The sequence below is a fragment of the Neltuma alba genome, unplaced genomic scaffold, assembly GCF_004799145.2.
Source record: "Neltuma alba isolate B1F8T4 unplaced genomic scaffold, ASM479914v2 tig00000643_pilon, whole genome shotgun sequence".
In the NCBI taxonomy this organism is placed as follows: domain Eukaryota; kingdom Viridiplantae; phylum Streptophyta; class Magnoliopsida; order Fabales; family Fabaceae; genus Neltuma; species Neltuma alba.
This window is the reverse complement of record NW_021632126.1, coordinates 16,414-88,038: the sequence shown is the minus strand read 5'-3', so window position 1 is coordinate 88,038 and position 71,625 is coordinate 16,414. Positions and strand designations below refer to the sequence as shown.

General features: G+C 34.3%; 4 protein-coding genes and 1 long non-coding RNA gene across 5 annotated transcripts; 1 reads left to right on the top strand and 4 right to left on the bottom strand.

Moving 5' to 3' along the window:
* Window positions 1-13,204: 13,204 nt before the first annotated feature.
* On the bottom strand, window positions 13,205-14,070 carry LOC114743525 (aspartic proteinase CDR1-like). The gene is made up of 2 exons (XM_028931734.1): window positions 13,848-14,070; window positions 13,205-13,632 (listed from the first exon to the last, which is right to left on the bottom strand). Exons 1-2 carry the CDS (start codon window positions 14,068-14,070, stop codon window positions 13,205-13,207), a joined length of 651 nt encoding a protein of 216 aa, XP_028787567.1.
* A 7,578-nt stretch (window positions 14,071-21,648) lies between these two features.
* LOC114743577 (aspartic proteinase CDR1-like) lies at window positions 21,649-23,470 on the bottom strand. The gene is made up of 2 exons (XM_028931796.1): window positions 22,502-23,470; window positions 21,649-22,352 (listed from the first exon to the last, which is right to left on the bottom strand). The coding sequence occupies exons 1-2, from the start codon at window positions 22,671-22,673 to the stop codon at window positions 21,928-21,930; spliced, it is 597 nt and encodes a 198-aa protein (XP_028787629.1). The 5' UTR covers window positions 22,674-23,470; the 3' UTR covers window positions 21,649-21,927.
* On the bottom strand, window positions 22,682-28,764 carry LOC114743517 (aspartic proteinase CDR1-like). Its single transcript, XM_028931727.1, has 2 exons — window positions 28,656-28,764; window positions 22,682-23,355 (listed from the first exon to the last, which is right to left on the bottom strand). The coding sequence occupies exons 1-2, from the start codon at window positions 28,762-28,764 to the stop codon at window positions 22,682-22,684; spliced, it is 783 nt and encodes a 260-aa protein (XP_028787560.1).
* Window positions 28,765-48,866: 20,102 nt separating this feature from the next.
* LOC114743497 (aspartic proteinase CDR1-like) lies at window positions 48,867-50,170 on the bottom strand. The gene is made up of 2 exons (XM_028931711.1): window positions 49,432-50,170; window positions 48,867-49,288 (listed from the first exon to the last, which is right to left on the bottom strand). Exons 1-2 carry the CDS (start codon window positions 50,168-50,170, stop codon window positions 48,867-48,869), a joined length of 1,161 nt encoding a protein of 386 aa, XP_028787544.1.
* An 18,375-nt stretch (window positions 50,171-68,545) lies between these two features.
* On the top strand, window positions 68,546-70,818 carry LOC114743597 (uncharacterized). The gene is made up of 3 exons (XR_003740014.1): window positions 68,546-68,706; window positions 69,495-69,563; window positions 70,455-70,818. It is a non-coding gene; the product is annotated as an uncharacterized LOC114743597 (long non-coding RNA).
* Window positions 70,819-71,625: the final 807 nt, after the last annotated feature.

The window sequence follows — 71,625 nt, the reverse complement described above, 5'->3', positions numbered from 1 at the left end:
AGCATTTAATATTGTTTAATTATGAACAAAAAAGGACATATTCATGTATGATTGGAGAACTTGACATAATAAATATAAGGAACTTGACCTAAGTTTTTTTCTAAAAAAGTTAGTTAAATAAGTTATTTGTAAAAAATAAGTGTTTCTTTTACTTAAATTAAAGATATCACGTTATAAAATGACAAGTATTACATACTCCTCTTCCGTCTTGCCATTTAATTTAGTTACGTGTTTTAAGTCTTCTTTTATATTCTCAAATACTAATTCATAATTACAGACATTCCCACTTAGATACTTCCAAAAGCACGATATACATGCTTATACATATATGTGTGTGTCTATATATATATATATATAGAGAGAGAGAGAGAGAGAGAGAGAGACGGTTTACAATGCCTACGTTCACTTGAGCTAGTCAGTCAAGTACATTATTCATGAAGCGTATAACTCTTGCTGGTACTTGGTTTGGATGAGAAGAAAATTAGAGGAAAAAGTTTTTATTCATAGTATTCTCTCCCCCTCTATATTTTCCTTCTATTATTATTATTTTTTTCAATCCAAACCAAGTCATAGAATCTCTGTTGTTTAGTACAATCGACAGGAGCAAAAGAGAACTTTTTCTGATCAAGATGATGCTCCACCTCAAAATCAATCTTAGCCACATTTCCATATATGGGCATGCCATCTATAGGAAGCATTGCAAAGCATATAACATCGTTGGATATGCGAGGGAAAAAGTTCTGAGGTTTTAAGGAAAGGATGGCTCCTGTGAAATGAACATCAAAATTTGGGAAATTCTGGATGGAGTTAGCATTTCTGTAACACAATTTGTATTGATCGTTCTGTACTATGAATTGGTCGACCCCAATGGTTTGCTTCACCAAAGCTTCAACCTGCTCATAAAAGCCTGATAGAAGCATTGTCAACGTCGTCCCAGAATCAATAATTATGTTCCCATTGCTTTGACCTGTCCGTACTGTCTCTTGTCCAACAGTGACACCTTTCAACATCCATTTCACACAAGACCAGGGATCAAAGAGTCGTATAAAATGGAACTGCATAAATCAAAAGAGTCGTATAAAATCAAACTTGAGATGAAAATAAATGAAACAACCTCAAATTCAAACATAACACTAGCTAGCTAAGACGTGTTGAGGGTGAAAAGTAGCTTATCAGTGTAATAAGTTAGTTTACAAATTTAGGAGTTGTTTGTTACAGTTTTTGGCCAAACTGACTTAGGGTTCAAAAATTACTTTTTTTAAACATGATTGTAAAAGTACCTAAAATTAATTATGACACATATATAAAAGCATCTTTTTAGAATCAGAAGATATTTTTGCCCTTACATTTATGTTGTTCTTATACCTCTCTCTATATATTCTTTGTGCTTCCCAATTAGTTTTTAGTTATTTATTTTTTATATTCTCTTCAATGAAAATAATTTTTAACAGTTTTTACAATATTTTTAATTTTAAATATTATTTTTATTTCATATTTACATAAATTATGCAAAGTATATTATCCAATTAATTATGTAATATTATTTGGTTCAGATTTTGTACATTACTATGATTTCTAATTTAAATATATTTTAGTCGTTAAATATAAGTTTTTCCTATTATAATAATTTAAAATTATTATATTTTGTACATTCATATTTTTAAGCATTTTTTATTATTTAATAAAAATCATACCCATTTTAGTCAACTAAACTTATTTATTCAATCATAATCCAAACAACCTTTTTACTTTATAAACTAACTTTTATAAAAATCAATCCAAAAACAAAGCACATTACCCAATTTAATTTTTACCTAATTTTATTTTTCTAAAAGTCAGATTGAAAATAAGTTAGTTTTTCTGCCGCTAATCCAAACAGATTCTTTATCTTCGATCTTAAATATAAAGGCTAGTAGGAGGATTTATTTTGATTTTAAATATAAGACCACAATTCCCTTCGCTTCTTAAATTTATAATATTTTTCCTAAATTCTACCTGATAATTATGCATGTCAAAGGATTTTCTATCAAGGGAGTATTAAACAATGTAATTACTATATTCAATCATTAATATAAGAGTTAGATTATTAATTTATAAAAATTATAAAAAATAGTTAAGATAGTTAGCTGTAATAAAGGAATGTTATATCATTATTAATCATGTGTGCTAGGAGTCGCTTAATGGAAACCTCTTAACATGCACAATTAGTATAGGGACAACTTGGAGAAAAATGAATTAATACTGAAGACAAATTAAAATAGATTAGGGTTTTATATTTAAGACTAAATTGAACTTCTGATTAACTCTTATATTAAGGACCAAAGGTAGTATTAAATAAAGGGGTATTTTAGAATAAGTAACACAAACTTATTACAAATAACTAATATTGCTTAATATTTATAAAATAGGTATATAGATTTTATATTTAAGATTGGAGAGAGTATTTGTCATGTCACTATTTTACATTTCAAATCATTTCACTTGCCTTGCCTGCATGAAACTTGAGTCCTGACTATTCCGATGTCGTTCCAAAGCTTAACTTATTTTCCACAGATGGCCCCATAACTTAATTTGTTAGATGGCATGACTGAAAATTCCAACCTAGGCTCTCGCTTTCTCTCTTAAAATTTTGTGTTAACTCAACACCAATGCAAAAGGACACGTGTGGAAAAAATTATAAAATTTTGCGAAGAAAATTGTAGCGAGTGGTCTTCAACCAGCTGTAGGCCGCCTACTGAAAACGACAGCTTCATCCTCATTTTCGCTGTGCAACTCTACTCATGACACCTTCGCCAATCACCACAACGCCCTCTTATGCCAAGCTCTGGCCAAATTGAAGGTAGAAGTCAACGACAATTCCAGCTTTGTCGTTTTAGACCTCTTCGACGGTTTCATGTCCGTACTGAACGATCCCTCCCCCTATAAGGCTATAACATAAAGAGCCCGTTCAAGCCTGGTTGCGTTGGGATGGGCAGGCAGCACGATTGTAGAAGCGTGGACGACAAGACCCTGGCCAAGAAATACAGTATCCGTTTGGATTAACGTTTGCAAAATTGACTTCAATTTTAATCCAGTTCTATAGCATTTAGTCAAATAAACACTATAAGACATGCACTATTTTTGCAACTTTTCGTAGTAGTACTGTAATTGCATTTTGCAAAGTCAATAACAAGGCAATTTCGTAGTGTGGAATGTAATTTACGCTTTCGTTAAAAAGTCAGTTTGAATACTTATTTGGTTTTTGTAACCCAAAAATGTGACTTCAGGTTTAATAGTTTGCCTCAAAATTAGCTTTTGAGCTTTTTTTTTAATTGGCTTTTGAGAATCCAAACAAATTCTAAGCAGAGTTGTGAATAGTTCCCTCCACATGAAGGAACCAGCCGGATCGTCTTGTTTTCAAAATTGTTTAGATATACATGAGAGTTTAGTGGAGCGCATTCAAAATGTGATGATAATTTATACTCCTCTAGTCTTATTTATGAGATAAAGAGAAAATATTTTTTTTAATCTTATTTATAAATCACTTAATTAAATTTTTAGTGTGAATGTACTATTTTGTTTTTCATATTTATAATGTAGATTTTTTTTTTGAAAGATGTATATATTAAATAAAGTTAAAAATTTATATTTTAAGGGAGAGTTAATACAGTTTAAATATTTTCTTAGCCTATATAAAATATATTAAAAGTACATTCTAAGTAAAACGATACAGTCATATTTTAAACTGTCTTAGTTATGTTATTTTTACATTTCAATTCATTTCACTTGAGTCTTGACTATTCATTGTCCAACCTAGCGAAGCCTAGTCAACCATAATTTCATTCACATCACTCTCATCGCAAAATAAAGATTCATATAATACACGCACGGGCGCGCACACACATGTATGTATAATATCATTGCAAAAATTTCCACTATACATTCATGTCGTTCATTCAGTACAAAATATTTAAAGCTTATTAATTTATATTCTTCTGGTCCTATTTATAACGCAATTTCAATACAGATCAAAGAAAACTTTAAAATACATTAACTCTTCATTAAAATATAACAACTTTTCAACTTTATTTCCATTTAATATATACACATTTGAAAAAAATAATTATCTACACTATAATAAATTAAGAATAAAATAAAACATTTATGCTAAAAATTTAATGAAATGACTTGTAAACAAAGAAAAAAAAAATTTCTTTCTATGCCTTATAAATAGGATGAGAGGAGTACATGATAACATGCGTCGAGTTGTAAACTAAAATAAAAGAATACTACCTCCCATCCTTAATTAATATAAAATCTACTTAACTAATTTGGAAAGAATGGATAATACTTGCATCGAGTTCTTTGTATCCATTATGTCAAGTTCTCTAATCACACATGATCATGTGTCATATACTTTTGAAATATTAACATTTAATAGCATTTTATTTATAAAAAAAAAGGACACAGATCATGTATGGTTGGAGAACTTGATATAATAGATATAAAAAATTTGATTCAAGTTTTTTTAAAAAAAAATTAGTTAAATTAGTTATTTGTCAAAAATATACTTCATATCACATTATAAAATGAAGAGTATTACACACTTTTCGTCTTGTCATTTAATTTAGTTACGTTTTTTAAGTCTTCTTTTATAATCTCAAATGCTAATTCATAATTATGGACATTCTCACTTATTAGATACTTCCGAAAGCACGATGGGTGTGTGTGTATAGGGTTTACAATGCCTATATATTTCACTTTGAGCTATGTCAGCCAAGTATATTATTCATCAAGAGTATAACTATATTACTGGTACTTGCTCTGGATAAGAAGAAAATTAGAGAAAGAGTTTTTATTCAGAGTATTCTCTCCCCCTCTATATTTTCCTTTTTCTATTACTTTTTCATCCAAACCAAGTCATGCAATCGCTACTGTTTAGTACAATCGACAGGAGCAAAAGAAACTTTTTTCTGATCAAGATCATGCTCCACCTCAAAATCAATCTGAGCCAGATTTCCGTAAATGGGCATTCCATCTGTAGGAAGCATTGTAAAGCACGCAACATCGTTGGATATGAAACCGAAAAAGTTCTGAGGTTGTAAGGAAAGGTTGGCTCCCGTAAAATGAACCTCAAAATTCGGAATATTCTGGATAATAGAGTTAGCATTTCTGTAACACAATTTGTATTCATTGTACTGAACTATGAATTGGTCGGCTCCAATGGCTTGCTTCACCAAAGCTTCAACCTGGTCATAAAACCTTGATGGAAGCATGGTCAATGTCGTCCCAGAGTCAATTATTATGTTCCCATTGCTTTGACCAGTCCGCACATTCTGTTGTCCAACAGTGATACCTATCAACAACCATTTCACACGAACAATTTAAGCCAGGGATCAAAGAGTCGTATAAAATCGAACTGCATAAATCAGAAGATAAAACTAACTTGAGATGAAAATAAATAAAACAACCTCAAATTAAAACATAACACTAGCTAGCTAGTACCTTCAAGGTTGAGGAAGTAAAACAACGACATGGGACCATTTTTGGTGATCAATGGAGTGGACACAAGCCCATTTCCTGATATGGTGGCTTCTTCCCCGAACCTTAGTTTAGTTGTAGTCTTTAGACCGTAAGGAGGCAGACAGTACGAGAATTTGCGACCTACTTTGCCCATTTGTGAAACTAAAGACAAATTCCCTTGAGCAAGCCCAACAAGTCCTGCGTTGTTCACGTTGTATATTCCATTGTTGTTGTGTCCACACCCAAACGCCGTCTTAGGAAACAAAACATTTCGGCCGAAACTAACTGATTCTGTGGCCAGTTCTCCCATTGTATACGAGTCATCCCGGTAAGAATAAAAATACGTACACACATTGGCTGATCCACATTGAGGATACGTTTGGCCTTGCACGTAGCGACGGGGCAGAGCTTTACAAGGGAGTGATCGACATGACAGAGACATATACGTGGAAGAACTTTTTGGATCAAAGAGCGGTGCCTTTTGACGGTAGCACTGAGGTTGTGGTCAAGGTTTGCATTGGAACCAAATAAGGTCGCTTCCTGTGTCTGCAAGTGCCCATCTTTCTACGGGTGGAGTGCCAATAGATATCTTCATCAGGTAACTTCCATCGTTCGGGCGTATATCAGTTTCTACTGACTCAGCCATGGAAGACTGGCCAAAGCGATTAGCTCGAGAAATGGAGCGCAACACAGCGTTTTGAACTCGCTCCGAGTCGGTCATTGAGGAGTTGTAGAAGGGACATAATGGTGAGTCACGATGAATGAGGTCGATGCTGAAACCTTTTGGGAGCTTATTATTTGTTGGAGAGACATTAATCGAAATGGCTGAGAGAAAGAGAATAATAAGAGTGAAAGAGACAGAGAGGGAATGATGAGGAAGCATGTTTGAGGAATAATAGCAGGGATAAATCACAAACAAGATTTGATGAGCAAGGAAGCAGGTCGAGGCGCGTCCTTATATAGAAAAGTTTGGGTTACAAATTGCACGTAAACGCCGTCAATGCCAACTTACAAGTCTGAACTAACTTCCATGCTAATCACAGCATTAATAAGCCTCATGATACTCATTAAATCTCAATTTTTTAATTAAATATAAACAACCGGGATTTAATTTTTTTTATGTTTTTTTAAAATTTTTTTAATAGGCAGATAATACAAAGTAAAGGTAATCTTTTAATGGCAAGCTTTTCTAAAAAAAATATTTTTATTTAAAATTATTAGTTAAAAATTTTAAATATAACCTATTAAAACTCCACCTAAATTATGTAGCTTTCGCCACACTGCAAATATCATGGTATTCATCACCGTGATAAGTACCAAAACTGGTTTCGTTAGAAGTTATCAATTTTGATTTAAAAACTTTTTAATTTCTTTTAAGATAAAAGCAGCTTTGCCCAATTTTTTCGTCATGATTGTCTTTATAATATTCTTTACGTGCCCTCTTAACATTTATTTTTAATTAATATCTTTATTTAAAAAAGTACTTTTGAATGATTATTTAATCATATAGATATCTTTCTTACATTGTTTTTTCTTATAGATATCCCTTAATTTTTTCACTCTCAAACTGTTAAACTCCTTTTTCTTTTTTAAATCAACGCAATACCAAATGAGCTTTCAATATGTAGCTAGTGAGTTCGGCCTACTGATTAGCGTGTACTTCTCTCGCCCTTAATATAAAATACAATTAACTAATTTAAATATATTAAGAATATTAGTTAAATTAGATAATATAATTTTTTTGAGACATCCTAAGCATCTTCCTTAATTTCCTTGTTCGCTCCCTCTCTTATTTGTTATTGTTAGGAGAATATCAATAGGATTAATTTGAAAAAAATTTGATAAACATGTGAAATAGATTTTATATATAGAACCAGTATTAACTCTCTAATTAGCTCCTGTATTAAGAACTGGAAGAGTATTTTATAATTAAACAGGCATACATTTGAGGATATACATTCAATTATTATTTTATTCTTGTTTAATTTATTTTATATATTTTTCTCTAAATGTAATTGTTAGGTGAAAATAGACTTTGGATGGAAAGTCTACGAAATTTTTTGTAAAAAATTAATAAATAGATAAAAATATAAAATAAAGGAAATATGATGAAAAATAAGAAAGTAAAAGGAGAGAAGAAGAGTGGGAAAAAGACGAAGTACAACGGAAGGATGAGAAGGTACATCCTACAATCCTATCCAAATTCTTTTTTTCTTTGAAATATTTGGAGACCAAAAATTTTTTAAATATCGAGACTCAGTCAATTTCTTTTCTTAATGAATTTATTTCTAAATTCTCTTACTAGGGGCAAGGATGTATCTCAATTTCTCAGTCAATTTCTTTTCGTAATGAATTTATTTCTAAATTCACTTGCTAGGTGCAAGGATGTATCTCAATGAAGAATAAGAAACTAGTTTAGATTATTCTGCTATTCACTCTAGCTTATTAGTTACGAATATATTTTAACTTCTCTTACTTATATTTATTTCTTGTGTGCTTAATGTTGATTTTATGGTTACCATTGAATTAAACATGTACGTAATCTCAATGAACTAGAAGGTAAAGGAAGAATAAAGTAGACATAAAAAGTTAAATACAAATAGCTTGTCACTATAATTAATTGGAAAATCAATTCACATAATAGAAAGTAGTAACCTATACGATGAAGACTTCAAGTAGTTGTATTTTCGTCGGGTGTATTTATTTCTGGTGTGCTTAACGTTGATTTTATCGCCACCATCAAATAAAATATGTACAGGTAGTCTTAATGAACTAGGAGGTGAAGAAAGAAATTAGATTTAAAAAAGTAAATACAAATACGTAGTTTAATTGATTGAAAAGTCAACTCACGTCGTAGAAATCGGTAAATTATACAATGAAGACTTCGAGTGATTATATTTTCTTTAGGTATATTTATTTCTTGTGTACTTAATGTTGATTTTATAGCCACCACTAAAAATCAAATATATTTGTGGCTAATTTTAAGGAACTAGGAGGTGAGTAAAGAATTTAGATATAGAGAAGTAAATAAAAGTATTGAGTTATTATAAAAATATTTAAAGTCACGATGAGATAACAGAAATTAGTATTCATTTTATAGTATAAATTACATTATAAAATGAGTCTTATATTTAGAAATGGAAAAGAAACTTATAAGATGAAGACTTTAAATGAAGTATATTTATTTCTTGTGTGCTTAATATTGATTTTATTGTCACCATTAAATCAAATATCTAGGTAATTTTAACGAGCCTGGAAGCGTAGAAGGAAATTAGAGTTAGAAAGGAAAATACAAGCACGAAGTTATTATGATATATTGAAAAGTCAACTCATATGATGGAAATTAGCAACTTAAAATGTCAAGTGATTGTATTTTCTTGAAGTATATTTATTAGTAACTAATATCACTAGAAGTAAAGGTATTCAACTTGTCCCGTTCTAACTGTTCTCTCTCGGTCTTTGTTAATTTAGGACGGGACGAAAAAAATTTTGAGAGGGGATGGAACAGTAATCAGGACAAGGTGGGATGAAATAATAACTGGGACAAGACAAGAAGACAGATGAGGTCATCTCGTCCCGGGATTTTTTTTAAAAAAATTACTTTTTGATAATTATTATTAAATTATTTAATTTACTTATTAATAATACTACCTCCAGTTTTTAATATAAGACTTTGTTTGATTTTTATTTTGATCCTAAATATAATACTCCAATATACTTTGTCTCTCATATTTATTCATTTTCTTTCAAGTTAGTCCTTGTAATAATAATAGTTCTAATCAATATACTTGATTAACAAGCATATTTTAGGAAAGAGAATACTTATTTATTACAAATAACTAACTTAATTAATTTTTAATCTACTTAAATTAGTCAACTAGCTTTTGTTTTAAGAATCGGAGGTAGTAATTATTTTTTATAGTGATTTTTCTCTCTTAAATTAGAGTGTTATGTCAACAAAATCTCTTTTTCCAATAAAATAATTCATAAAACCATTATATAGTATTTTTGTAATGATTTTTCTTACAATATTATTTGTACCCATTTTTTACATTATATAATTGAGCTTTCTATATAATTTTTTTTGTAATGTTTTATTTTTAGAAGTCGAATAGAAAACAAACATTATGACATGGAAAACATATCTAGTAAAATTTGTGGATAATTTATACCTATTTAACCATCTTTTATTAATTTTTCTTCTTTTCAATTAATTATAGGATAAAAGATGATCTTGCATAAAATTTACTCAAATCTTTTATTATTTTCAATGCAGGAGACATAAAATTATTGAGAGAAGGAAATATCACAAATAAAATATAAAACAAAAGGGGAGCAACAATTGCAATAAATATAATGTGTGTGTGTGTAGATATATTAAGAGGATCAGAAGCGTGGAGTTATGTGAAGTAAGGCAAATCATCATGATATAATATAATATATTGTATTGAAGGAGATATATGGATAAGAGGCGGTGGATTCAAGGGATTCAAGGGAGAGAAGACGCAACCATTATAAATAGGAACTGGGGATACGGCGAATGGGGGAAGAAAAGTGGCGAGTAGAGAGCAATGTTGAATCCATTTGTAAATCTCCATTCCACTGTGACAGGTGGCAAGGAATTTGGACGAACAGAGTGGAGGTAGCAAGCAGATGTGGCAATTCTCTTTCTAGTGACAACAGAGGACGACGTCTGACGATGATTTCTCTGACAGCAGCAAGTTCTTTCTTTGAGATCGGCAGATTTGCTATCTCTTTTGTTCTTAGTCTTCCTTTGTTTTTCTGTTTGGACTGAATTTTATTTTATTTTTTATGAGTTCTATTTCAGTCATGTGTGGCTAATTTTCTTCTAGACTTAGAGTAGCTATGAAGTTATTTATGAATTAGACTTTGTTTTCATTTAATTAAGGGAAAACTATGTTCTAAGTCCTTATAGTTTCAGTCAAATTTGGTCAAGGTCCCTATAATTTATTTTTTAGGATATGGGTCCTTGTAATTTCAGTCAAACTTGGTCAAAGTCCTTCTGTTAGCTAATATAAATTGACAGTGTTAAAAATGATTATGTGGCAAATGGTTTAATGAATTGGCAATTTTTTTTATGATGACTGGACATGAAAGAAAAAGAAAAGAAAAAAACTAGTGCCAGCTCACGATTTTGAGGAATGTCCACTGCCTATAGATCCTCTTCTTCTTGCGTTCTTCATCCTGCCTTCCTTCTAGATCTGAGCTATTCAGACATTTGACCTTCCTTTTTGGTGATAATGACTTTGGATTCGGCATCCACCATGATGAACTTCAGAATCCTCGCCAATCCCATTTTCGCACCAACATTGCCTTATTGCAGAAGAAGGAGCAGGGAGGCTAAGCAATTGTCATGGTTCTTCAACATCAATTTCTTCAACTGCTCAATTTACCACAAAAAAAATTTCTTAACTGCTCACGATCTTTGATTTTATCTAGAATTGCATCCAAAGCATTAATGACTCTCTCGAGCATTTCAACGATGCCATTGACCTTATCGAGTAAATCAACAAGTAAAGCCACAAATCCATCTAATATCACGAGGAATTCACGATTCTCTTCAGATTCTTTGGCGAAATATACAATTCTTGTTAAGGAATTGAGACAGTCCTCGCCTTGGCCATCCAAGTATTTCATAGAGTTGACGGTGTGATTAGGGGAGAGGATTGTTCTAGTGGCCAGAGAATTGGCCGATTCAACTCGGTTGCTTACTGAGTCAGACAAGATCTGGCTAAGCCCCTGTATAGTTAAGAACAAATTCTTTTGCTTGCAAACCTGCATGGTGGCTGGGTAGTTGTTATTGTCGTTGTCAAGCCAGAGTTGGATGCTGTAACGGTCATAGGTAACATTGGTGCAGAGACTCACCAGAGATTTCTTGATACCGAGGGGTATAGGATACCGGAAGAAGCTCAAAATCATGATGTATAGATCATGCCTAACCATGGTGACCATTGTTTGGCCTCTGCAAAAGCGAGAGAAGGCAACGAAAGAAAAGAAAGAGAAAGACAGAGGTAGGAAGTGGAGCAGAGAAGAGCGCGAGAGGGAGAGGGAGAAGATTCTAAGTTTTGCTCACGCACAAGCTGTTGAAACGATGTTTTGAACAGCAAAAGTTGAAACACAGTTAACAGAAGAGTGCCAACACATACCTATGGTAGTGACAGATGATCAATGGTGACCCATGGTGACTAGAAGTGGAAGAGAAGGAACAGTGACTAGAGAGTGAACGAAACCCACGATGACTGCAGAACATGGTAGAATGAGGAGGAACAAGGCATGAAAATGGCCCTGGTTTGGACCCTCATCATGGAATGGTCTGCTTTAATTAGGCACGGGCATCCTATTTTGATGATTGATCTAAAAGACTAAAACTCAGATCTAGAAGGAAGGAAAGATGAAGAATGCAAGAAGAAAAGCATCAGTAGGCGGTGGCCATTCCCCAAAATCATGAGCTGGCACTAGTTTTTTTTTTTTCTTTTCCTTTTTTTTTAATGTCTAGTCATCATAAAAAATTGCCAACTCATTAAACCATTTGCCACATAATCATGTTTAACGCTATCAAGTTATATCAGTTAATAGAAGGACTTTGACCAAGTTTGACTGAAATTCTAAGGACCCATATCCTAAAAAATAAATTACAGGGACCTTGACCAAATTTGATTGAAACTATAAGGACTTAGAACATAGTTTTCCCTTTAATTAATTATGCTTTTGATGTTAATTTTGGTTACTTAATCCTGGTTTGATATATGTTTGGCTACAATTAAATATGAGTTTGAGCATTAAGGTTAACTTTGACAAATGAAATCTTAATTAGGCTCTAGACTTGAGTAATATGGGATTAGATTTTTATCTGATATGTGAGTAGGATAGAAATATACCTAGGAGCCCCATATAATTTATAAAGAGTGAAATTAATTTATCTTCTTAAGTATTTGAGTTAGACATAACCTTATTACTTAGGAGAGGGTTATAAGTGGATTGAAAAACACTTTTAGCTATAAATGCTCTAGATTAACTATATTAACATTGAGACTAATTAGTTAAAAGCAATACTCTATGAAACTAGGAAGGGATTAGTAACTCTAGGTTGCCTTTAATATTGAATTTTGTTTTTGTCTTTATTCTTTTTACCCGATCAACCATAATTCAACTTGCTTAACTCTAGGCCACCTTTGTAAGATTTCTCATAAGCGTGGTCCCTTCCCCATAGGTTGCCCATAGTCCATAGGTCCATATTAAGACAATATATTATCCGTCAAGTATATATAATAAACTATATGTATATTGTGGATTTGGGGTCCCTTCTGCTACCCTCTAATATTCTTCCATCTTCCAAATGTTATTTTTTTGTTTCTTTTCATTATTATATTCTATATAAAATAATGAACTTTGATATATTATCAGAAAATAATCCGTGCAGTTTTAAGTTTTTCTATGATTTTTTAAAGAAAAAATTACTTGAAAATTGTGTTTTTTTTTTAATTTATATATAAAATTTTTAAGAAATCATAAAAAAAAAATTAAAACTATTGCACCATTTTTTGCTCATAAGATATCAAAATTTTACTCATTTTATATAAAATCTAACGATAAAAAGAAGCAAGAAAAAACATTTGGAAAGGAAGAAAAATTTAAGGAGCAGCAAATACCCTATAGATTGCCTGTGCGTACTTAAAAGTCTCTACTGTTTAGTACAATCGGCGCGAGCAAAAGAAACTTTTTTCTGATCAAGATCATACCCCATGTCAAAGTCAATCTGAGCTACGTTTCCAATTCCATAAATGGAATCTCCATCTGTGGGAGACATTGCAAGGCATATCACATCGTTGGATACGAGAAGGAACAAGTGCTGAGGTTTTAAGGAAATGTTGGCTCCTTTAAAATCAACCTCAAAGTTTGGAACATTCTTGATAGAGTTGACATTGGTGTAACACAGATTTAATTGAGAGTTTTGCACTATCCACTGGTCGACTCCAATGGCTTTCTTCACCAAAATTTCAACCTGCTCATAGATGCTTGATTGAAGACATGTCAATGTCGTACCAGAATCAATTATTATGTTTCTATTGCTTTCATCAATCTGCACTGTCTGTTGGCCAACGGTGATACCTGTCAATGACCATTTACATGGATAATTCAGCCTCCAAAATAAAGACTCATATATAATAGCACTGGAACGTTTCGTACAAAATATTTAAAGTACTGAGTTGTCCCATTTTATTATCCTATTTCGAGAATCATTTGAATTCGCAAGTTCAAAACTTTAAAACGAAAATACACAAGAGAGAGCAACATTAATCTCAAAGTAAAACAGATATGTATACCTTCAAGATTGAGATAATAAAAGGCGGGATTATTAGGATTCGTGACCATGGAAGTGGACACAACCCCATTTGCTGATATCTCGGCTTCCTCTCCAAATCTCAACTTAGTCGCAGCCTTAGCGTTGAAAGGAGGCAAACAGTAGGAAAATTGGCGACCAATCTGATTACCAAGTTGTGAAATTAGGGACAAAGGACCATTACCTAGTCCAACAAGTCCTGCCATGTGCCTATTGAACTTTCCAAGATTGTTATGTCCACATCCAAACACTTAGGGAACAAAACAGATTGGCCATCACTAGTACCAAAATCGACTGAATCTGTAGCCAAATCTCCCACCGTGTAAGACTGATCTCCATATAAGTACAGGTAAAAACACTAATTTGAGTTTCCTCATTTATGTTGACGCTGAGGAAGAAGAGCACAATTTCTCGAGCCGCAAGACTCAGACCTGTAAGTAAAAGATTTTGTGGGATCAAACAATGAGACATCTTGATGGTAGCATTGAGGACAAGGTGAGCATTGGACCCAGATCAGGTTGCTTCCTGTGTCTCCAACACTCCGTCTTTCTATTGGCAGGCATAGCTTCCATTGTCTGGGATTATATCAGTTAGAGCCAGTTGCTCGCTTATTTTAGCTGCATTTTTGGAAGAAGATTGGCGAAAACGATTGACTCCAGCCACGGAACACAATGCAGCATTTTGAACTCCCTCCCAGTGGGTCATTGAGGAGTTGTACAAAGGTGACAATGGCGAGTCACGATGAATGAGATCAATGCTGAAACCTTTTGGGAGCTTATTTGTTGCAGTGACATTATTGATAATACTATGCAAGGTTGAGAGATACAACAGGACAAGGCCAAGAAAGAGTGAAGAGTTATGCATGTTAGAAGATGAACATATTAGGGTGGAGAAACACAAAGGAGGATTGATGGGTGGAGAAGGAGATGTTCGATGGCATGGCTGAAAATTCCAACCTAGGCTCTTGCTTTCTCTCTTAAAATTTGGTGTTAACTCGACACCAATGAAAAAAAAAATATGTATATAAAATTTGGTGAAGAAAATTGCAATGAGTGGTCTTCAACCAGCTGTAGGCCGCCTCCTGAAAACGACAGCTTCATCCTCATTTTCGTTGTGCAACTCTACTTATAACACCTTCGCCAATCACTACAATACCTTCTTAAGCCAAGGTCTGGCCAAATTGAAGGAAGAAGCCAGCGGCAATTCCAGCTTTGTCGTTTTAGGCCTCTTCGACAGTTTCATGTCCGTACTGAACCATCGCTCCGCTTATAACATAAAGAACCCGTTCAAGCCTTGTTGCGTTGGGATGGGCAGACAGTACAATTGTGGAAGCATGGACGACAAGACCCTCGCCAAGAAATACAGAATGTGCGACGATCCTAAGTCGGCTTTTTTTCTGGGATTTAGTGCATCCAACGCAAGCTGATTGGCATGCCGTTTATAATAACTTGCCTTCCACCAATGTTCTTCAACAATTTCTTCAAATTAATAACTTTGCAAGTCTATGTTTGTTGTGAACATTCAATAAGATCACCTTACAGACATGTCAAGTGAGTGGTGATGCCAGTTCATGGACAGTATCCGTTTGGACTTAGAAATAAAACCACTGGGCTTGTTTGGATTAAGGTTTGCATAATTGACTTTAATTTTACTCTGATTCTAAAGCATTTTGTCAAATGAACACTATAAAACATGCACCACTTATGCAACTTTTCGTGTCAATAACAAGGCAAAAGCCAGGTAGCGTGGAATGTAATTTATGTTTTCGTAAAAAGTCAGTTTGAATACCTATTTGGTTTTTGCGACCCAAAACTGTGACTTCGATCAGATTTAACATTTTCCCTCAAAATTAGCTTTTGAGCTTTTTTTAATTGGCTTTTGCGAATCCGAACAAATTCTAAGCAGTGTTGTGAATAGTTCCCTCCACATGAAGGAACCGGCCGGATCGTCTTGTTTTCAAAATTGTTTAGCTATGCTTTGTTAGGATTAAGGTTTTGATGATAACAAAGTAAGAAATTTGTATTTCAGTATGTTGATCGATCATCTAATCGATCAAGGACTTATCGATAAGTTGATAATAATATCCCTGTACAATGGAGTAACTTAGCAAAAACTTTGATTGATAACTTGTTAGATAATGTGGTGATCGATCAATTGATCGATTATTGTTAACTTAGTTATGTATAAAAATCTGGAGTAAATTATTGATCACTTAATTGATAATCATTATAATCGAACATCAGTCAAATAAAAGGACACAAATCTGATAGGCATTTATCGATAACATGATCGATAAATAGATTATCGATGGGAAAACAGATAAATGGTAATGCATTCTACTTATTCTATGTTTTGCTTTAGTCACCATTTATCGATCACCTTATCGATCAGTCATTTATCAATAATTTGATCGAACATTGCTTCATAACTCTACGTGCAGGTAATTATTTCAGTAGCTTATCAATCACTTGATCGATTAGCAAATATTGATCACATGATCAATAATCAGCATATCACTTTTAAATCATGGTTCTTCGATCACCGGATCAATAATCACATTATCGATAATATGATCGATTATCGCACTTCATGTTTGCCTTGTTTTTCACATAACGTGATCGATAAATTAGTTCTTTGACTCCGTAGGATTAAGTCTCTATGTTCTATTTTATCGATCACTTGATTGATCATTCATTAATCGATCACCTATTCGATTAACCCACATAGCCTGCGTTTTCACTAAATATACTTTTGCTTAATGTTTATTGATAAGATTATCCATAATTTGTTTATCGATAATGTGTTCGGAAAATCATTGCTTTAAATCCTGTTCTATAACACTTTGTTTATCGATAACTTGATCGATCAACAAGTGTTCGATCACTTGTTCGATCATGGAATGTTCTTCTGTTTTTCTTCAACCAGTCACGATGTTTCTCAAAATTTATCATCTATGTCATTTAAGCTTTTTTTAGCCTTCATGTTCATCTTAATTCTCTTTTTAAGAGATTCAAAATCAAAAAGTGACCTTGATCTTCTTTTTCATTGCATACCAGTATGAAGTCACTGTGTCATTTTATCGATCACTTAATCGATAAATCATTAATCCATCACTTGATCGATAAACTTAGTTATTTGTTTCAAAAGCTCTTACTTTGAATAATCGATAACCTGTTCGATCAAGCAATAATTGATCATTACTTCGAACAAGCACGATCAGTTATTACTTAGCACATTTAACAACTGATCGATTCTACCTATAAACTAAGAATGCTCATTTTATCATTTGTTCGGTTCTGCCTTTGATCTTACTCTGCAAAGAAAAACTTATTGAATCAATGTATTATTGTAGATTATGAAGGAAAACCTAACGGCTCTCCAACGGTTATCCAAATAGCCTGTAACCTACCTTGTCAGAAGCATTAATGGCGGAAAACCGTTGCAACTGGAAAAACACGCAACCGGACTCTCAACGGCTAGAAGCTCTTACGTCTAATGGTTACTAAACTACCTCAACTATAAAAGGCGCGAAGAAGCATTAAATGAACAGATTGAATGTGCGAACTACCCTCTGCTGATCATTTATTGTTATATTCAATACTCTGTTCCTTCATATATCGAACTTCAGTGATTATCATTTATTTACTCTGTAAGAGAGTTTCTACCCTTCTTCATTAATTACGGTTTGTGTGAAACTCAAGAGTGTGGACTCTTGAGTGGGATTGTAACCTTATGGGAAGTAAAGGGGAATGATTGAGAGAATCAATTACTGTACTGAGGCGCTAAGAGCCCGATCAATCTTGGAACATAGTGGAATACTCAGAGGTGTTCTGAGGACTGGACGTAGGTCAAGTGGTTGAGACCGAACCTGTATAAATCCTGTGTATACTTTTCTACAGTGAAATCTCTCTAACTCACACTCTTTGTTTCCAATAGTACATTATTTTAATCTCGCAAAATTTTTGTACTCACCCAATTCACCCCCCTCTTGGGTGAGACTGCCATTAACATGCTTGAGAGTTTAGTGGAACACATTCAAAAGGTGATGATAATTTATACTCATTTGGCACTCTTTATATGGGAAAGACAAAAGATTTTTTTTAGTTTTATTCATAACTCAATTAAATTTTTAGCATGAATGTTGTAACACCCAATTTTCTAAGCTACTTGAAACACCATGTAAAAACTAGTTTAATCTTAAGGTCTCAATAATAAAGTTTACACTGAAAGACTCAACCTTTTAACCACTACAAATAAACATGAGCAATTAAACCCATAATATAATTCGAGCATAAATATCCAAACTTGTAGTCTCAAAGTCTAACATAACATAAACCATGGATAAAACTTGAAATAAAGTGGTAAAATCTATCTATTCAAGGAATTAATAAATATTGCAACAGCTTAAATAATCATTAGCAAAATATGTAACTAATTTAATAATATACCATGTTCATATGCAATGGATGCTTCCTCTCTTATTACTGCATCCAACCTTATTCTGCTGACTAGAACCATAGGCTTATACACGGTCTGGCCCACACACTGGACTAAACAAAGCTACTCCAGTACTTAGGATGTATCTGACCAAAGATACAAAGCCCAAGCCTGACTATGGCTCCCCTCCTTAAAAGAACCAAGACGTGTCACTGTCCCGCGTTCCCCCTCTACAAACCAGGCTAGGTAAGTATTAAGGAACGGGGCCCTAAAAAGGCCAACCACTTTGCGCTAAGTGAAGGCAAACCACGTGGTCACAATTTGTCACATATATCAATATCATAAACTCCCAAGTCCAACCGCCTATGCATGTCATGGATATATAACAAATCCAGTATATGCAAGCATGCTTGAAAGAAAACGAATTACCATAAATTTTCACGAAGATAACCAAGATGCATTCATGCTTAAAGGAAAATTCAAATAACATAAAAGATAATACAATTTTATTCTTTTATCTTTTTAGTCTTATCTATTTATTTGTACCAATTAAATCGATAGAGTCAATACAAATTTAATCATGATGGATAAAGATCGCATACACATAGAAAAAACCCCAAGTTACCTGACTTTTTTTGCTTGTCAATAGTGAAACAAAATTCCAAGCAATAAGGCTCTCAGTGAGAGTCTAAAAAATTACACAAACTTCAAGTCAAATTATAATTTGACCTATTCAAGTTTATATTAATAAAACTACTCTAAGATTTTTTTTCCCTCTTCTAAAAGCTGTTTATGTTTTAAATCCACGCCACAGGCCCATAACTAAGTCTTCTTAAATTTTTCTGATCACAAATCGCTTACATATTATTGATTTCAAATATTATTTTAAAGCTGTCAAGAGACCTTTTAAATTCATAGTTATCCATAACTACCCATCAATTTCATGCATATATTTGGTTTACACAATTTCCCATTATTTATTTATTTTAACCTATTATGTGAATATATATATATAATTCTATATATAAATGATTTAAGGAAACACTCAACTAAGAATTGAAAAACTCCACCGATTCCTACCACTTATGCGTCCTTAATATATATATATATATATATATATATATTTTCCTTTAAGCCTTTATCCCATCTAACGGCGGTAAATTTTGTTTTATCTATGTTGCTGAAAGTCTTGTGTACACACACACGAGTATAAACACCTATGACTAGAGGGGAGGGACACCAAAAACAGAGTAAATGATGATAATATATATATATATACAGAGGCACATATATTTATTCATATTTCTATCAGGCATATATATGTACATCGTCTTGCGAAGAGGCAGAATCTGAAACAAAAACACATGATACAAGGAAGAGAGCAAGGGAAAAAGACGGCTAAATGAAGGAAAACATTAGGTCTTAACACAATAGTCAATGGTGTCAAATCATTCTCATCCCTTTTCCTATTAATGTATATGTGTGTATTCATGAATAGTAGTTGTCAAATGTGAGAAAGGAGAGATAGACGAAAAAGGAAAAGAAAAGTAGGTACACACCTTAACAAATATATGTATGTCTTGGACATGATGGTGATGAGAAGGCCTACAGTGGACTAAGGAGAAAGGATGAAAAGAATGGGGTAAAGAAGAATTATGAAAAAGGTAATATAAAAAGAGAAGAGAAACAAGAATGGAAAAGTTTATCTTGAATCTATTTTGATTTATGGAGATGGAATGTTTAGAGTAGAAGGAGTAATGCTTTCTGAAAACACAAATCTATGGCAGTGAAAAAGCTAAAGAAGAAACTAAGTGGTGGCTAAGAGATAAAGAATGAGTAGGTAGAAAGTAGTGTTGCGTTATTATATTTTTAAAATTAATAAATCTTCATTTAATTAATTAATTAATTGTTTTACCTTATTGATATTATTATTGAAATCTCATTAAACTTAAGCAGATAACCAACTTAAATGAAATCTGCCAGAATCAATCAAAATTTTTTATAAATATATAATTATAAATATATATTTTATTAAAATTCATATAACAGATTCAAATTTTGAATTTCAATCTATTTTATATTATTATTATTATTTATTTTTCCTAATTAAATTGCTGTTCAAACTAACATCAAAGATATCAAGATGTTTGATTTATATATATGTGCGTCTGCGCGCGAGCGTAAAAACCATTTATATATATATATATATATATATATATATGTAAAACCGTTTTAAACCTTTTTTTCATATAATTATTATGATTATATGTATTTAACCATAACTACACGTAACAAACTTATCTTTTCCAATTTAATTTTTCTTCTTCTTCTTCTTCTTCTTCTTCTTTTTTGATACCTTTTAAATAATAAAAGAAAATCGACACTTTCTAATTATACATATATATGTAATTCACGCACACACACACACGCACACACACACACATATATATATATATATATATATTAACTAACTAACTCTAAAACCTAAATAAACTTAAGATGTTAAAAATTTATTATTTTGTTCTTTATTTATTACAATGTATGTGATTTTTTTAAAAAAGTTATATATTAAATAGGAGTAAGATTAGAAAGTTGTTATATTTTAAAGGAAAATTAATGCAGTTTAAAGTTTTTTCTTAATCTATATAAAATATATTAAAAGTGCCATATAAATAGGACCATACGGTAGCATTTTAAGCCGTCTTTGTTACGTCATTTTTACATTTCATGTCATTATACTTGAGTCCTAATTATTTGCGACGTCAACCTAGTCAACCACCATTTCACTTAATCCTTCACATCGCAAACTAAAGATTCATGTATAATATCATTGCAATAATTTCTATTATACATTCATGTTGTTTGTTTAGTAGAAAATATTTGAAGCTTATTAATTTAGACATGATAAACGTTCGGCAAGCTATAAACTTAAAAAAAAAAAATACTACCTCTCATCCTTAATTAATACAAGATCTACTTAATTAATTTGGATAGATTAAAAAAATGACAATACTTACATCAAGTTTCTTATATCCATTATGTCAAGTTCATCAATCACACATGATCGTGTGTCATATATTTTTTACATATTAGCATTAGTGTTTCATTATAAACAAAAAAGGACACATAGTCATTTATAATTGAAGAACTTGACATAATAAATATAAGGAACTTGACCTAAGTTTTTTCTAAAGAAATTAGTTAAATATTGTTAAAAATATGTGTTTCTTTTACTTAAATTAACGGTATCACATTATAAAATGACAAGTATTACATACTCTTCCGTCTTGTCATTTAATGCAATTACGTGTTTTAAGTCTTCATTTATATTCTCAAATACTAATTCATAATTACAGACATTTTCACTTAGATACTTCCAAAAGCACGATATACATGCGCATACATATATGTGTATACATATAGAGAGAGAAAGAGAGGGTTTACAATGCCTATGTTTCACTTGAGCTATATCAGCCAAGTATATTATTCATCAAGCGTATAACTATATTACTTGTACTTAGTTTGGATGAGATGAAAAATTAGAGAGTTTTTATTCATAGTATTATCTCTCCCTCTATATTTTCCTTTTTCTATTATTTTTTCAACCAAACCAAGTCATAGAATCTCTACTGTTTAGTGCAATCGGCAGGAGCAAAAGAAACTTTTTTCTGATCAAGATCATGCTCCACCTCAAAATCAGTTTGAGCCACATTTCCGTAAATGGGCGGTCCATTTGTAGGAAGCATTGCGAAGCATATAACATCGTTGGATACGGGAAGGAAAAAGTTCTGAGGTTGTAATGAAAGGTTGGCTCCCGTAAAATGAACCTCAAAATTCGGAATATTCTGGATAATAGAGTTAGCATTTCTGTAACACAATTTGAGTTCATTGTTCTGAACTATGAATTGGTCAGCTCCAATGGCTTGCTTCACCAAAGCTTCAACCCGGTCATAAAAGCTTGATGGAAGCATCATCAATGTCGTCCCAGAGTCAATTATTATGTTCCCATTGCTTTGACCAGTCTGCACTGTCTGTTGTCCAACAGTGATACCTATCAACAACCATTTCACACGAACAATTTAAGCCAGGGATCAAAGAGTCGTATAAAATCGAACTCCATAAATCAGAAGATAAAACTAACTTGAGATGAAAATAAATGAAACAACCTCAAATTAAAACACAACACTAGCTAGCTAGTACCTTCAAGGTTGAGGAAGTAAAGCAACGATATGGGACCATTTTTGGTGATCAATGGAGTGGACACAAGCCCATTTCCTGATATGGTGGCTTCTTCCCCGAACCTTAGTTTAGTTTTGGTCTTTAGACTGTAAGGAGGCAGACAATACGAGAATTTGCGACCTACTTTACCCATTTGTGAAACTAACGACAAACTCCCTTGACCAAGCCCAACAAGTCCTGCGGTATTCTTGTTGAATAGTCCATTGTCGTTGTGTCCACACCCAAACACCGTCTTGGGAAACAAAACATTTCGGCCGAAACTAACTGATTCTGTGGCCAGTTCTCTCCCATTGTGTATGAGTTATCCGCATAAGAAAGAAAATAGGTACACACATTGGATAATCCACATCGAGGATATGTTTGGCCTTGCACGTAGAGACGGGGCAGAGCTTTACAAGGGAGTGATCGACATGACAGAGACATATACGTGGAAGAACTTCTTGGATCAAAGAGCGGTGCCTTTTGGCGGTAGCACTGAGGTTGGGGACAAGGTTTGCATTGGAACCAAATAAGGTTGCTTCCTGTGTCTGCAACTGCCCATCTCCTTACGGGTGGAGTGCCAATAAATATCTTCATCAGGTAATTTCCATCGTTTGGGAGTATATCAGTTTCTACTAACTCACTTGCTTGAGCCATGGAAGACTGGCCAAAGCGATTGGCTCGAGACATGGAGCGCAACACAGCGTTTTGGACTCGCCCCGAGTCGGTCATTGAGGAGTTGTAGAAGGGAGATAATGGTGAATCGCGATGAATGAGGTCGATGCTGAAACCTTTTGGGAGCTTAGTATTTGTTGCAGAGACATTAATGGAAAAGTCTGAGCGAAAGAGAATAATAAGAGTGAAAGAGAAAGAGAGGGAATGATGAGAAAGCATGTTTGAAGCTAAGAATAAAACTGAGCAGATTTGATGAGCAAGGAAGGAGGTTGAGGTGCTTCTTTATATAGAAAAGTTTGAGTTGTTTGTAAAGTGATTATATTTTCATGCTTAATTAATTACGTAGTTTTTTTTAATGAAGCTCCCTTAATTGTTTTTCTTCTGGAACTGCTAGACTCCTTAATAAAAAAAAATTGTCTGCAATAAAATGAGTTGTCACCATCTTGGAGAGTGCCCAGCAAACTATATCTTCCGTCTTGAATATAAAACCCAGTAGGAGAATTTATTTTGATTTTAAATATAAGACTCCAATTCTCTTTGCCTCTTAAATTTATAACATTTTTCCTAAACTCTACCTAATAATTATGCATGTCAAAGGATTTTCCATCAAGAGAGTATTACACAATGTAAGTACTATCTTCAATCATTAATATAAGAGTTAGATTACTAATTTATAAAAATTAAGAAAAATAGTTAAGATAGTTAGCCATAATAAAGAAATACTGTATCATTGTTAATCATGTGCGCTGGGAGTCACTGAATGGAAACCTCTTAACATACACAATCCGTATAGGGACTACTTGAAGAAAAATAAATAAATATTAAAGAAAAATTAAAATAGATCGGGGTCTTATATTTAAGACTAAATTGAATTTTTGATTAACTCTTATATTAAGGATCAAAGGTGGTATTAAATAAGGGGGTATTTTAGAATAAGTAACACACACAAATAACTAGTTTAACTAAATATTGCTTAATATCTATAAAATAGTTATATAGATTTTATATTTAAGGTTGGAGAGATTATTTGCCATGTCATTATTTTACACTTCAAATCATTTCACTTGCCTTGCCTGCACGGAACTTGAGTCTTGAATATTCCGACTTCGTTCCAAAGCTTAACTCATTTTCCACAGTCCAATGGCCCCATAACTCAATTGTTGGATGGCATGACTGAAAATCTGAAAATTCCAACCTAGGCCCTCACTTTCTCTCTTAAAGATTTGTGCTGACTCAACACTAATGAAAAAAAGACAGACATGGAAAAATATGAAGTTTTGTGAAGAAAATTGCATTGAGTGGTCTTCAAGCAGCTGTAGGCTGCCTCCTGAAAACGACAGCTTCATCCTCATTTTTGCTGTGCAACTTTACTCATAACACCTTCGCCAATCACCACAACACCCTCTTAAGCCATGGTCTGGCCAAACTGAAGGGAAGAAGCCAACGACAATTCCAGCTTTGTCATTTTAGACCTCTTCGACAGTTTCATGTCCGTACTGAACCATCCCTCCATCTATAACATAAAGAACCCGTTCAGGCCTTGTTGCGTTGGGATGGGCAGGCAGTACGATTGTGGAAGCGTGGACGACAAGACCATGGCCAAGAAATACAAAAGCGTGCGACAATCCTAAGTCGGCTTTTTTCTGGAATTTGGGCCATCCAACGCAAGGTGGTTGGCATGCCATTTATAATAACTTGCGTTCTGCCAATGCTCTTCAACAACTTCTTCAAAATTAAGAAAAATAGTTAAGATAGTTGGCTTTAATAAAAAAATATTGTATCATTGTTAATCATGTTCGCTATGTTGGAGTTGGTTAATGAAAACCTCTTAACATACACAATCATTATAGAGACTACTTAGAGAAAAATAGATAAATATTGAAGACAAATTAAAATAGATTGGGGTTTTATATTTAGAACCAAATTGAATTTTCAATTAACTCTTTTATTAAGAACCGGATGTAGCATTAAATAAGGGGATATTTTAGGATACAAGTAACATACATTTATTACAAATAACTAATTTAACTAAATATTGCTTAGTATCTATAAATTAGTTATATAGATTTTATATTTAAGGTTGGAGAGAGTATTTGTCATGTCATTATTTTACATTTCAAATCGTTCCAAAGCTTAACTTATTTTCCACAGTCCAATGGCCCCACAACTCAATTTGTTGGATGCCACGACTGAAAATTCCAACCTAGGCTCTCGCTTTCTCTCTTAAAATTTGGTGTTAACTCAACACCAATGAAAAAGGACACATGGAAAAAGTATATAAAATTTTGTGAAGAAAATTGCAGTGAGTGGTCTTCAACCAGCTGCAGGCTGCCTCCTGAAAAAGAGAGCGTCATCCTTATTTTCGCTGCGCAACTCTACTCATAACACCTTCGCCAATCACCACAACACCCTCCTGAGCCAAGGTCTGGCCAAATTGAAGGGAAGAAGCCAACGGTAATTCCAGCTTTGTCGTTTTAGGCCTCTTCGACAATTTCACGTCCGTACTGAACCATCCCTCCCCTTATAACACAAAGAACCCGTTCAGGCCTTGTTGCGTTGGGATGGACAGGCAGTACGATTGTGGAAGCGTGGACGACAAGACCATGGCCAAGAAATACAAAAGCGTGCGACAATCCTAAGTCGGCTTTTTTCTGGAATTTGGGCCATCCAACGCAAGGTGGTTGGCATGCCATTTATAATAACTTGCGTTCTGCCAATGCTCTTCAACAACTTCTTCAAAATTAAGAAAAATAGTTAAGATAGTTGGCTTTAATAAAAAAATATTGTATCATTGTTGATCATGTGCGCTATGGTGGAGTTGGTTAATGAAAACTAGAGCCGGGAATCAGGGCCGGCCCGGCCCTCCAGGGCCGGCCCTTCAGGGCTGGCGGGCTTAAAAGGGCCGGCCCTCCAGGGCTGAAATTTTAAAAATACCCCAATTTGCTAAGCCCGGCCCTTAAGCTACAGGGCCAGGGCCGGCCCGCGGGCTTTTGGCCCGTTTAAGGAAAAATACTATTTTTTTATATTTATCAAATTTTTTTATAAAAATATAAAAATAAACCAATGAAATTATTAATAAAAGACATAAATATGAATAAAATTAAGTCACAAATATAAAATATCATCATATATAAATATTTATCAACATCTAAGAACATCTAAAACATTCATTAACAAGATAACAATATCTAAAAGTTTTATCTATAATGCAATTGTGCAATAAATAAACACTATCATTAATCTTTTGAAACTTCATCATCACTATAATTAATTACTTTTCTTCATAAGTATGCTTTTCTTTCGTAACAAAAATATCAAGTTTTTCTTCTTTATAAGAATTTTATTTTTGAATTTTGCAATCTAACTATTATTTTACTTTAATGTGAGAAACATTGTTGTTGAAACTCATGAATTTCTAATTCAAATTATAGAATCACAAGTTATATAAGTATAAAAATATTCTATTATCAAATATATATATATAGTTTAAAAATATCAACGCATATAATATAAATCAAATCATTATTAAAGTCTAAATTAACCGATTTTTTAAAAATTTAATTGGATAAATTATTGTCTAAAACTAAATTTAATTTTAAAATGATAATAATAACTAAATATTTGAAATATTATTAACAATATAAAAAATTAATAACATTAATATTATATAAAAAAATTTAAAAAATAAAAAAATTATAAAAGGGCTTAAAAGGGCCGGCCCGCGGCCCTCCAGGGCCGGCCCTTTTAAACCCTCGGCCCTCCAGGGCCAGCCCTCCAGGGCTTGTTTCTCATTTTAAGAGAAAAATATCAAGCCCGGCCCTCGTAATTTCAGGGCCTAAACGGGCCGGCCCGATGGGCTTGGCCCGTTTTCCCGGCTCTAATGAAAACCTCTTAACATACACTATCAGTATAGAGACTACTTAGAGAAAAATAGATAAATATTGAAGATAAATTAAAATAGATTGAGATTTTATATTTAGGACCAAATTAAAATTTTAATTAACTCTTATATTAAGAATCGGATGTAGTATTAAATAAGGGAGTATTTTAGGATATAAGTAACACACATTTATTACAAATAACTAGTTTGACTAAATATTGCTTAGTATCTATAAATTAGTTATATAGATTTTATATTTAAGGTTGGAGAGAGTATTTGTCATGTCATTATTTTACATTTCAAATCGTTCCAAAGCTTAACTTATTTTCCACAGTCCAATGGCCCCACAACTCAATTTGTTGGATGCCACGGCTGAAAATTCCAACCTAGGCTCTCGCTCTCTCTCTTAAAATTTGGTGTTAACTCAACACCAATGAAAAAGGACACATATGGAAAATATATATATAATTTTGTGAAGAAAATTGCAGTGAGTGGTCTTCAACCAGCTGCAGGCTGCCTCCTGAAAAAGAGAGCGTCATCCTTATTTTCGCTGCGCAACTCTACTCATAACACCTTCGCCAATCACCACAACACCCTCCTGAGCCAAGGTCTGGCCAAATTGAAGGGAAGAAGCCAATGACAATTCCAGCTTTGTCGTTTTAGGCCTCTTCGACAATTTCACGTCCGTACTGAACCATCCCTCCCCTTATAACACAAAGAACCCGTTCAGGCCTTGTTGCGTTGGGATGGGCAGGCAGTACGATTGTGGAAGCGTGGACGACAAGACCATGGCCAAGAAATACAAAAGCGTGCGACAATCCTAAGTCGGCTTTTTTCTGGAATTTGGGCCATCCAACGCAAGGTGGTTGGCATGCCATTTATAATAACTTGCGTTCTGCCAATGCTCTTCAACAACTTCTTCAAAATTAAGAAAAATAGTTAAGATAGTTGGCTTTAATAAAAAAATATTGTGTCATTGTTAATCATGTGCGCTATGGTGGAGTTGGTTAATGAAAACCTCTTAACATACACTATCATTATAGAGACTACTTAGAGAAAAATAGATAAATATTGAAGATAAATTAAAATAGATTGAGATTTTATATTTAGGACCAAATTAAAATTTTAATTAACTCTTATATTAAGAATCGGATGTGGTATTAAATAAGGGGGTATTTTAGGATATAAGTAACACACATTTATTACAAATAACTAGTTTGACTAAATATTGCTTAGTATCTATAAATTAGTTATATAGATTTTATATTTAAGGTTGGAGAGAGTATTTGTCATGTCATTATTTTACATTTCAAATCGTTCCAAAGCTTAACTTATTTTCCACAGTCCAATGGCCCCACAACTCAATTTGTTGGATGCCACGGCTGAAAATTCCAACCTAGGCTCTCGCTTTCTCTCTTAAAATTTGGTGTTAACTCAACACCAATGAAAAAGGACACATATGGAAAATATATATAATTTTGTGAAGAAAATTGGAGTGAGTGGTCTTCAACCAGCTGTAGGCTGCCTCCTGAAAAGGAGAGCTTCATCCTTTTTTTCGCTGCGCGATTCTACTCATAACACCTTCGCCAATCACCACAACACCCTCCTGAGCCAAGGTCTGGCCAAATTGAAGGGAAGAAGCCAACGACAATTCCAGCTTTGTCGTTTTAGGCCTCTTCGACAATGTCATGTCCGTATTGAACCATCCCTCCCCTTATAACATAAAGAACCCGTTCAGGCCTTGTTGCGTTGGGATGGGCAGGCAGTACGATTGTGGAAGCGTGGACGACAAGACCATGGCCAAGAAATACAGAGTGTGCGACGATCCTAAGTCGGCTTTTTTTCTGGGATTTGGTGCATCCAACGCAAGCTGTTTGGCATGCCATTTATAATAACTTGCGTTCCACCAATGCTCTTCAGCAATTTCTTCAAAATTCAAAATTAAGAAAAATAGTTAAGATAGTTAACTGTGGTAAAAAAAATGTTGTACCATTGTTAATCATGTACGCTGTATGGGAGCTGCTTAACAAAAACCTCTTAACACGCACAATCAGTATAGGGAGTATTTGGAGGGAAAATGAATAAATTAGAGATAAATTAAAATAGATTAAGGTATTATATTTAAAACCAAATTGAATTTTTGATTAACTCGTGTATTAAGAACTGGAGGTAGTATTAAATAGCGGGGTATTTTAGAATAAGTAATACATATTTATTACAAATAACAAGTTTAATTAAATATTGCTTAGTATCTATAAGTTAGTTATATAGATTTTATATTTAAGGTTGGAAAGATTATTTGTCATGTCACTATTTTATAGTTCAAATCATTTCACTTGCCTTGCCTGCATGAAACTTGAGTCTTGATTATTCCGACGTCGTTCCAAAGCTTACTTTATTTTTCACAGACCAATGGTCCCATAACTCTATTTGTTGGATGGCATAGCTGAAAATTCCAACCTGGGCTCTCACTTTCTCTGTTAATAACGTTGGAATTCTATGTTGCCAACATTCAATAAGATCACTTTACAGACATGTCATGCGAGGGGTGATGCCAGTTCATGGACATTATCCGCTTGGACTTGGAAATAAAGCCACTGCGCTTGTTTGGATTAAAGTTTGCAAAATTGACTTTAATTTTACTCTAACTCCATAGCATTTGGTTTGCAAAGTCAATAACAAGGCAAAAGCCAATTAGTGTGGAATGTAATTTATGTTTTCGTAAAAAGTCAGTTTGAATACGTATTTGGTTTTTGTAACCCAAAAATGTGACTTCAGGTTTAATATTTCGCCTCAAAATTACCTTTTGATCTTTTTTTTAATTGGCTTTTGAGAATCCAAACAAATTCTATGCAGAATTGTGAATAGTTTCCTCCACATGAAGGAACCGGCCGGATCGTCTTGTTTTCAAAATTGTTTAGATATGCATGTGAGTTTAGTGGAGCACATTCACAATGTGATTGTAATTTATACTCCTCTAGTCTTATTTATAAGGCAAAGAGAAAAGATTGTTTTTTAGTCTTATTCATAAATCACTTAATTAAATTTTTAGTATGAATCTACTATTTTGTTCTTCATATTTATAATGTAGATTTTTTTTTAGAAAGGTGTATATATTAAATAGGGGTAAAATTAAAAGGTTATATTTTAAAAGAGAGTTAATGCAGTTTAAATATTTTCTTAGTCTGCATAAAATATATTAAAAGGGTCTATGTAAAACCATACAGTCGTATTTTAAGCTGCCTTAGTTATGTTATTTTTACATTTCAAGTCATTTCACTTGAGTCTTGACTATTTATTGTCCAACCTAGCGAAACCTAGTCAAGCATAATTTCGCTTACATCATTCTCATCGCAAAATAAAGATTCATATAATACACGCACGCTCGCGCGCACACAAATATATAATGTCACTGCAATAATTTCCACTATACATTCATGTCGTTTATTTAGTACAAAATATTTAAAGATTATTAATTTATACTTTTCTAGTCCTATTTATAACGCACTTCTAACATGTTTCATACTGATCAAAGAAAACTTTAAATTGTATTAACTCTTCATTAAAATATAACAATTTTTCAATTTTATTCTTATTTAATATATACACCTTTGAAAAACAATAATTATCTATACTATAATAAATTAAGAATAAATAGAACATTTATGCTAAAAATTTAATAAAATGACTTAGAAATAAGATAAAAAACTTTTCTCTTTATGCCTTATAAATAGGACAATAGGAGTACATGATCAACATGCATCAAGCTGTAACTAAAATGGAAAAAAATACTACCTCCTATCCTTAATTAATACAAGATCTACTTAACTAATTTGGATATATTAAAAAATGGATAATACTTGTATCAAGTTCTTTATGTCCATTATGTCAAGTTCTCTAATCACATATCACATGTCATATACTTTTGAAATATTAACATTCAATAGCATTTAATTATAAATAGGAAAAAAGGACACATGGTCATGTATGATTGAAGAACTTGACATAATGGATATAAAGAATTTGACTTAAATTTTTTATAAAAAATTGGTTAAATTAGTTATTTGTCAAAAATATACTTGATATCACATTATACAATGACGAGTATTACACACTCTTCGTCTTGTCATTTAATTTAGTTACGTTTTTCAAGTCTTCTTTGATATTCTTAAATGCTAATTCATGATTACAGACGTTCTCACTTATTAGATACTTCGGAAAGCACTATGTGTGTGTGTGGGGGGGGGGGTTTACAATGCCATATATTTCACTTGAGCTATGTCAGCCAAGTATATTATTCATCAAGCGTATAACTAATGTGTGTATTCCTGGTACTTAGCATTTCTGTAACACAATTTGTATTCATTGTTCTGAACTATGAATTCATCGGCTCCTATGGCTTGCTTCACCAAAGCTTCAACCTGGTCATAAAAGCTTGATGGAAGCATTGTCAATGTCGTCCCAGAGTCAATTATTATGTTCCCATTGCTTTGACCAGTCTGCACTGTCTGTTGTCCAACAGTGATACCTATCAACAACCATTTCACACGAACAATTTAAGCCAGGGATCAAAGAGTCGTATAAAATCGAACTGCATAAATCAGAAGATAAAACTAACTTGAGATGAAAATAAACAAAACAACCTCAAATTAAAACATAACACTAGCTAGCTAGTACCTTCAAGGTTGAGGAAGTAAAACAACGACATGGGGCCATTTTTGGTGATCAATGGAGTGGACACAAGCCCATTTCCTGATATGGTGGCTTCTTCCCCGAACCTTAGTTTAGTCGTAGTCTTTAGACCGTAAGGAGGCAGACAATCCGAGAATTTGCGACCTACTTTACCCATTTGTGAAACTAATTAAAGACAAATTCCTTTGACCAAGCCCAACAAGTCCTGCGTTGTTCTCGTTGTATAGTCCATTGTTGTTGTGTCCACAGCCAAATGCCGTCTTAGGAAACAAAACATTTCGGCCGAAACTAACTGATTCTGTGGCCAGTTCTCCCATTGTGTATGAGTCATCCCCATAAGGATAAAAATACGTTCACACATTGGCTGATGCACATCGAGGACACGTTTGGCCTGGCACGTAGTGACGGGGAAGAGCTTTACAAGGGAGTGATCGACATGACAGATACATATACGTGGAAGAATTTCTTGGATCAAAGAGCGGTGCCTTTTGGCTGTAGCACTGAGGTTGGGAGCAAGGCTTGCATTGGAACCAAATAAGGTCGCTTCCTGTGTCTCCAAGTGCCCATCTCTCTACGGGTGGAGTGCCAATAGATATCTTCATCAGGTAACTTGCATCGTTTGGGAGTATATCAGTTTCTACTGACTCAGCAATGGAAGACTGGCCAAAGCAATTCGCTCGAGACATGGAGCACACAGCGTTTTGAACTCGCTCCGAGTCGGTCATTGAGGAGTTGTAGAAGGGAGATAATGGTGAGTCACGATGAATGAGGTCGATGCTGAAACCTTTTGGGAGCTTATTATTTGTTGGAGAGACATTAATCGAAATGGCTGAGAGAAAGAGAATAATAAGAGTGAAAGAGAAAGAGAGGGAATGATGAGGAAGCATGTTTGAGGAATAATAGCAGGGATAAATCACAAACAAGATTTGATGAGCAAGGAAGGAGGTTTAGGCGCGTCCTTGTATAGAAAAGTTTGGGTTACAAATTGCACGTAAACGCCATCAATACCAACTTACAAGTCTGAACTAACTTCGATCATGATCACAGTAATAAGTATCACGATACTCATTAAATCTCAATTTTTTTAATTAAATATAAACAGCTGAGATTTAATTTGTTATTTTTTTAAAAAATGTTTTTTTACTAGGCAGATTATACAAAGTAAAGGTGATCTTTTAACGGCAAGTTTTTCTCAAAAAAAATATTTTTTATTTAAAATTATTAGTTAAAAATTTTAAATATCACCTACTAAAACTCTACCTTAATTATGTAGATTTCACCGCAGTGCAAATTTCATGGTATTCATCACCGTGATGAGTATCAAAACTGGTTTCGTTAATTTCTTTTAAGATAAAAGCAGCTTTGCTGAATTTGTTTTGTCATGATTGTCTTTATAATATTCTTTGCGTGCCCTCTTAACAATTATTTTTAATTAATATCTTTATTTAAAAAAGTACTTTTTGAATTATTATTTAATCATATAGATATCTTTCTTACATTGTTTTTTCTTATAGATATCCCTTAATTTTTTGGGCTCTCAAACTGTTAAACTCCTTTTTCTTTTTCAAATCAAAGCAATACCAAATGAGCTTTCGATATGTAGCTAGTGAGTTCGCCTACTGATTAGCGTGTACTTCTCTCTCTCGTCTTTAATATAAAACAAAATTAACTAATTTAAGTAGATTAAGAATGTTGGTTAAATTAGATAATATGATTTTTTTTTAAAAACACCCTAAACATCTTCCTTAATTTTCCTTTTTCCTCTTCTGTTTGTTATTGTTAGGAGAATATTAATGGGGTTAATTTGAAAAAAAAAAATTGATGAACGTGTGAAATAGGTTTTATATAAAGAACCAACATTAACTCCCTAATTAGCTTCTATATTAAGAACTGGGGGAGTATTTTATAATTAAACAGCCATACACTTGAGGATATATATTCAATTATTATTTTATATATTTTTCTCTAAATGTAATTGTTAGGTGAAAATAGACTTTGGATAGAAAGTCTACTAATTTTTTTAAAACGATTAATAAATAGATAAAAATATAAAATAAAGGAAATAGGATGAAAAATAAGAAAGGAAAAGGAGAGAAGAAGAGTGGGAAAAAGACGAAGTGGGCCTCGCATCAGATAATGGAAGGATGAGAAGGTACATCCTACAATCCTATCCATATTCTTTTTTCTTTGAGATATTTGGAGACCAAAAATTTTTTAAATATCGAGACTCAGTCAATTTCTTTTCTTAATGAATTTATTTCTAAATTCTCTTACTAGGGGCAAGGATGTATCTCAATAAAGAATAAAAAACTAGTTTAGATTATTCTGTTATTCATTCTAGCTTATTAGTTACGAATATATTTTAACTTCTATTAGTTATATTTATTTCTTGTGCGGTTAATGTTGATTTTATGGTTACCATTAAATTAAACATGTACGTAATCTCAATGAACTAGAAGGTACAGGAAGAATAAAGTAGATCTAAAAAATTAAATACAAATAGCTTGTCACTATAATTAATTGAAAAATCAATTCACATAATAGGCAGTAGTAACTTCTACGATGAAGACTTCAAGTGATTGTATTTTCTTCGGGTATATTTATTTATGGTGTTCTTAATGTTGATTTTATCGCCACCATCAAATAAAATATGTACAGGTAGTCTTAATGAACTAGGAGGTGAAGAAAGAAATTAGATTTAAAAAAGTAAATACAAATACGCAGTTTAATTGATTGAAAAGTCAACTCACGTCGTAGAAATCGGTAAATTATACAATGAAGGCTTCGGGTGATTATATTTTCTTTAGGTATATTTATTTCTTGTGTGCTTAATGTTGATCTTATAGCCACCACTAAAAAATATATTGGTGGCTAATTTTAAGGAACTTGGAGGTGAATAAGAATTTAGATATAGAGAAGTAAATAAAAGTATTGAGTTATTATAAAAATATTTAAAGTCATGATGAGATAATAGAAATTAGTACCCATTTTATAGTATAAATTACACTATAAAATGAGTCTTATATTTAGAAATAGAAGAGTAACTTATAAGATGAAGACTTTAAATGATTGCATTTCCTTCAAGTATATTTATTTCTTGTGTGCTTAATATTGATTTTATGGTCACCGTTAAATCAAATATCTAGGTAATTTTAACGAACCTGGAGGCGGAGAAAGAAATTAGAGTTGGAAAAGTAAATACAAGTACTAAGTTATTATAATTGATTGAAAAGTCAACTCATACGATGGAAAATTTTTTTATAATATTATTTTTTTCCCATTTTTTACATTATATAATTGAGCTTTCTATATAATTTTTTTTGTAATGGTTTTATTTTTAGAAGTCCAAAAGAAAACAAACATTATGACATAAAAAATATATCTAGTAAAATTTGTGGATAATTTATAGCTATTTAACCATCTTTTATAAATTTTTCTTCTTTTCAATCAATTATAGGATAAAAGACGATCTTGCATAAAATCTACTCAAATCTTTTATTATTTTTAATGCAGGAGACATAAAATTATTGAGAGAAGGAAATATTACAAATAAAAGATAAAATAAAAGGGGAGTAACAATTGCAATAAATATAATATATGTGTGTGCATGTAGATATATTAGGAGGATCAGAAGCGTGGAGTTATGTGAAGTAAGGCAAATCATCGTGATATAATATAATATATTATATTGAAAGACATATATAGATAAGAGGCGGTGGATTCAAGGGATTCAAGGGAGAGAAGATGCAAAACCATTATAAATAGGAACTGGGGATACGACGAATGGGGACAAAAAAGTGGCGAGTAGAGAGCAATGTTGAATCCATTCGTAAATCTCCGTTCCACTATGACAGCGGTGAGGAATTGGGACGAATAGACTAGAGGTAGCAAGCAAGTGTGGCGATTCTCTTTCTGGTGACAACAGAGGAGGATGTCTGACAGTGATTTCTCTGACAGCAGCAAGTTCTTTCTTTGAGATCGGCAGATTTGCTATCTCTTCTGTTCTTAGTCTTCCTTCGTTTTTCTGTTTGGACTGAATTTTTTTTATGAGTTTTATTTCAGTCATGTGTAGCTAATTTTCTTCTAGACTTAGAGTAGCTATGAACTTTTTTATGAATTAGACTTTGTTTTCATTTAATTAATTATGCTTGATGTTAATTTTGGTTGCTTAATCCTGGTTTGATATATGTTTGGCCACCATTAAATATGAGTTTGAGCATTAAGGTTAACCTTGATGAATGAAACCTTAATTAGGCTCTAGGCTTGACTAATATAGGATTAGACTTTTATTTGATTTGCGAGTAAGATAGAAATATACTTAGGAGCCCCATATAACTTATAAAGAGTGAAATTAATTTATACTATTAAGTATTTGAGTTAGACATAACCTTATTACTTAGGAAAGGGTTATAAGTGGATTGAAAGACACTTTTAGCGATAAATACTCTAGATTAACTAAATTAACATTGAGACTAATTAGTTAAATAAAAGCAAAAGTCTATGAAACTAGTAAGGGATTAGTAACTCTAGGTTGCCTTTAATATTAAATTTTTTCCTGTCTTTATTCTTTTTATCCGATCAACCATAATTCAGCTTGCTTAACTTTATTAACAATAGGACCTTTAATGCCTAACCACTATTTTGTCTGATTCTCCGTAAGAATGATACTCTATACTTACTCTTTATTAATTGATTGACGCGTGCACTTGTGTTATTGACAAGTTGTGTGCATCACTTATCATGCCTATAAGCTATTTTTTTCATCCCCTAAATGCTGCAACAACCAGGTTGTAAAAGAGATCTGAACTTATTATCCCTAGACACACCAAAAAAATTGTGACCAACCAAACCATTCAATCCTTTAATTATATAACGTGAAGAAAAGTATATGTAACAAAACAGTTGGAAGTGTTCAAGTGTGAATAGACAAGTAAAATAAGAAGATTTACAACACAAATGAGACTATTTGTAAGAAACATAAGATAATAATTTCACCTAGACACTTGTAAATTCACCTGTTGAATTCACACCTAGCTAGACATAAGATTTGTGTAGCAAATCTTCTTCTATCTCTTGGTCATTCACATTTGGATGCTCGTATTTGTTTTATTACATATATTTTTTTCTTTGTATTATACAATTAAATAGATTGGCTGGTTTGGTGGGTGTAACTTTTTTTTGGTGTACAAAGGGTCATAAGTTCAAATCGCCCTTGACTACCTTATTTGCATAAAATTCTTTGGTAACCTGAACTCTGGCAGCCAGCCACCAGAGGTCGGCAACCACCAGCACTCTAGTGGCCAATCACCAAAGGTCAAAGATTTGGCAACCGAAACTCTAACAATGATTGATTTTTTTTTTTTAACTTAAAAATTGAGCAACAGCACTCATGTCTTTTCACTCGTAAAATTTAATTTCATTTTGATCTAAGAGGGTGTAGTAAAATTCATAATGTTTTGGAATATTAGAAATTATCTTGCTGCAATATGGCCTATCTTAAATTTTTCCAATAAATTATCATAAAATAAAATTTATAGTTAGTAAAAAATGACCACAACTTTATAGTTAGTATAATTTTCATTCTCTTTTTTTATTAAAAATTCCAAAAAAAATAGTTTAGATTTATTTATTTATTTTCTCAGTTAGTTTTATAAAAAAAAATATTTTTTCAAACCCTTTCTTCTTTTATGTTTTTGTCACTTCGTTAACTTTGAAAGTAATAAAAAGTTCTTCAATAGACTAGACTTAGGTTGTGTTTTACTGTATAGTTTGATTAGAAAGGTTCAAATCACCACAACTTAATTCCAAATATCCAAGGAAGATGAATGTTCCACTCCATACATGAACTACATCCATCAGAAGATACTCTTTTTGTAGGTTAGGATCATTCTTGTAGTTAAATTAAAGATATCACCCTATAATTTCAACCCAAAAAAAAGAGATATCACCCTATAAAAATCACAGTTCAAAATCTCTCCTCTTTTTCCCTATTTCTTTTTTAACCATTGGATTAACAAATTTTAATGATTGAGATTTTAATTTTTATAGAATATTTATAAATAATTTTAAAATATTTAGGGCATTTGCAAACCATTAGAATTAAATTTTGATAGGGTTTGTAATTTATTATTTATTTATTAATATAATTTAATATTTTAATTATAGTTTTAAAAAGATTTAAATCTCAATCATTAAAATATTAATCTAATAGTTAAAAAAAGAAGAGGAGAGAAGAGGATGGAAAGGAGAGAGGAGATGTTTCAAACCGATAGTAGTAGATACCTTCATGTTATATAGTTTTCATTTAATTTAGCATCGTTTTTTTAGTGTTCTTTTATTAATTCAAAAGCTAACTATTAATAACAGACGCTCATCGGATACTTCTAACAACACGAAGAGTGTGTGTGTGTGTGTGTGTGTGTGTGTGTGTGTGTGTGTTGGGTTTACAGTGCCTATAGTTCGCTTGAGCTAGATCAGCCAAGGACATGATTCATCATTCAGCATATAACTATATCGATGAGACTTGAAGTCTCTACTGTTTAATTAGTACAGTCGCCGGGAGCAAAAGAAACTTTTCTCTGATCTACGTCAAAGTCAATCTGAGCCACGCTTTCATAAATGGAATTTCCATTTGTGGGAGACACTGCAAGGCACAGCACATCATTGGATACGAGAAGGAATAAGTGCTGAGGTTTTAAGGAAATGCTGGCCCCTGTAAAACGAACCTCAAAATTTGGAACATTCTCGATGAGTTAACATTGGTGTAACACAGATTGAATTGAGGGTTTTGCACTATCCACTGGCAGGCTCCAATGGCTTTCTTCACCGAAGTTTCAACCTGCCCGTAAATGCTTGATTGAAGAAGTGTCAATGTTGAATCACTCCGTCGCTTTGATCAATCTGCACTATCTGTTGACCGCAAAATAAAGATTCATATATAATATCACTACAACATCTCATACAAAATATTTAAAGCTTAAAGTGCAGAATTCTCCCACTTTATCGTATTTCAAGAATCATTTGAATTCGCAAATTCAAAACTTTAAAACGAAAATACGCAAAAATAATAATAATAATAATAATAATAATAACATTAATCTAAAAGTAAAACAGATATATACCTTCAAGGTTGAGGTTGTAAAAGGTGGGATGATTAGGATTTGGCGGTCATGGGAGAGGACACAACCCTATTTGCTGATATGTGGGCTTCTTCTCCAAATCTCAACTTAGTCGCAGCCTTTGCTTCGAAAGGAGCCAAACAATAGGAAAATCTGCGACCAATCCAATTACCAAGTTGTGAAATTAGGGACAAATTGAAGGACCATTACCGAGTCCAACAAGTCCTACCATGGGCCTATTGAACTTCCCAAGATTGTCATCTCCACATCCAAACACTGACTTAGGGAACTAAACAGATTGGCCATCCCTAGTAACAAAACTGATTGAATCTGTTGTCGAATCTCCCATCGTGTAGCCTGATCTCCATATAAATAAAAGTACAAACACCGAATTGAGTTTCCGCATCTATGTTGAAGCTGAGGGAGAAGAGCACAGTTTCTTGAGCCGCAAGACTCAGACTTGAACGTGAAAGATTTTGTGGGATCAAACAATCACATATCTTGAAGATAGCATTGGACAAGGTGACCATTAGACGACCCAAATGGGGTCGCTTCCTATATCTGCCACACTCCATCTTTTTGCAGGTGGGTTGCAAAGGAAGATCTTCATAAGATAGCTTCCATAGTCTGGGATATTTTATATACACACACATAACTGCTCGTATATTTTTTTATATGGATGTACAATTTTACTTTTTATTTATTATTGTGTTGACTTCGTTTAGGTAAGGTGTAATGTAAATTGAATAGGGATAAAGTCGAGAAGGTGTAGAATTTTAAATGAAAGTTAATAAAATTTAAGATTTTTCTTGATTTGTGTAAAACGTATTGAAAGTAACTTATAAATAGAACCGGAGAAGTATTTTACAACTCTTGGCTGCTTTATTCATATCACTCATCTGGACTATATATATATATAGGGAGAGAGACTCATGTAGCTAATTAATCACACTTCTTGTGTCCCAGTTATCATCAATCAAACTAATCCTTGGTAAGCGTGCATAAGGAAAATTAGACAAATGCCACACCTCTATATATAGACGCTCATGGCCACCTTTATAAGATTTCTCATAAGCCTGGTCCCTTCCCCATAAGTTGCCTCATAGTACATAGGTCCGTATTAAGACAATATATTATCCATCAAGTATAAATAATAAACTATATATGTATATTGTGGATTTGGGGTCCCCTCTGCTACCCTCTAATATTCTTCCATCTTCCAAATGCTATTTTTTGTTTCTTTTTATTATTATATTCTATAGATTTTGATATATTATCAGCAAAAAAATGGTGCAGTTTTTAGTTTTTCTATGATTTTTTAAAGAAAAAATTACTCGAAAATTGTGTAGTTTTTTTTAATTTATATATATAATTTTTAAGAAATCATAAAAAATTTTAAAACTACTGCACCATTTTTTACTCATAAGATATCAAAGTTTTACTCATTTTATATAAAATCTAATAATGAAAAGAAGCAAGAAAAAACATTTGGAAAGGAAGAAAAATTTAAGGAGCAGCAAATACCCTATATATTGCTTGTACGTACTTAAGAGTCTCTATTGTTTAGTACAATCGGCTCGAGCAACAGAAACTTTTTTCTGATCAAGATCATACCCCAAGTCAAAGTCAATCTGAGCTACGTTTCCGATTCCATAAATGGAATCTCCATCTGTTGGAGACATTGCGAGGCATATCACATCGTTGGATACGAGTAGGAGTAAGTGCTGAGGTTTTAAGGAAATGTTGGCTCCTTTAAAATGAACCTCAAAGTTTGGAACATTCTTGATAGAGTTGACATTGGTGTAACACAGATTTAATTGAGAGTTTTGCACTATCCACTGGTCGGCTCCAATGGCTTTCTTCACCAAAGTTTCAACCTGCTCATAGATGCTTGATCGAAGAAGTGTCAATGTCGTACCAGAATCAATTATTATGTTTCTGTTGCTTTCATCAATCTGTATTGTCTGTTGGCCAACGGTGATCCTTGTCAACGACCATTTTACATGGATAATTCAGCCCAAAATAAAGACTCATATATGATAGCACTGGAACGTTTCGTACAAAATATTTAAAGCTTAAAGCACTGAATTGTCCCATTTTATTATCCTATTTCAACAATCATTTGAATTTGCAAGTTCAAAATTTTAAAACGAAAATACACAAGAGAGAGCAACATTAGTCCGAAAGTAAAAACAGATATGTATACCTTTGAGATTGAGATAGTAAAAGGCGGGATTATTAGGATTCGTGATCATGGGAGCGAACACGACCCTATTTGCTGATATCTCAGCTTCCTCTCCAAATCTCAACTTAGTCGCAGCCTTTGCGTTGAAAGGAGGCAAACAGTAGGAAAATTGGCGACCAATCTGATTACCAAGTTGCGAAATTAGGTACAAGGGACCATTAGCCAGCCCAACGAGTCCTGCCATGCGCCTATTGAACTTTCCAAGATTGTTATGTCCACATCCAAACACTTAGGGAACGCAACAGATTGGCCATCACTAGTACCAAAACAAACTGAATCTGTAGCCAAATCTCCCACCGTGTAAGACTGATCTCCATATAAGTAAAGGTATACAAACACTGATTTGAGTTTCCGCATTTATGCTGACGCTGAGGAAGAAGAGCACAGTTTCTTGAGCCGCAAGACTCAGACTTGTAAGTGGAAGATTTTGTGGGATCAAACAATGAGACATCTTGATGGTAGCATTGAGGATAAGGTGAGCATTGGACCCAGATCAGGTCTCTTCCTGTGTCTGCAACACTCCATCTTTCTACAGGTGGGCTGCCAATGAAGATCTTCATAAGATTTCCATTGTTTGGGATTATATCAATTTGAGCCAGCTGCTCGCTTATTTCAGCTGCATTTTTGGAAGAAGATTGGCAAAAACGATTGACTCGAGCCACGGAACCCAACGCAGCGTTTTGAACTCCCAGTGGGTCATTGAGGAGTTGTACAAAGGTGACAATGGCGAGTCACGATGAATGAGATCGATGCTGAAACCTTTTGGGAGCTTATGTGTTGCAGTGACATTATTGATAATACTGCACATGGTTGAGAGATACAACGGGACAAGGCCCAGAAAGAGTGAAGAGTTATGCATGTTTGAAGATGAACAATATTATGGTGGAGAAACACAAAGGAGAATTGATGGGTGGAGAAGATGTTGGATGGCATGACTGAAAATTCCAACCTAGGCTCTCGCTTTCTCTCTTAAAATTTTGTGTTAACTCAACACCAACGAAAAAAAAGGAAATATAAAATTTTGTGAAGAAAATTGCAGTGAGTGGTCTTCAACCAGCTGTAGGCTGCCTCTTGAAAACGACAGCTTCATCCTCATTTTCGCTGCGCAACTCTACTCATAACACCTTCGCCAATTACCACAACACCTTCTTAAGCCAAGGTCTGGCCAAATTGAAGGAAGAAGCCAACGACAATTCCAGCTTTGTCGTTTTAGGCCTCTTCGACAGTTTCATGTCCATACTGAACCATCCCTCCACTTATAACATAAAGAACCCATTCAAGCCTTGTTGCGTTGGGATGGCCAGACAGTAAGATTGTGGAAGCGTGGACGACAAGACCCTGGCCAAGAAATACAGAGCGTGTGACGATCCTAAGTCGGCTTTTTTCTGGGATTTGGTGCATCCAATGCAAGCTGGTTCGCATGCCGTTTATAATAACTTGCGTTCCACCAATGCTCTTAAACAATTTCTTCAGTATACTAGCTAGCCTGATCTCTTTCCCTCGTACAAATCAAATTAATAACGTCGCAAGCCATATAAATAAGATCATACAGTAGCATTTTAAGCTTTCTTTGTTATATCATTTTTACATTTCATGTCATTATACTTGAGTCTTGATTATTTGCGACGTCAACCTAGTCAACCACCATTTCGCTTAATCCTTCACATGGCAAAATAAAGATTCATACATAATATCAATGCAATAATTTCTATTATGCATTCATGTCGTTTGGTTAGTACAGAATATTTAAAGCTTATTAATTTATACATGAAAAACGCGCGGCAACCTATTGTAACAGATACCGTTGAGATGGGCTCAAATGGAGGTGATCCAAATACAAGTGGGCAGCCCATTATATTGAGGAAGAGCCGAAGAGCCCGAAGAAAGACCTGGAAGCTCAGGGAATTGGACGATGCGGAAGATATTATATAACAGCCTGGGTTGTTAGTAGTGGGGTGTGCATGTATTCGGTTATTTCTTTTCTGACAGATTCTCTGCGTGTCTATCTCTCTCTCTCTCTCTCTTTCCCCCTTTGTTCCCACTGTAACTCTCGTTCTGCATGTCTGTGTAGCGACCGTGTTCATACTCGGAATTACCAGGACTGATTTCATCGGTTATAAATATATATCCAGAGTTGCATTCGTATTAACTGTGTATTATTAAGCTAACGTGACATTTGGTGCTTTCATTGAGAGTCGAATGGCAGAGGGTACACGGTTGAAGGAACTGCAAGCAGACGTAAAAAAAACAAATGAGTTTGTGGAAGACGCAAAGGAACGTTTAGACCGCATGGACCAACGATTTGATGCATTGGAAACAATGATGAAAGCCATGATGCAGTCGATGGAAAGTATGAAATCCGAATCCGCATCCTCGGGGTTCAAGGAGAAGGAGGCGTCACCAGGTGCTTACGGAGGCTACGTTCCGAACCTGCAGAAAACTATAAAAGTGGACTTCCCGCGGTTTGATGGCACCGATGCTCTTAACTGGATCTTCAAGGCTGAGCAATATTTTAAGTATTACGACATAGCCGATTCGCAACGACTGATGATTGCTTCTGTCCACTTTGATGGAGAGACTTTACCATGGTACCAGATGCTAGAAAAGACGGGCCGTATACTGAACTGGGAGACGCTTGCAAAAGCGGTAGAGATTCAGTATGGACCTACTCAATTTGATTGCCCCCGGTCTCAACTCTTTAAACTAACGCAACACGACGTGGGAGGCAAGCTGGAAGATTATAATCAGCGGTTTGTGGCCTTGGCAAACCGTACTGAGGAGATACCAGAATCGGCGTTGCTGGATTGTTACTTGGGAGGCTTGAAACCAGGATTGAAACAGGATGTGTTGGTTCAACGGCCCACCTCTGTTCTCAGTGCCATGGCTCTGGCTAGGCTCTTTGCAGAACCGACCTCGACAGGATTTTCAGTGCCCAGGCCTTCAGTTATACACAACAATACGTCGAAGACAATGACACCATACACAAGCGGCGGTCATAATGTCTCCACAACATCGTCAGGAGGAGGGAAGACAAATCTTCCCCCATTGCTGCCGACACCTAAAATGCCTCCGATTAAGAAAATGTCACCGGCGGAGATGCAGATTCGGCGTGAGAAGGGTTTATGCTATACTTGTGACGCCAAATTCACTCCCACGCACAAATGCCCAAACAAACAGCTCATGTTACTACAGAGCGAGGATGAACCGGAGGAACAAAATGACGAGACCCCTGAGACTATAGAAGCTGATGCCACGTTGCACCATCTATCACTTTACGCACTAAGAGGAACCAGAGGTCCGGCGACTATTTGCTTCCATGGAACTATTCAGGGTACCAGGGTGCAGGTTTTATTGGATGGGGGCAGCTCTGACAATTTCATCCATCCTCGTATAGTAACCCACCTCAAACTACCTGTGGAGGAAACGACTGAAATCAGAGTCTTGGGTGGTACTGGAGGAAAAATCCTGAAAAGCGCTGAAGAAGTATGCAATGTAGAAATACAGATCAATGGTCATATGATCTCCATGACATTATATGTGTTACCTATCACGGGAGTTGACGTGGTAATCGGGGCAGATTGGCTCGAAACATTGGGACCTCATATAGCTGACTATAGTACATACACCGTAAAGTTCCTCCAAGACGGGCAGTATATTTCATTAACAGGGTTCAGGGGACCAGCACTACTTCATGCTCAGTTACACCACTTGACCCGTATTCACCAGATGGATGCTATGGCGGCATGCTTCGTGCTCGAAAGTTTATTAGAGGATACAGCAACTGATAAAACAAGGGAGGACGTGCCGAAAGATTTAACTTTATTACTACAGCGGTTTGAGAAGGTCTTCGAGGTCCCACGGGGTTTACCCCCTTCGCGACACCACGAGCATCGAATTGAATTAGTAGCAGGCACAGGGCCAGTTCGGGTTCGGCCATACCGGTATCCGTTCAGTCAGAAAACAGAAATCGAAAATATGGTTTCTGAATTACTTAATGAAGGGTTGATACAAGCTAGCTCAAGTCCTTTCTCGGCCCCTGTGATTCTGGTGAAAAAAAAAGATGGAACATGGCGCTTTTGTGTCGATTATAGGGCCCTGAATGCTGTTACTATCAAAGACGCATTTCCAATGCCAACCGTGGATGAATTACTCGACGAACTTCATGGCTCTGTTTTTTACTCCAAGCTGGATCTCCGATCAGGATATCATCAAATCTTAATGAGGGAGGCGGATAGAGAAAAGACAGCTTTCAGGACACATCTCGGGTTGTATGAATGGCTTGTAATGCCATTTGGACTCACGAATGCACCGGCAACATTCCAAGCTCTGATGAATACCATCTTCCGACCTTTCCTTCGTCACTTTGTGTTGATTTTTTTCGATGACATATTGGTGTATAGTCCTACGTGGGAATTACATTTAATTCATTTAGAGAAGGTGCTTGAGACTCTGTGGCAGCATCAGTTGTTTGCAAAAAAAACGAAATGTACCTTCGGTCAACAGCGTGTGGAGTATCTCGGGTACATTGTAAACGGGAAGGGAGTAGAGGTGGATCCAGGTAAGTTGAAGGCGATCCAGGATTGGCCGATACCCGAGAACGTCAGTCAACTTAAGGGGTTTTTGGGCCTCAGTGGGTACTACCGTAGATTCATTCAACATTTCGCCCAGCGAGCTGGCCCACTAACACGTCTATTATGTAAGGACGGGTTTCGGTGGTCTTTAGAAGCCTAAACAGCTTTTGATGGACTCAAAGCAGCCTTGACTCAAGCTCCGGTGTTAGCCCTCCCTGATTTCTCCAAGCCTTTCGTGTTAGAAACGGATGCATCGGGCGTCGGGGTGGGTGCTACATTAAGTCAGCAAGACCACCCGATTGCGTTTTTCTCCAAGAAGCTCTCTCCTAGGATGCAGGCTCAGTCCGTTTATGTTCGTGAACTTCATGCTATCACGGAAGCCGTTGCTAAGTTCCGCCACTATCTACTGGGTCATCCTTTTGTCATCCGCACTGATCATGCTAGCTTGCGGCATCTTAATAATCAAACAATTCAGACGCCAGAGCAAGAGACCTGCCTCCCAAAGCTTTTGGGGTATCAATTTACAATTGAGTATAAACCCGGGAAGCATAACCAAGCTGCAGATGCCTTGTCCCGCAACTGCTATATGGCACTGTCTTCTGTGACCGATCCCTTCATCAATAGGGTCTATGTTGAAGTGCGCTCGTCTGCAGAAATTGCGACATTAAAAGAAAGAGTGGAACAGGGGTTGATCACTGAACCACAATACATAGTCAGACAGGGCGATCTTTTTTGGAACCAACGGCTAGTCATTCCCCGAGATAAACCGAACTTGATCCCTTTAATACTTACTGAGCTGCATTCATCTGTTATAGGCGGTCATGCAGGGTTTATGAGGACTTTTCACAGAGTTGCTCGACTGTTTTTTTGGAGGAATATGCGTGCGGATATTCGAGATTTTATTCGGCGATGTTCAGTTTGTCAACAAGCTAAAATCTCGAACCTTCATCCAGCAGGACTACTCAGTCCATTACCTATTCCGAACTGCATCTGGGAAGATATTGCTATGGATTTCATTATTGGGTTGCCGAAGATTAAGAAGTGTACTGTTATTCTGGTAGTAGTGGATCGTTTATCTAAGTATGGGCATTTCATAGGCCTTCCCGGTAATTTCTCCAGCACCCAGGTTGCAGAAGCATTCGTAGAGCACGTCGTCAAACTGCATGGCATCCCAAGGACAATAGTTTCGGACAGGGATAAAGTCTTCATGAGCGCTTTCTGGCGGCACCTTATGCGATTACAGGGGACCCAATTAAATTTTAGTTCTGCATACCATCCACAAACGGACGGTCAATCTGAGGCCCTCAACAAGTGTGTGGAAATGTATCTACGGTGCTTGGTCTATGACTACCCGAGAAAATGGCTTGCGTATCTTCCATGGGCAGAGCTGTGGTACAACACTTCATTCCATCACTCAACCAACATGACTCCTTTTAAGGTCGTATACGGTCGGGAACCGCCACCCCTGATCCGACACTCTTCTCTCGAAGATACACCCTTTGATGTTCACCGTGCATTAGAGCAACGCGATGAGTTGCTAGCTCAACTGAAGATCAACATCCTGCACGCTCAAGAACGAATGAAGCGTTATGCCGATGCTAAACGACGGGAAGTAGAATTCCAGGTTGATGACTGGGTATTAGTGAAGCTCCAACCGTACCGTCAACATTCAGTTGCCCTTCGTCGATATCAGAAGTTAGCATTGGTGTATTTTGGCCCGTTTCGAGTCGTTGAAAGGGTTGGCAGTGTCGCTTATCGTTTGGCACTACCAGACCACGCCAAGATACATCCTGTCTTTCATGTCTCTGTTCTCAAGAAGTTCCACGGGGAGGGTGACCCGACATCATACTTACCTCTTCCGCTATGTACTACTCCAGAAGGTCCCATTTGCCAACCTCTCACGATTCTAGATAACCGAATCATCCGACGAGGTCATAACGCTGTACGTCAATTTCTGGTGCAATGGGATGGATCTCTTGATGCAACGTGGGAAGACGATGAAACTCTCCGGTCATTATACCCCAACATGGACCTTGAGGACAAGGTCCCATTTAATGGGGGAGGTATTGTAACAGATACCGTTGAGATGGGCTCAAATGGAGGTGATCCAAATACAAGTGGGCAGCCCATTATATTGAGGAAGAGCCGAAGAGCCCGAAGAAAGACCTGGAAGCTCAGGGAATTGGACGATGCGGAAGATATTATATAACAGCCTGGGTTGTTAGTAGTGGGGTGTGCATGTATTCGGTTATTTCTTTTCTGACAGATTCTCTGCGTGTCTATCTCTCTCTCTCTCTCTCTTTCCCCCTTCGTTCCCACTGTAACTCTCGTTCTGCATGTCTGTGTAGCGACCGTGTTCATACTCGGAATTACCAGGACTGATTTCATCGGTTATAAATATATATCCAGAGTTGCATTCGTATTAACTGTGTATTATTAAGCTAACGTGACACCTATAAACTAAAATTTAAAAAAAAAACCACTTTCCATCCTTAATTAATATAAAACCTACTTAATTAATTTGGATAGATTAAAAAAATGACAATACTTACATTAAGTTTCTTATATTGATTATGTCAAGTTCTCCGATCACTTAGGATCATATGTCATATATATTTTTAAATATTAACATTTAATGGTGTTTAATTATAAACGAAAAAAGACACATAGTCATATATGATTAGAAAACTTGACATAATGAATATAAGAAACTTGATCTAAATTTTCCTTAAAAAATTAGTTAAATAAATTATTTGTCAAAAATATGTGTTCTTTTTACTTAATTAACGATATCACATTATAAAATGACAAGTATTACATACTCTTCTGTCTTGTCATTTAATTTAGTTACGGTTTTTAAGTCTTCTTTTATATTCTCAAATACTATTTCATAATTACAGACATTCTCACTTAGATACTTCCGAAAGCATGATACACATGCATACACACACACACACACAGGGGGGGGGTTTATAATGCGTATGTTTCACTTGAGCTATGTCGGTTAAGTGCATTATTCATCAAGCGTATAACTGTATTGTTGGTACTCGGTTTGGCTGAGAAGAAAATTAGAGAGAAAAGTTTTTATTCATAGTATTCTCTCCCCCTCTATATTTTCTTTCTATTATTTTTTTTTTTTGTCCATCCAAACCAAGTCATAGAATCTCTACTGTTTAGTACAATCGGCAGGAGCAAAAGAAACTTTTTTCCGATCAAGATCATGCTCCACCTCAAAATCAATCTGAGCCACATTTCCGTAAATGGGCGTTCCATCTGTAGGAAGCATTGCAAAGCATATAACATCGTTGGATATGCGACGGAAAAAGTTCTGAGGTTTTAAGGAAAGGTTGGCTCCTGTGAAATGAACCTCAAAATTTGGGAAATTCTGGATGGAGTTAGCATTTCTGTAACACAATTTGTAATGATTGTTCTGTACTATGAATTGGTTGGCTCCAATCGCTTGCTTCACCAAAGCTTCAATCTGCTCATAAAAGCTTGATGGAAGCATTGTCAATGTCGTCCCAGAATCAATAAATATGTTCCCATTGCTTTGACCTGTCCGCACTGTCTGTTTTCCAACAGTGATACCTATCAACGCCCATTTCACACAAACAATTTAGACCAGGGATCAAAGAGTCGTATAAAATCAATCTGCATAAATCCAAAGGATAAAACTAACTTGAGATGAAAATAAATGAAACAACCTCAAATTAAATAGCACTAGCTAGTACCTTCAAGGTTGAGGAAGTAAAACAACGACAAGGAACCATTTTTTGTGATCAGTGGAGTGGACACAAGCCCATTTCCTGATATGGTGGCTGCTTCCCCAAACCTTAGTTTAGTTGTGGTCTTTGGACTGTAAGGAGGCAGACAGTACGAGAATTTGTGACCTACTTTTCCCATTTGTGAAACTAAAGACAAGCTCCCTTGACCGAGCCCCACAAGTCCTGCGTCGTTCTCGTTGAATAGTCCATTGTCGTTGTGTCCACACCCAAATGCCGTCTTAGGAAACAAAACATTTCGGCCGAAACTAACTGATTCTGTGGCCAGTTCCCCCATTGTGTAGGAGTTATCCCTATAAGAATAAAAATAGGTACACACATTGGATGATCCACATCGAGGATAGGTTTGGCCTTGCACGTAGTGACGGGGCAGAGCGTTACAAGGGAGTGATCGACATGACAAAGACATATACGTGGAAGAATTTCTTGGATCAAAGAGCGGTGCCTTTTGGCCGTAGCACTGAGGTTGGGGACAAGGTTTGCATTGGAACCAAATAAGATCACTTCCTGTGTCTGCAACTGCCCATCTCTCTACGGGTGGAGTGCCAATAGATATCTTCATCAGGTAACTTCCATCGTCAGGGAGTATATCAGTTTCTACTGACTCAGCGATGGAAGACTGGCCAAAGCGATTGGCTCGAGAAATGGAGCGCAACACAGCGTTTTGAACTCTCTCCAAGTCGGTCATTGAGGAGTTGTAGAAGGGAGATAATGGTGAGTCACGATGAATGAGGTCGATGCTGAAACCTTTTGGGAGCTTATTATTTGTTGCAGAGACATTAATGGAAAAGGTTGAGAGAAAGAGAATAATAAGAGTGAAAGAGAAGAGAGGGAATGATGAGGAAACATGTTTGAGGAATAATGGTAGGGATAAATCACAAAGAAGATTTGATGAGCGTGGAAGGGGGTGGAGGTGCTTCCTTATATAGAAGAGTTTGAGTTGTTTGGGTTACAAATTGCACTTAATTGTGATTAATACCAACTTATAAGTCTGAACTAATTTTGATGCTCATCGTAGTATAAGCATGCTTATCAAATATCAACGGTTGAACTATGAACAACAGAGATTTAACTTTTTATTTTAAAAATATATTTTTTTAAAAGGCAGATGATACAAAGTAATGGTGATCTTTTAACGCTAAGTTTTTGTAAAAAATGATTTTTATTTAAAAATTATTAATTAAAAATTTTAAATGTAACGTGTTAAAACTATATTTGAATTATATAGATTTTACCGCAGTAACGAGTATTATGGTGTTTATCAATGTGTCCTATTAGAAGTTGTCAATTTTGTTTTAAAATTTTTTTAAATTTCTTTTAAGGCAAAAGCAGCTTTGCTCAATTTTTTTTTGTCATGATTGTCTTTATAATATTCTTTACTTGCCCTCTGAACAATTATTTTTAACTAATATCTTTAGTTAAAAGAGTACTTCTCGAATGATCATTTAATCAGATAAATATCTTTCTTACATTGTTTTTTTCTTATAGATATCCCTTAATTATTTCACTCCCAAACTGTTAAACTCCTTTTTCTCTTTTAAATCAAAGCAATACCAAATGAGCTTCATTATCGTCGCTAGTGAGTTTCACTACTGATTAGGGTGTACACCTTTTGTCATTAATATAAAACCTAACTAATTAATTTGAGTTAATTAAGAATGTTAGTTAAATTAGATAATATGATATATTTTTTCTAAAATTTTCAAAGTATTTTTCTTAATTCACTCCCTCCTTCTCCTACTTGATTATTATTGGAGGATATTAATAGGGTTAATTTGAAAAAAAAAATGATAAATATATGAAATAGGTTTTATATATAAGATTAATATTAACTTTCTAATTAACTCTTATATTAAGGACGAGAGGAGTATTTTATAATTAAACAGGTATACATTTTAGGATATATATTCAATTAATATTTTATTCACATTTAATTTATTTTATATATTTTTCTCTAAATGTAATTGTTAGTTGAAAATAGACTCTGGATAGAAAGTCTACTTATTTTGGTAAAAAAATTAATAAATAGATAAAATATAAAATAAAGGAAATAGGATAAAAAGAAAAAGAAAAGAAAGGAAAAGGAGAGAAGAAGAACTGGAAAAACACAGGGTGTATTTGGATTAGCACTAACAAAATTGACTTTTATTTAATCTGACTTTTGCAAACATGAGTTGGGGTAAAAGTCAATTAGTATAATGTAATTTATATTTGGATTAACTTTTATAAAAGTTAGCTTAATAAATTGAAACCTATTTGGATAAGTAATGAAAAAGTAAGTTCTAATGTAACATGATTAAAAAGGGTATATCATTTTCCTTCAAACTAATTTGTCTAACTTATAAATTGATTTGTAATCTAGTGATGTGTATAAATATTTTGAAGAGATCGGGTAACATATAATATAATTAAGTAATATTTAGCTTACTTAATCTCTTTAAGTCTTATATTAAGAACTTGAGATAATATATCATATATATATATATATATATATAATTTGATAAATTTTAAGAAAAACAATGAATGAAAAATAATTAAAGTACTACATGAAAAAATATCAAATTATTAGATCAAGATGGGACCCACTTAAATACCTTCATCTTTCTTTTTGATCTTTATTTACTTTCTCTCTCCACGTTGGCACGTGCAAAACCGCAACCAACTTTTCAGGCAGAAGTTGGTTGGACATAAAGTCAAACCAAATAACTAATTAACTCCAAAAAAGATCTAAAAGTCAGTTGTACAAATTCCTAAACACTTAGGTATCATTTGCTACGAAGCATTAAAAATGAGGAGTTGAGATTGGGATTGCAATTGAAAAAAATCATTAAAATAATACTTAGCATGAGTAATTGTTTGTTATATGGGATTAGGCAAACCCATAAAGGTGGGATTGGGGAATACCACTTCCCCCCATGGTATTTTCCAATCCCACATATATGGTTTTGGCTAATCTCATATATCAAACAATCTCTTATAGTAAATACTCTATTAATAGATTTTTTTTAGTTGTAATCTCAATCCTAATCCCTTATTTTCAATGCTTCCTATCAAACGTAACCTTAAAGCCATCAGCATTGATCCAAACATACCCGAAGTAGGCTGGACATCAGATAATGGAAGGATGAGAAGGCACATCCTACTATCTTCCTATCCATATTCTTTTTTCCTTTGAAATATTTGGAGACCAAGAATTTTTTGAATACCGAAACTGAATCAACTTCTTTTCTTAATGAATTTATTTCTAAATTCTCTGATTGGGGGGAAGGATGTATCTCAATTTAAAAAAAAAAGCTAGTTTAGATTATTTTGTTATTCACTCTAACTTATTAGTTATGAATATATTTTAACTTCTCTCAATTATATTTATTTCTTGTGTGCTTAATGTTGATTTTATGTTAACCATTAAATTAAATATGTGCGTAGTCTCAATGAACTAGAAGGTAAAGGAAGAATAAAGTAGATCTAAAAAATTAAATACAAATATTTTGTCACTATAATTAATTGAAAAATCAATTCACATAACAGAAAGTAGTGACTTATATGATGAAGACTTCAAGTGATTGTATTTTCTTGGGGTAAATTTATTTCTGGTGTGCTTAATGTTGATTTTATTGCCACCATCAAATCAAATATGTAAAGGTAGTCTTAATGAACTGCAAGTTGAAGAAAGAATTTAGAACTAGAGAAGTAAATACAAATATTTAGCCACTATAATTGATTGAAAAGTCAACTCAAATAATAGAAATTAGTAACTACTTATGCGATGAAGACTTCAAGTGATTTTATTTTCTTTAGGTAAATTTATTTCTTCTGTGCTTAATGTTAATTTTATGGCCACCATTAAATCAAATATATAGGTAATTTTAATGAATTAGGAGGTGAAGAAAGAAATTAGATTTAAAAAAGTAAATACAAATACGTACGTAGTTTAATTGATTGAAAAGTCAACTCAACGTCATAGAAATCTGTAAATTATATGATGAAGACTTCGAGTGATTGTATTTTCTTTAGGTATACTTATTTCTTGGGTGCTTAATGTTGATTTTATTGCCACCATTAAATCAAATACTCTTCTGATCCTATTTATAAGTCACTTCCATCATGTTTTATATAGATAAAAAAAATTTTAAATTTCATTAACTCTCATTTGAAATTTAATAATTTTTTAATTTTATGCTTATTTAATATATATTATACCTTATGTAAATAAAGTCAACACAATAATAAATAAAGAGTAAAATTATACATTCATACAAAAAATTTCTATCCGTGCCATATAAAGAGGACCACAAAATACTCCTTCCGTCCCTTTTTATAAGCAATATTAGATTCCATTAAATAGATCAAAAAATTAGTTAAAGACAATAAATAGGTAGAAATTAAAAGTTCTTTCTCCAAAATACCCTTATTTATGAGAGGAGTGGGAGGGTATGAGAAAGAGATCAAGAAAATTATTATAAAAAAGAGAATTATGAAAGAGAGAGAATGTGGTTGGAGAGAGATGATAATTTGGAAAATGAGATAATAAATATATTAGGTATTAAAATAAATAATTAATGGGGACAAAATAGAAAATTTTCTACAAAACTTTAAGACAACTCGTAAATGTTGCTTATATTTGGATACTATTTGGTATGAGGAAAATAGAGGAGAGGGGAGGGGACGGGAGGGGAGGTCTATTTAGGCACCGTTTGGGTGACACCCCAAACCATGATTTGGGTGATAAGTAGGAGTGGAAACAGGCCAGGCGGCCTGTCAGGGGCCTACAGCCTGGCCTGTATTTGGCCTGGCCTGGCCTGGCCTGTTTTTCAAAAGAGACAGGCTCAGGCCTGTTTGAAGGCCTGTTTAAGTTAATAGGCTAGGCTTAGGCTCTCTAAAAGGCCTGTTAAGCCTGTTAGGCCGGCCTGAGCCTGTTAGAAACTTATAATTATAATATATAAAAAAATTAGTTAATGGTATTGTTAATGTGTACTTTTAATTTATTTTTTTAATTTTAATATATAGTTAATAGCTTAGTTCTTCCTTAGATTTTGAAGTTTATTTGACAAGTAAAGATAAAAATATAATTTAAAATAAAAATATCAATAAATAATATGATCTTTAAATCTTAAAAATATAAACAAAATAGGAAAGAAAATTTTTGTTCCAAGAATGATAGATTAATTAATTTATGTATTATATTAATTAAATTATGATACTCTCTTTATTCATTGTAAAATTAATAGTTTTTTTTATTTATTTGTCTTAATTTTTTTGGTACTTAAACATAGTTTTGTCCCAAATTTTAACATATAATTTGAATTAGTTTTCAATAATATCCTTATAAATTGTAATTAAAATTTAAAACAGTACATATGATACTAAAATTTAAATAAAAGACAAAACTAAAAAAATTAATTATTATGTATACTTTTTTTATTTTAGCTTTTTTCTAAAAAGAAATATTGTAATTTGAATTTTTAAAAAAAACAGGCTTTTAACAGGCTTCAGGCCAGGCTCAGGCTGAAAAATAAGCCTGTAACATGCCACAGGCCAGGCTCAGGCCTATAGGCTACAAAACAGGCCTGGCCTGTTAAGAGTAAAGCCTGGCCTGGCCTGGCCTGTTTCCACCCTTAGTGATAAGTCACCCAAACACCCACCCAATTTGCACAAACCATGGTTTTTGAAAAAACAAAAATTTTTTGCTTTTGGAGAAAAAAGGGAGAGTGTGAGAGCCTATAGGATATGTATCTTGTTATTTTTTTATAAACATATTTAATCTTATATTTTATAAATATATATACATATTAATTATTTATTAATGATATTGTCTTATGTATTATTAATTATGTTAATAAAAAATATATTATTAACAATTTTATTCCTTCAAATTAAAATATATAATAAAATCTATTTTTTCTGTAATTATCATATTAACTTTTGTCTTTTTTTTAGTAATTTGTATATATAAAAAGTGCTTCTGATAATAACTATCCAAATACTCTCACTTCTCAAAATCACTTTTTCATAAAATCTATTCTTTCCAGAATTTATTCTTCTCAGAACTATTTTTCAGAATCACTTTTTCAAACCATGGTTTGGTTTCATCCAAACAAACCCTTAAAAAGTTACAAAAGTGGGGTTTTGAAATTTTAATAAAGAAAAGAAGTAATACAAAAAAGTAATAAAATTAATTAAAACCTTTTAACCCCACTTTTTAATTTTTTTTTTAAATCGAGCTTGTTAAAATTTTCTCTCCCCTCCCCTCCTCTCATTTTCCCTCACACCAAATAGATCCTTAAGAACAAGAGGAAAATAATAGTTATTGCTTATAAAAAAGATGGAGGGAGTATTTTCTTTCTTTACTCTATAAATAAGACCAGGTGAGTATATAGATAGTTTTAATGAACTAGGATGTGAATAAAGAAATTAGATTTAGAAAATATAAACACAAATGCGTAGTCTAATTGATTAAAAAGTCAACTCACACAATAGAAATTAGTAAATTATACGATGAAGATTGAGTGATTATATTTTTTTTCAGGTATATTTATTTCTTGTGTGCTTAATGTTGATTTTATAGCCACCACTAAATCAAATATATAGGTAGCTAGTTTTAAGAAACTACGAGGTGAATAAAGAATTTAGATCTAGAGAATATAAATAGAAGTATTTACTCATAATAAAAATGATTCAAAGGCAACTGATGAGATAATAGAAGTTAGTTTTTCTGCTGTTCTAAATGTAAAACCCATTTTATAATATAAATTATATTACAAAATGAGTCTTATATTTAGAAACAGGAAAGTAACTTATAAGATGAAGACTTTAAATGATTGTATTTTCTTTAAGTATATTTATTTCTTGTGTGCTTAATGTTGATTTTATGGTCACCATTAAAAAGTCAACTCACATGATAGAAATTAGCACCTTAAAACTTCAAGTAGTTAATGTATTTTCTTGAAGTATATTTATTAGTAACTAATGCCATCAGAAGTAGAGGTGTTCAACTTGTCCCGTCTCGGCATCTTGTCTCAATCTCGATCAATTTCAGATCAGAAAAAAAAAATTTCAAGATGGGACGGAATGCAGTTCGGATATTTTTAAAAGAAAGTTATTTATTAATAATTATTATTAAATTATTCAAGTTACTTATTAATAATAATTATTTTTTATAGTGATTTTCAGTTCTTAAGTTGTAGTGTTATCTTAACAAAATCTCATTCCTCAATAAAATAATTCATAAAGTTATTATACAATGTTTCTTTTATGGTTTTTTTTTACAGTATTATTTCTACACCTTTTTACATTATATAATTGACCTTTCTTTTTTTTCTTTTTTTCGATAAATAAGGGTACAATCAGAAACTAGCTAACAGAATCGGCATTGTGCAAAATAAACGCTACATTCGTCTTCAGCAAGGCGGCCACTCTGTCAGGAGGAACAGAAAGAACACAGAAATCAGTCAACATGGCCTAAGCTTCAGCGGCCAAGGCGTCAGCAGCCTTATTCATCTCTCTATTGCAGAAAACCAGACCAACTTCCCATTCCCTTGCAATCATCCGCTGTACTTCCACAATAACACCGTAGTCCGGATGATCACAAGGTATCTCAAACTAGATTGTGCGAACCAGATCACAACAGTCATTCTCAAGAATGATTTTCTTCAAATTCATGTCCCAAGCTAGCTTCAATCCCTAAAGAGCACCCCAAGCTTTTGCCATGAGGACTGAACCATAACCAGCCTTATACATAAAGCCCCTCAAGAACTCTCTGGTATGGTCTGCACCCGACACGGATGGGCATAGCTTGTTGCTTCTGTGATACGGTCGGAGAGCCCCAAGAAAGACACGCTCTAGTGCACGCAAGAATAGCATCAGTGCTATATTCTTGAATACACGACCATTCCGATTCAACCAATGTTTTCTTCCACGAATTGCAAACCACCACTTGAACTCATAGCCCTCCACCAAGGCACGTTGAGACAAGCTCCAGTGAATCCACTCTGTACGTGTCGAGTCACTAAAGAAATGATTCCAGTGCGTGCCCATGAGCAAGGAAGTCTAGACATGTTTGATACAAGGATAGCCACGCAACATGTGTAGGATGGTTGCCGGTGCATAATGACAAGCTTCGCATAGCCTCGTAGGGTGTAACCCACATCGGTGTCACGACACATTCGTAAGTAAACGATCATGGGAGCAAAGCCACATGAACAGGTGGCAGCGCTGTGGCACTCGTAATTTCCAAACAGACCGCCATAAGTTCCTGTAAGGAACAGGTGGATGAATCACAGAGAGACAGTCATATGTGGACTTAATCGTAAAACTTCCATTAGAAGACCACTGCCATACTAGTGCGTCATTGCCCTCGTAGCATTCACACGTACTCTTTGTATAGCTTCCAAGACATGAGGGGAGAGAAACTCTCTGAACTTTTACCAATCCCACGACCCAGATGCCATAATGCATTCGGCCACTTTCCATTGCAAATAGTTCGTTGGGATCTCGCAAATAGCAAGGCTCTCCGATTTATCCAGATGAGGGACCCAACAATCTCTCCAAAAGAGCGCGTGTCTACCGTCCATAACACACTATGCCATTCTCTCGCTAACCTTTTCCCGCACAGATCTGATGCCTTTCCAAGTGCTAGACTTAGACCGTTTCCTTTCAGCTCTTGGAATGAGGTCCTCACCAGTCTTGTATTTCTCATGCAAGAACCTCACCCAAAGTAGATCACCACGAGTAGCTAATGACCACCCTAGTCTCATCATGAATGCTTTATTTTGGGTAGAGGCCTAACGGATACTCAAACCTCCGTCCTGTTTACGACGGCAAACATTATTGCAAGAGACAAGATGTACTTTGCAAGACGTAGTTCTGCTGCCCCACAGGAAGTTACGGCAACACTTATCGATTTTACTGCAGATCGTACTCGGAAGTGCAAAAGTTTGCATGGCATAAGTAGGTAAAGCCGAAACCACGGAAGAAACCAGTGTTTGTCGACTTGCTAGAAAAAGAGTATCAGCTTTCCATCTTGATTATCTAGAATCCATTCTATATAAGTAGATTTAGACACCCTCTTATGGAGAATAGGCATACCCAAATACTTGCCTAAGTCAGAAGAAGGGGCAAAATTTAAGAAAGCACTAATCTCACGACATCTATTATGGTTCATGTTTTTTGAGAAAAAGATTCTTGATTTAGCTACCGGTACTGGGAAAAAATGCCAACCCATCACAGGCTCGGGCTTAATGGGTCAGCCTGTTTAAGCCCGAGTCTCAACAATGAACCATTTTTTAAAGCCCAACCTGTGAGATGACATACTCAGGCCGACCTGTGGACTTTTGGCCCTTTTAACTAAAAGGCAATTTTTTAATTTTTTTTCAATATTTTATCAAAATAATAAAAATGAAACAATAAAATTACTAATGAAAGGTATAAATATAAATAAAATTGAGTCACAAACATAAATATCATCATGTCTGAACATACACCACAGTGTAATAAAGTCTATTAAATAAACAAACTAAATAGAAGATAGATATAAACAATTAACTAAGCACTAAGCTCTGTAAATAATTACAATACGGATGATCTAGTTTAATTATAAATAATTAACAAAAAAGTTTAACTAACAAACATAGTATATATAAAGAATAATCATTTGTCCTACTAATAAAAAAGAAAAGAGTCCATCATCCGTAGTTCTAAATTTGTTTCTAACTATAAAAATGATATAGATCTTTATTTTAATTCAAAAGATTCTTTGATTAATTCTATTTCAAGTATAAAAAATATAGGAGAATGAAAAATAAAGATCGTAAAAATTACACATATAGAATTTTAATAGGTTTTGACAAATTATAAATAACAATACATTTTTGTGAATATACCTAGTTTTAAATTTTGCAATTTTCACATTTTTTTTTTGCTATTTTTCCAACAATTATAGTGATTCTTTTTTTTTTTGTAAATGCCATCTGTGTGAGTAGTTAGGGTAAGTGAAACTAAGAATATGCTGTGTGTAAAATATTAGGGCTTTCTTTTTTAAGTTAAGAAAAAAATAAAAATTAAAAAAATTGTTGCCGGGCTTAAACGGGCCGGCTTGCGACCCTACAGAGCCGGCCTATTTATTTTTTGACCCTATAGGACTGGCCCTTTTAAGCCTGACTTCCCTTTCAAAACTCCAAAATACAAGCCCACCAACGGGCTTGACTCATTTTCTTGGCTACTTGGTACTTCCATGTGGTTACTAACAGATGACGATGGTGTAATAGAATTGGAGGCCTTAAACTTGATATCGAGAACTGGTCTTCTGATGCAAATGAGATCATGAATATGGGGAGCAGATTATTCGAAGATCTTTATACAGAATTTGGCTCTATAACAAAATCTCTATACTTCTCTTGCACTTATCCAACTATCAATGAGGGTCATCCACAATGTTTAGGGAAGAATGTTGATGAAAAAGAGATTAACCGAGCTCTTTTTGATTTAGGGCCTCTTGAGGCATCGGGACCGGATGGGTTGAATCTCCTCTTTTACCAAAGTCAATGAAGTACTGTAGGGGGTTCTCTTACTTCTATAGTGAAAGAAGTTTTCAATAATCTTCATTGTGTTGAGCATATTAATGGTACCCAAATTGTCTTAATTCCCAAAATTGATCACCCACAAACTATTTGAGACTTCCCTCCCATCAGTTTATGTAATGTGAGTTATAAGGTCATAACCTAAATCATTACAAACAACCTTAAGCCCATCATGCCTCTTATGGTGGCGTCCAATCAATGTAGTTTTGTTAGAGGGAAACAAAACTCAGATAATATTATTTTAGCTTAGGAAATTATCCATTCCATGTAAACTATGAAGAAAAAGAAGGGTTTTATGGCCATTAAAATTGATTTGGAGAAGGCTTATGATCATGTTTGATGGGACTCTATTTTTTATTGCTTAAAGGATCAAGGCTCTAAATTCTATATATGAGACATTATTTATTATTGTGTGTCTGCCTCCCATATGCAGTTACTTTAGAATGAGATTGCCGTTAAGGAATTTCACCCACCTTGTGGGGTGTGCCAAGGAGACCCTATCTCTCTATATCTCTTTGTTCTTATCATTGGGAGACTGGGTCACCTGATTCAGAGTGCTGTGGAGGATGGAAATTAAGCAAAAAATGCATGCCAGTTTCCCACCTATTTTTTGATGACACATCTTATCTTGTTTGCCGAAGCAGATATGGATCAAGCAAGAGTAATAAAAGCTATTCTTGACGATTTTTGCGACATAGCTAGGTAGAAGGTTAATGTAGACGGTCCCCATTGATATACTAAGAAGATCATGAGTATCGTAGCCACATCACCTCTTCTTGCTTAAGAATCTTTTCCAATTCAAGCCATAAATCCTTTTTTATTTTCTCCAAATGCATGATTGGCCCTACAGGCACAATTTTATGATGTACGCTCTCAAGTCACTGGTACAATTTCTCTTTATTATGAGTGACATTGCCAAAGACCTTATTCCAAGTCAAACGCTTCTTCATAAATTCAAAAACTGAATCACCCTAATCTTGTTTTGATGTCCAATTCTCCTTAACAAAATTATGGAACTCATCATAAAGAACCCATGGAGTCAAGAAATGAAAAGGTTGATTATTAAGGCAATCATTCCTAAAATTGTCAGTCTTAAGAAGGACCAGACAATGATCGGATTTGTACTTAGGCAAGTAAACCACAGCAGCATTGGGAAAAGCCGCATGCTATAAATCATTGACAAAGACTTAGTCAATCCTACCTTGACTCCTTCTACCCCCTAAGTGAAACGGGGCCCACTAAACCTAATATTGATCAAGCCACAGTCAGAAATCCAAGCACAAAACAACCTGTTAATCTCGAGGTTACCTTGCACACCCCTCCCCCAACAATCTTCAATTTGGACAACGGCATTGAAATCCCCTGCCACAACCCATTTCCCATTAGTCACGGTGCGGACACTATGAAGCTATTGCCAAAGTTGTCTTCTAAGAGTTATATTTAGGTGACCATAAACAAAAGTCAATAGCCATTCATCACCATTACCATCCCTCACTTTGCCACAGACAAATTTGTTGCTTGAGGACAGAACAAAAAAGTCAGTATTCATGTCTTAAAAGAGCCATATGCCCCATCTAAAACATCTAGCCTCCACCAAGAATTTATTTAGCCAACCAAGCTTATGAACAATTGATCCTGCCTTCTCCCCAGCCTACCTCGACTCTAGAAATGCAAAGATACTAACATTATTGTGAATCATAAGGTCAAATAAAAGGCGACAAAAAGAGGCACAACCGATACCTTAAGTGTTCTAAGTCATTATACTCATAAGGAGCTAACAGGGAGCAGGATACCAGAAACAATAGCAAGTTACTGATAAGAAGTCTCAGGCGAGACTTCACCTTCAACACACATAACCACATCATTGTCTTCTACTCATAGATTAGAATGCAAAACAAAAGGCATGCTTCCTCTTGGGCTTGAATCTAAAGGATTAGAATCACCATTTGTAATATTTGGAGCAGTTAGACCTAAACCCATTCCCACATATTTGGTCCCAACAACCAATGCCCCACTATAAGTCATGTGAGAAAGTCCACTATTAATTACTTTATCAACATGAATGGAACTTTTTGGCACCACTATCTTGCTTACCGAATCAACTTAAGTAGGTCCCTGTTTAGCCAATTTATTTTTAACATTTAAATATGCCTCTATTGGGCTTGTAACTATAGCACCTCGACCCACACCTTCCCTTCTACCTACATCGTCATTTTTAGAGCCACTATTCATAATGACTTGTTGTTTTTTCCAATATTACTATCCCATGATTTCAGGTTCTTAGAGATATTCGTAGGTATGGTCCTAACATTAGTGAGAGACTCTCGCAATCCTATTTGATTATTGTCAACAGCAATATCTTTTGAATCAATGTCATTCAAAATTACGAACCTCGACCCTGCATTGACTACAGCAGCCATATCATCACACCGACCATTGAGCCTAGGATTATCGTCATGCACCATCTGTGCTCATTGATTCCCATGCCACCATGGAGCCACCATCTACTCACTATAGGTTTGCGTCAAATTACTCCCAGAGGGTTCTTTGCTAGGCCCCGTATCATTGTTAACACCCGAATTACTACCAACCAGTTGTGAATACACCTTGACATTTGAAGTCTTACAATTGGGACAGTGCTCAGAATCATGTCCATACCTTCCACATGTGAAACATATCAAATGCAGGCACTCATACACAATCTTCTTTTTCTTTCCATTAATCAAGATCAATGGCAAAAGAGGTGTATTTAAATTGAACTCGATGCACAGTCAAGTAAAATGGCCTTTAGCCTAACAAATTGTATTCTGATCAAACTTCAACACCCTTCTAATATGCCTTCCTACAACATGTAGAATACCCTGATCATAATAATCAACGGGAAATTTAGGAATCCTTACCCAAGATGTGATTTTTGAGACTTTATTGGTATCTAGATCAAAATCTACCTTCCAAGGTTGGATTGCTAGATAATGCCCCAAGATCAGCCAAAGGCCTTCAATAAGAGCATGGTCATAGTCTTCTTTGTTACTTAAATGAACTAGGAGGTACCTAAATCTGATCTCTAATGTTTTGACGATACCAGGATGACCCCACATCTTCTGTAGTTTATCACCTAAGTAGTCTTCGTGTACCATTCGCCCCAATAAGCAAACAAAGAGTAATGTCTCCCACTTCTTAGCCAACTTCCTCTAAAACTCTAGAAGGATAATAACATTTGGCCCTTTCTCTGTATTTCTGACTCTAAGCTTTGTTTTCCGGCCATCACTATTCCACCACCCCTCTTGTCGTCTTCATTCATGGTGATTGCAGTTTGATCTGCACAATCATCCTTATAAGACTTCTTTGGTGATACTGCCTCCTGACACACATCTTCTGTATCATCACTCATCCAATCCTCCATTCTAGGGACTAACAATTGATCATTTGACAGAGAATCATCACCTATTCTAACCTTTTTTCAGCTACAAACCAGGGCATCCACCTACTCAAAGGTAGCCCCATAATTCGCAGTTCCGTTACTTGTCATTCGTGCCTTAATTGACCTTTCTACATAATATCTTTTTGCAATATTTTTTATCTTTAGAAGTCCAATAAAAAACGAACACTATGATGTAAAAAATATTTACACCCAAAATGACAATTTTTTTAAAAAAGAAAAAAAGAAAGCAGGATGTTTCGTCTGTCCCCTACCAATACGGGACGAAAATCCTACCCCATCCCTATTCATTGGACCAAACGAGCTAGTCCCAATCCTGTCATGTCCTATGAATAGCCTTTAGAAGTATTAGTTATGGAGCTGTTGATTAAACCCAATTCTTTATTGTCTTTTCATATCATTTTAAGGGTTTTTATCATAATTAGTAGCTCTTTTAGTGTTTATTGTGCTTAAATTATATTAAAGTGCCTTACCTTGAATTAGTGCATAATAGGGGCAAAATTGTCATAATTGGAGATTAATTATTATTAATTGATTTCTAGGATAATTGATGCTATATTATGTATGATTTTCCTTGCAACACCTAACCTTCTATATACCAGTAGGGTCCACTTAACATCTGTGGATTACTAGATGCCAGTGTTCTATTATAGAAAATGACAAAAAAAATTTTATATATATATATAAATACTGACGAGTGATTCACACACTTGAACCCTACTTCTGAAGCACGTATGATAGGCATACAGATTTAAAATAATACTACTATTATATAAGTTACTACCCTGGTCATTCAGGACAATGACCCTTACCTGAGCACTGAAAATACACACTCCCTTAAAGAAGAATACAAAATAGTATAATTACTAGTAAGTGGGGGTTATTTGCTCTTAAACATCTAATAAGTCAGATAATTAAATATCAAAATAATTATTCTATAGGTACAAAAGTAGCAGGCATTCCTGCTCTTCAAACAAGCCCACCTTCAGCACTTATGACTTCCTTACTCTTGGAATTGCTTACTCTAGCTGTATAATATAGGAAGGGAGGGTGAGATTCGAACGAATCCCCGTAGTAGTAATTTCCATCAAACAAATGTGCAGATTACATAAAGCATGCAAAACAAGTCAAAGTGGAACATAACCTTACAAGCTAATGCAATTAAGCATTTATGCGCAATGACAGATAGATAAGCTGAATAAATAATGCGCAAATAATTGGCAATCACTGCCCCATGTCTATCAACTACACGTGATCACGGCTAAATAATCCATGCAAGGAATTAAGGATTACGTGTTCTCATGCTTTAGAAAAGCAATATGGTACAAACAGACATGCAGCAATCATACAGAAGTGTAAGGTAGGAAAGAACTACTACCTGAACCTTCTGCTTCAAAATCAAACCTTACTTGTTTCCTTTCTCTTAGCTTCTTCGGTAGGCTTTTGCAGATATCAAAACCTATTATTTTAGTAAGGGTAGGTTAATGCTTGATCCAACTAAAATTCATAAATTAGAAATCTCTCTTTAAATCCCAATCCTTTTTCAATCTCTACCCTTACTTAATAGTTGGTCATCCTGGACAATTTTTCTTATTTAATACATTTACTGTGGAGAGTTTCTCTCTTTATCTCAGCCCAAATAGTTACTTTTCTTAGTAACTGATCATCTTAGTCAAAAATAATATATTATATACACACACAAGTCTTCTATCTTTAAAATATTTTCTATTAACACTTCATATTAAATCTCAAAATTATTCTCCAGTTTTGAAAATCATCGTCACAGCACTTTGATAAATTTCTAACCATATTCCAAAACAACTATATATAACAACTCTATTAGCCTTTAATTACTCTTATCCCCTTGCCTTACAAGCTTACTAATCGAAAGTGTGTACACATACACAAATATATACTTTATAGCACTTCCCATGCCAAACACCTAATACTTAGGCGCCTATGCTAGAGTATAAATTATTATTTTTGTACTTCTAACTTGCTTCTAAAATTGGCTTGGCTTAATTAACTTCATACTGTAATTTCCAAATCCATACAATTCTTCACTTTAAGTCTAAAAGAGAAATTCCAGATTGGATGCCAATAGCTAAATCATTCCACTCAACATTCTATAGGTTCTTTTATCAATAAAATCCAATGATTTCTCAACACTTTGTAACAAAATATCCCTTGGTTCAAAGTTTCACATTTTAGAGTTCTAATCAATTTTCCTCTTAAATTCAAAAGTCCCCAAGCTTCAACCATTTCTATTCACCATTCGATCATATAACAAATTAACTTACATAATCATCACTTATCATTCAAACCCTTAAGAACAAACCATACATGGTTCTCCTCCTAATAAATTTTGAGTATCAAGGTTCTAAAACCACACCCTTATTTACTTATTTATTTAGACAGCATTTCCACATCAACTCTAAGCTTCCAAAGTCAATTCTTCATATCACCACTAAACAGCTGCGCATCATTATTCTTTATATTCCTAATCATTCCTTCCATTAAACTCCAACTCTCCCACTCACACTTGAATCCCAATAAATTTTTACCCTCAACTCAAAATCCTTATTTCAACATCTTGTTTCAATTGCTAACTTAAATCTGGAAATTTTCATGTTGGAGAACAATATTTAAAATAACTAGCTTAGAATCTTTAAACTTAAATTCCAGATTTACAGCTCACACACCACTACTTCCTTCTTTCTCATATATCTCTCGCTACTCACATTCCAGCTCCCACGGTCACACTCAAACAATTATATAAATATATAAAACCCAAACTCAACTCCATTCAACAGCAAAATCATCATCTTTCTTCATTCCATTTAAAACCCATACATCCATGTATAAACATACATCTCCGCCACTTTAGTTTCTAAAATTTCAGTCCCATGATAGCAACATTAATCAACATATCAGAGACATCAAAATTGGAAGACCTGTAACCTCCCGTCACTAAATCAACCAGAAAATATATACTTATATGTACATATAACACAGGCCCATAAGCTAAACTTTATTCTGCTACATATTGTGTATACATATAATATTATATTATATTCTTCCTAACTTACAGAACCTGAAGCTACAAGTATCGAAACTATATATATATCAGTTCGGTCTCCACTCAAACAAGAAACGAAATCAGCATGCAGCGACAAACCTCTGTTTTTCGGCAACCAAAACAGAGAAGGAAAACAGCACATGCAAACTCAAAAACTAGCACCATATACTTCAATATTGCCATATAACATGATCCCACCGATCCTTCTCTCCTTTCCTTAACTTTCTCTCACTAAACCCAACTTCAACCTTCATCAACACCTCAAACAACCCCTGTTTAACGACAATAAAGATGCGAGAAGGATTAGAGAGCTCACCTGGAATGTTTGATCGGTTTGCATGCACTGGATACTATCTCCGGTCACTCCTCCAGCTCCACCAACTCAGTTTCTTCCGTGCTCTCCTTCTCTCACTCTCTATCTCTACCTCTCTTTTCTTTTGGGCACCGAACGAAATGAGTTAGACACGTGGGTAACCAGCTGTTACATGGAGGAGTGAATCAGATGGCTATCAGAGAAGGTAGCACGTGTATTACAAAGTTCCTGGACCAATCTTGACCTCACACATAATTATTTCTCCAATCCTATCATTTCTCCTATTTTTCTGAAATATAAGATATATCCAGAAATTAAACCAAAATATCCTGAATGGATTTTTCTTATCCATAACAATTGGTTATCCTAAAATTCTTAGATTAAATATAAATCTCTAAGTATTTTTCCATAATTTCCAGAGAAAATAAAGCATTCTTCTCTTAAAATTATCTATTAAAATTATTTAAGCCATTTTTGGGGAAATACCTTTTCCAAAATATCTCTAAACCCTAAAAATCATTATTCCATAATTTTCCCCCTTTATTTGGCAAATAAATAATTTTAATAAATTTTTCTCTTTTCTACTCATCATAAAATTCGGGGTGTTACATTCCTTGTAGGTACTTTGGGAGAAATTTGGGCAAATTTGAAAATCACACTTTAGTCCCAACATTAAAGGTAGTAAAAGACTGGATTAATTGCAGAAAAGTCAATGAGTAAATGAAGCTTTGCGTTTTGGCTGAAAGGTACCATCCGCCGTGGCGGATTTGTCAGAATTGCAAAAGTCACGATTTCAACATTCTGATTTGGATCCCTAAGCTTCAACCCGACCCCAAACCACCTCTAGTAGCCAGTATAAGCTGAGTTTCAACCTAGGGAAGCCTTATTCGGTCTCTCCTCACCTTTCTTTGGCTGAATCATCCTCTCATCTCTTCCTTCCACCAATTCTTCATTACATACCATCATATTTCCCTTTAATCCGTCCATAACCTCTTCTTCTATGGAGATTCAACTGTTGCTGCTGGTTGGAGCAATGCTTGGAGTTATGGAGGGCTAGGGGTTCTTCAACTCTTGAAGATGGCTGATTGGCATGAGTTCCAAGAGCTTCAAAGGGGAGTTAGCTTCATCCATAGTTCTAGTTGTTTATTTATGAATTTCTAGGTCTTAGGATTTGTAAATTGGGGCTGAACTGTTTTGATTATGGTTGTAATCAATTCTGGATGATTATCTTGTGTATTGGATTAGTTAATGTTGAATTTGAGCTTCAATATATGTGGTTACATATATGTAACAATCTTGCAATTTATTATACTAAATTATTGGTTAATAGTTTCTTTTTATTGCTGTTGTAGCTGCAACCAAGTAAATCATGTGGTTTAATGGCTCTGGAAGTGGCTGAAGGCATTGGAGGTTCTGGGTTCAAACTAGGGCCATCTCTTTGGAGTAATTTAATTTTTGTTTCAGCACTATTGAATTACTTAAATACCCTTAGAGTAAAAATAAAATAAATAAACAAAAAAAAAGTATCAGATTTTTTTTCTCTCTCCCGATGCTCTTCATTTTAGCGAGAGAATGGAGGAGTAGAACAAGTTTTTCAAAGCTGAATCCCTAACCCTTCTTTTTCTTCTTCAACGGTTGCATCTCCCTCTGTCCTCCACCATTCACTTTGCAGTCTCCGACGTGCATTCTTGCAGATTATTTCTCCTCTGTTTTCGCTGCAGAACATTGCTAGAGTTTGGGGTGTTTCTCTTTCATTTGGAGTCACTTTCTCCCCTTTTTCTGGTCTGTCTTGCAATGTAGGAGTATGGTGTAAGTTTAGGTGAGTTTTACCCTTCTTGTTGTGCGTTTGGGGCTGATTTTGGTTGATTTTGGGTGGCTATGCGAATTTTCTTTCCATATTCGTTTCTGCAGAATTTTGGGTGTGGGTGGTCACGGGTAGGATGTTATCTTCTTGGATCTTGTGATTTTTGGCTTGGGTATTAATTGGTTTGGTTGCTGGAAGTTTTGAGATTTCAAGGATTATGGGGGTTGTCTTAAACGAAACATATTGAGGAGGAAGGATTTTATATTTTTTTTACGGGTGATGCATGGTGATTGCTTGCAACTATTATTTGAAGCTTGAAATTATTGGGTGCTGTTTATTTTGGTCTATGAGATGAATTTAGTTAAGAAGGAAACCTGAAAAAGTTTTTGGTGCGGATGCTTGTTCACAAAACAATATTGAGTGCTCGTGGGGTGTTTGAAAAAAATGTCTACATGAGCAAAAGAATTTCTTGATAGGTGTTTATATAACATTTTGATGGAAAAGAGCAAGATAGATATTATTTTGGATTAATTATGATTAAACTTTGGCTTTCAGGAGATACATGAAGGAAATAAGAGTTGATTGTCCTTGTGGGTAGAAAACTTGAAGGTTGGAGTTTTACGTTGTTATTGGGAAACAAGTGAATTATAATTTATATGTTATGCTTGCCAACTATTATGCTAATCTTTGAATATTTTTGACATGGATGGGCTTGTTAGAGTTGTAAGAGATTGTTGATAAATGATTTAGATGTATATAAGTTATAAATGGGGTATTAATAATGTTTTGTTTCGGGACACTAGGGGATTGAGGAGTGACCATAACTCAAGGATGTGCTAATTGGAATGAGTTATATTTTGGGAGCATAACAGGTGAGTGAATAGCGTCCCATGGTCATAAATTCTTATTTTAAAAAAAAACATTTAGCTTCTTTAAATGGTCTGTCAAGGTGATTTAACTTAAATCTTATTATTTTTTTTCCAATCTCACTTATTTAATGTTTTAATGTTTTATTACTTGAAGGAATATTTATCTTGTTATATGTTGATTAAAAGTTCTGCTTACAATTTGTTAATCTTCATTTTTGTTTCTAATAAATATTTATACTTGGAATTTGGAAAGGAGTTTTGAAAATATTATTTGAAAATCTTCATGCTGGGATCATCTGTTGTAAAATACTCCTTAAAGGATTCCATTCGTGGAAATAAAATATATAAATATATATCCCTCTGGTTGTTAGTAATAAACTCGATCCCATGCATGCTTGTATGCTTTTTTTAGAGGTCTGGATACAGAACGCTGGTCACTAACAGCAGCACTGTTAGTCCTTGGCGCGCCATGGTAATTTCGAGCTCGCTGGATATTCGTGGGCATCGTTCCCGCGCTTGTTTCGTGGCATTGGCCGCGCTCGATTGGTTACTTACCCTCGTGGACTATGTGTCCACGCTTGTATTCGTGGCTTCAAGCTGCGCTTGCTATTCTGTTCTGTTGAAGTCCTATAAAAGTATTAGTGTTTAAGAAATGTTATTTTATAATATTTTTGTGTAACAAGCTGTCTTATTACAAATTTGGATTTAATTGTTTGATGAGCCTGAGTATACATTTATCTTTCAATTTAAGATTGTGTACTGTAGAAACTTTAATTCTTTACCACATAGTCATTCCAAGTAAAAAATTTAGTCTTATTGCATTCATTTGTTATTACCTTTTTAAATATTATCTATGGGATGTTATTCACCGGTAGATTCTTTTGTTGACTTCAGACAGTACCACTGACCCTGTACTCCCAGCTGAGCAGTAAAGAGCCTCATTGAAGATCCAGAACTTGAGACTTTATTTTGAGTAACTGTTAGCTAATGTAAACTCAAAAGTACATTTATGTCTTTACTTTTAGAATTTGATGCTCCACGTAATCTATGTCTAGGTCCTCATCTTTTGGGTTATTTTGGATTGTAGTTATATATATACTGGTGCTGGGGAACTGAGCCCCAAGTATTGTTTGAATTGGCAGTCTATTGTAGAATTTTCAGGAAGTCTAGATTACAGTGGAGGCTCTGTTGAAAATTTCTACAAATAGTTTTATATTTTGTATCACAACCTGATTAAGTATATGAATGTTTTGTTTAATGGAAGCCTTTATTTATGTTTATCCTAAAAATATATATATTAGTTAAACAATCCATATATTTAGGCTTAAGAGTGTGAGGTCTCTCATATTCTGTGCCGGTCACCTCCAAAGTTGGGGTGTGACAATATATGTTTCTATGCAACTCTTTTGATACTCCCTTTCTTGCATGGTATTGTTTGATTTTTGAGTTAATCTGGGCTTGCATTAAACCAAGTGCATTAATTAATCTTAATACAGACACTAAGTGAGCTTAATAGGATCTTATAAGATGGGTGGCCATTGATTAAGATCCTAGACTTGAAGGGTTCTTTAAGATTTTTCCTTTAGAAAACTTGGTGATTTTTACTCCCCAAAATCATTTTGAACTATGATTGCCAAAGGTCCATTTTCAAGAGGTTTTATCAACTATTTCAATACTTGTTTCCCATTCATTCCATCGTAATTTTCCAAAAATCCAAAAATATATTTACATTGTATTTTATCTCAATTAATAGTTTTAATGAAAACCCCCAACTTTACCCTAGTCAATTTGCATTTTCATGGCATTTAGTTAACTTAGGATCAATAGTTAAGGCTCCAACAAGTGAAATGACCCGAGGTTGTGCCTATAGTACAATTCTTGGTTTTAATTTTGAATTTGACCCTAAGGTGTAAGCAAGACAGGTCACATTTCAGCTGTCATTTAATATATCATCCATAAGTTAATTATATTATATTTATATTTAAAAACTAATTTACTTCAATGAAAAAAATTGCAATGAGTGGTCTTCAACCTGTAGGGTACCTTCCTAAAATGACAGTTTCAT

What these genes read in the sequence shown, in the direction of transcription:
- LOC114743525 (XM_028931734.1), bottom strand. Translation starts at nt 14,070, where the DNA reads ATGGCAGGACTTGTTGGACTAGGTAATGGTCCTTTGTCCCTAATTTCA. An exon ending in TTATTATCTCAATCTTGAAG is followed by an intron (nt 13,633 to 13,847) that starts GTATACATATCT and finishes GGTCATTGACAG; the next exon opens with GTATCACCGTTGGCCAACAG.
- LOC114743577 (XM_028931796.1), bottom strand. Translation starts at nt 22,673, where the DNA reads ATGGGTAAAGTAGGTCGCAAATTCTCGTATTGTCTGCCTCCTTACAGT. An exon ending in TTACTTCCTCAACCTTGAAG is followed by an intron (nt 22,353 to 22,501) that starts GTACTAGCTAGC and finishes GGTTGTTGATAG; the next exon opens with GTATCACTGTTGGACAACAG.
- LOC114743517 (XM_028931727.1), bottom strand. Translation starts at nt 28,764, where the DNA reads ATGACATTGTCGAAGAGGCCTAAAACGACAAAGCTGGAATTGTCGTTG. An exon ending in TGTTGTGGTGATTGGCGAAG is followed by an intron (nt 23,356 to 28,655) that starts GTGTTATGAGTA and finishes TCTTTCGCTCAG; the next exon opens with ACTTTTCCATTAATGTCTCT.
- LOC114743497 (XM_028931711.1), bottom strand. Translation starts at nt 50,170, where the DNA reads ATGACCGACTTGGAGAGAGTTCAAAACGCTGTGTTGCGCTCCATTTCT. An exon ending in TTACTTCCTCAACCTTGAAG is followed by an intron (nt 49,289 to 49,431) that starts GTACTAGCTAGT and finishes GGGCGTTGATAG; the next exon opens with GTATCACTGTTGGAAAACAG.